Source organism: Perna viridis, chromosome 10 (genome assembly GCF_037379345.1).
Source record: "Perna viridis isolate PV_CMFRI_1.1 ecotype Kerala chromosome 10, ASM3737934v1, whole genome shotgun sequence".
Classification (NCBI taxonomy): domain Eukaryota; kingdom Metazoa; phylum Mollusca; class Bivalvia; order Mytilida; family Mytilidae; genus Perna; species Perna viridis.
The window spans coordinates 21,864,279-21,926,518 of NC_142454.1; the positions used below are offsets into that span (position 1 = coordinate 21,864,279).

The 62,240-nt window shown below is 32.8% G+C and overlaps 5 protein-coding genes across 9 annotated transcripts; 3 read left to right on the top strand and 2 right to left on the bottom strand.

Moving 5' to 3' along the window:
* Positions 1-6,633: 6,633 nt before the first annotated feature.
* LOC148604960 (lipopolysaccharide-induced tumor necrosis factor-alpha factor homolog) lies at positions 6,634-9,816 on the top strand. The gene is made up of 3 exons (XM_088548126.1): positions 6,634-6,794; positions 7,573-7,765; positions 8,941-9,816. The coding sequence occupies exons 1-3, from the start codon at positions 6,719-6,721 to the stop codon at positions 9,050-9,052; spliced, it is 381 nt and encodes a 126-aa protein (XP_088404252.1). The 5' UTR covers positions 6,634-6,718; the 3' UTR covers positions 9,053-9,816.
* A 2,325-nt stretch (positions 9,817-12,141) lies between these two features.
* Positions 12,142-19,484, top strand: LOC148604961 (LITAF domain-containing protein-like). Its single transcript, XM_088548124.1, has 4 exons — positions 12,142-12,463; positions 16,608-16,640; positions 17,725-17,968; positions 18,470-19,484. Exons 1-4 carry the CDS (start codon positions 12,430-12,432, stop codon positions 18,576-18,578), a joined length of 420 nt encoding a protein of 139 aa, XP_088404250.1. The 5' UTR covers positions 12,142-12,429; the 3' UTR covers positions 18,579-19,484.
* Positions 19,485-29,596: 10,112 nt separating this feature from the next.
* LOC148604962 (uncharacterized) lies at positions 29,597-51,099 on the top strand. Of its 3 annotated transcripts, none has more exons than XM_088548735.1 (6): positions 29,597-29,780; positions 40,729-40,811; positions 42,267-42,360; positions 42,981-43,102; positions 45,154-45,315; positions 49,991-51,099. In XM_088548735.1, exons 2-6 carry the CDS (start codon positions 40,745-40,747, stop codon positions 50,290-50,292), a joined length of 747 nt encoding a protein of 248 aa, XP_088404861.1. In that variant the 5' UTR covers positions 29,597-29,780; positions 40,729-40,744; the 3' UTR covers positions 50,293-51,099. The 3 variants fall into 3 exon arrangements, with proteins under 3 accessions (XP_088404861.1, XP_088404859.1, XP_088404860.1); XM_088548733.1 differs by lacking the exon at positions 29,597-29,780 and adding an exon at positions 32,129-32,143; XM_088548734.1 differs by lacking the exon at positions 29,597-29,780 and adding an exon at positions 35,076-35,478.
* Positions 50,836-51,734, bottom strand: LOC148604963 (uncharacterized). The gene has a single exon (XM_088548737.1). The coding sequence runs from the start codon at positions 51,581-51,583 to the stop codon at positions 51,020-51,022; it is 564 nt and encodes a 187-aa protein (XP_088404863.1). The 5' UTR covers positions 51,584-51,734; the 3' UTR covers positions 50,836-51,019.
* A 1,759-nt stretch (positions 51,735-53,493) lies between these two features.
* LOC148604964 (uncharacterized) lies at positions 53,494-58,972 on the bottom strand. Of its 3 annotated transcripts, none has more exons than XM_088548731.1 (8): positions 58,825-58,972; positions 58,146-58,341; positions 57,514-57,614; positions 56,561-56,689; positions 55,525-55,701; positions 54,799-54,917; positions 54,316-54,436; positions 53,494-53,588 (listed from the first exon to the last, which is right to left on the bottom strand). In XM_088548731.1, the coding sequence occupies exons 1-8, from the start codon at positions 58,877-58,879 to the stop codon at positions 53,548-53,550; spliced, it is 939 nt and encodes a 312-aa protein (XP_088404857.1). In that variant the 5' UTR covers positions 58,880-58,972; the 3' UTR covers positions 53,494-53,547. The 3 variants fall into 3 exon arrangements, 2 of the variants coding, with proteins under 2 accessions (XP_088404857.1, XP_088404858.1); XR_015915918.1 differs by having other exon boundaries at positions 53,579-53,588; positions 54,795-54,917; XM_088548732.1 differs by lacking the exons at positions 58,146-58,341; positions 58,825-58,972 and adding an exon at positions 58,035-58,135.
* Between the last annotated feature and the right edge of the window lie 3,268 nt (positions 58,973-62,240).

Here is a 62,240-nt window from a genome sequence, read left to right on the forward strand (position 1 = left end):
AGAACAAATTTGATTATATACTTTTTACATCGAAAAACAAGATATAGTAGAAAAAACACAAGTTTCAACAGCTGCGTGTAAATAACCTGCATGAAATGTCATGTAATTTCGGAAAGAAATAAGAAGGTAATAATGTGTTATCGGCAATAAAGCGTTAATGGTATAAGAATCTAGACAACACCATATGTGTATTTGAAGATTAGGAATAATATAGTCATTGAACTTCCGGGTTTAAGTGCTCAAAAGGTTCAGTCCTACTTAATGATGAAACACGAGACGTGGATTGGTAGTACACGTAATTTTCCACATCCTGCTGCTCAGATACATCGGAATTGTGGTAACTTGATGAAAATCACAATTTAATGGACTGAACTTAAGTCAACTCAATATATAAAGTTTCCAATGTTAACTGTGTAAATTTTACCTCGTCTGCCGTAGGACATTAATCAATGAAACAGTCATTTCACCTCTTCGGCACGTGGATAGCATGCTGTCGTTGGTCGGGTGTAATTGCTGGCATTGTTTGCAAGTGGTTGTCATGGCTAACCGACACTGTGCTATGCTAAGGCTAACACCAGTATCCCAGCTGCCATTTTTCCTTACTTGGACCAACACAGGGCCATTGATAAAATGCCGATTAAATCGAACTGATTCAGTTCTTTCTATATGCGGGTGATAACAAAAAGTAACGAACAAATATAAAGAAACAACAATTAAATGGAAAATGGGATTTTCCAAAGTTTACATTGAATTAGATTCAAGTTTTCTTCTTATTTATGTCTAATATCAATATAGGACTTTTCAAAACCTTTAGATCTCAATGCATTATGTACTTATGTAATGTAATTAAATAAACATCCAGACTATTAATATCTTACTAAGCACGCATTTGATTGGAAAAAATATGCAAATTGTTTACAAAAATGACGTGATCAGTCTTACCCAAAATTGCTTACGGTTCAATGCTTGTTATTGTGGACAAAAGACATTTGGACCAAGGTTCAATTGGTTCAAAACGCTAAACGGTGGTATAATAATAGGATAATCAATTGGAAAGAGTGAATAACCAAAATATGATCACTAGTGCCGAAGAACGCCTAAATTTAACGCGTGTGCGGAACTTGTTCCGCGCATGAGTTAAATCTTAATGCGTTCTTGGCAGGAGTGATCATATTTTGGTTATTAATGATAACCAATTGATTATCCTATTTATTATATAGATTTCCTCCATTATTCATTGTTATTTTCAACTTAAATTTAAAATCTTGTGAACGGCGGATTGATATTCGTGTTGTGACGTTTTGGTGGGAGAAAGCGAGAGAGAAATTACCGAATTTATTTCACAGTGTGAATTATTGAAAAATATTGCACTGGGGACATTCGGTGAATTACTGCTATCTATATAATAAATTATGTTTTTTGGGGGGAGCTTTTCAGGTTTTACCTGCCTCATTTTACGCAAAACAAATAATGTTTGTAAGAAGTGTGTGTTTGTTTAAACAATTGGTATTTAGATTACACTTTGATGCAAAACGGAAACTCAAAACAAGAGAACAGAAGCTTCACCAATATTATTCGGTGGTTTTAGAGGCGTTGCGAATTAGAAGATATTCCCTTGGTCGCCAAATGACAAAGTCCATGGTTTGCATCGGGAAACCCCAAAAAACAGTCAGACAAAAAAAACACGAAATAGAAGATGGACAATGACATCAATCTATGTAGTTTCACCAAATTCCATTCAGCTGTTTAGAGGGGTTGTGGATACGAAATTGGTCCCCTTAAGTCGACCAATGACCAAGACCATGTTTTGCACCAGGAAACACCAAAGCCCATTCAGGTGAAACACAAAATTGGAGATTCCATGTGATAAGGAATTTGTGAAAGTTTTATTAAATTCTATTTTTGAGAAACTGCGGATTAGAAGATGATTTCCCTTCGTCAACAAATAACATAGTCCATGTTTTTTATCAAACCTAAACAGTCATTCAGATCATGGCATTGAATGTGCGTTAGCCTTACACACAAAAAATACTCAACTTTTACTTCAACTATGAAGTACAATTCTCATCAACTGGAACAAGTCTAACACTTCTGAATACTACCAATTAACAAGGATACATGTAATCAAAAAGAGGCATGATTACTGATTACATGTGATTACTACAAAAAAATGTAATCGATTACAGATGACTACGATTACCCCACCCCAGAAGGATACATAATTATACAATTTCATTATCCTAGGAGACTGGAGATAAGACACTAGCCTAAATTGTGAAAGCCACATTTACTGTCCAGCAATGCATGCAAACTGGTTTTCATGACCTATCTAACGTTGTGAATGTCCTAAAATAATTAAACAGTTATATATAGAGAATGGTAAATTAAATGACCAACGCTCTAAGGACCTACAACACAAACATCCAGTCAAGTTGAAAACCAAATCCTGCACTACAAAACACAGAAATAATAGTTGTAACTTTTTTTTGGAATGCTAATACTTGTATTTCAATCATGTTCATATCAGTCAGTACAGGGTCTTGGTTACTTAAGTTTGGATATAGAAAATTAAAAAAAATACATTTATGTATATTTTAGCACTATTTTTAAGCAATATATTTTTTTACAAAGATCATATTCTTTCTGTTTATTTATTTATTTATTTTTTGACTGGAATTTACAAGATGATTGTAAATAACAAACATCTTTACGTAGTTCGAGAGGGTTGTGATCACGCCAACATACTTTCACACCGCTGCATTTTTTGTGCCTGTCCAAAGTCAGGAATTTCTGGCCCCTGAAATGTCTTGTTTCGTTTTTACTTTCAGATTACTTCATGTTGCTTGAGTACTTCGTTGTACCTGTGTAAAATGTTGTCTAGGGGCCAGCTGTAGCCAGTGTGTCCTCGGCGTTCACTGATGACCCATGGGTGGCCTTGAGCTGACATTTACATCCCCGTGGGATTGTCCTTTCTGATATTTCATATCCATTCTCTTTATAAGAAATAATTGCGTTACTTCAGTTGTATGGCAATGAGCTGTCTAGTGATATTTAGTATTGATGCCAGGTGTTAAACATGTCAGTACCATGTTCGGTATACTGCCCAGACCAGATGCTTTGGTTTGATTTATGTTCTGTAAGAGCTTTTTTTTACCTCCCTCATGTCTGATATTCATTGATTGGACAGATTCCTTCCTTTGTCTTTGTTTTTGGTTTTCTGACATTCATGGTTTCGCTTTTCCCTATGGTGAAAACGGAAGCCAATTGACTTATGGGAGTATTTCAGCTTTCTCTTTATTATCGATTACTAGGTGACCTCATTTTTTAAGTGATGCAACTCCGATATTATACTGCTTTCCTTGATTTAACGTATTTCGATAAAGTTTTGGAATTATTCTTGCTCCTTCCTTCCTCAATTTCGTTGACAAAATGTTGATATAATTCCATTCTGCTTTTCTAGCTTTTCTCTTGCAGATTTTCTGGAAGTGTCTGAAATTGGTCCATTTTTGTTTTCTTGGCTTGATTGCAAAGATTTTATTTTCCTGATCTTGTGTGTAATCCAGGGAAGTCTGTTTGAAGGAATGCTTATTGTCCATGCTGCTGAAGTGTAATCTACACTTCATTAATGTTTGTGTTATTCTATATTTCGCTCGAAATACGTGGCCTCAGGTCTTGTTGGTCTTTGTTTACTTCCTCCTGAGACTGAGGAACTTACTTTTTTTATATTTACCTATCATTTACTTCATTTTTGACAGACATAGATTACATTTCAGAATTTGAGAATAAGTTGGAGTTGTCTTTCTTTGTATGTATCTGTTATTTTCTTGCCAAACACCAATCCAGTCTTTCCAAATATCTACAACTAGACAATTTTCAGTCTTCCATGACACGGAAATGAAAATATGTTGCATGATGACAAATAACTTCATACATCTAGACCCAGGACAACTGGTCAATCTTCTTAATCAATATTTTGAAGGCTGCAAGAACGGTAATTAAAAAAGTTGTATGTGGAAAAACATAAATATATCTTAAATGCTTTTATTATATATTTATCATTTAAAAATTCTTTGTGATGGTCGAATCAAGTTTCTTTTCCCGTGGCTTCCATATCTTGATACCTAGTGACCTCAGTTGACTCGATATACTTGAAGAACTTTTCCGGCACGGTACATATGTGGTTTCCCGAATTCTCTTGATTGTGTTGGGCCCAATTTAGGTATGATAGATACCGATAACCCAATTTTAATACCAAGCGCGTTTGATCCCATTTCTCCCCACATCCAAATGAAAATAAAAGAATGTACTGCACATTGATTTAGGTTAATCGTAATCATCCAAGTGAGGGTTATGTAAAAGTCTTGTAGCACATGTATATTGTCAGCAATAAAACAAATCTAATTCTATAAATACCATACATATTAGGACAAATGCCATCATGATTTATGCAAGTGCATAATACTGGAAAAGTGACTTTCAGAGCTTTTTCCATTAATAATGCGAGAAAATCTAGTTCGAATTCCGATTTAACCTTGTAATCTGATATATAAGTTCTAAAACCATCCAAAAGAAAAAAATGTCTACACACTTACACTTGTCGGAGATCAATAATTGCCTTTTGCGATGGTTAAGGTAGTATATTATATACATTCGGTCTTTAATTAATCAAACTAAGCTTTATTCATTTGTATGGAGCTCCATTTTTTGCATATATCAATTTAGTTACATGTACGTCTTTCATATAGATGTCTGCATTGTTTGCAACATACCTTCATCTATTCGCTCTCGATCCCTAGTTCAGTTTCAGACGCGCCAATAAATTAAGCGGGAAAAAATAGTCGACGACGAAATATTTAACAGACTGATCAAGGACTTCAGATGAAGTATCGTCGAAGACTTGGCGCTCACTGGTCTTATTTACACAAAACGAGTTCATCAGTTTAGGTTTACATGTGGTAGGTTCGGTAGGATTAGACAAGATCCTCTGCGAATCTACTCCGGATCATATCAAAAATCTTAATTTTTTGCGATACCACATAAACGCATCCATTGTAACCAATGTTGGCCGGTTAAAAATTGGTATGCATGTATGTGTTAGTCTTGTCATGTCCCTGTAAAATTGGCATTTTCACCCAATAAAATGCATTGTTTTTATATGCTTTATTAAAAAAAAACCTTGTTTCTGAATGAATGTTTTCTTTTAAAGGTGATTTGAGCAACATTACATACAGCAGCTGAAACACAGCGACAATAAAAAGAAAATCATATAGCGTAAAAAGAATTGTGATGGAGGAGAGTGATCGGCGAATTAGACGATGGATAATGCAATAAATGAAAATGACTGTTACAATAGACAATTTCCAAAATGAAATCAACTACGTGTAATCTAGCTGAACGGATAGATTTACATGCATGCAATTATTCAAAAAATGTATGATTTTAATCATGTACAAACTGAGCTTTTTCTGCGTTGACGTCGTTTTTATGCGTATAATTCTATACATCAAAAAACTATGGTGGAGATGTTTTTATATTAGAATGTCCTACTAAGCCACGGATTTATTCTATCTTTATGTTCAGACTGACTGAGAACGACCCTTTCCTTGATTTGAAAAATGGAAGAAAGGGCAAATGAATATATTGCTGCGTTCATGCGTAATTTGCATTAATATTGAATAACCCAATAAGCATTGGGTCAATGCGAATTGAAAACGTTGATAATATTCGCACATCGCATCAGAGTGCATTTGAGCTCTAAATACCAATTCAAACTGAATGCGAATTCAACGCCGTCAATATTTTTCTGTTAGTTTGAATACGAATTATTGAAAACATATCCAGGAGCGAATTCAATAGTACGCATTTTTTTTTCAATTCGCATTTATTTCGCACCGGAAATTTGTTTTACGTGAGTCTAGTTTCTTCATATTTATGAATGGACGCAGCATATGTGTTGCACGAAATGTTGATCATATGTTTATCACTTTTTGACCTTGACCATTACATTAGAGACTGACGCAAATGAGTTACCAATTCTGGCGTAATTATTTACGAATCTAAAAATGTATATGGCAAAAATGATACCTCTGAAAATATATAAAGTGGCGCAAAATGATACAAAATGTACTTTCCGATTTTAGATGATGTTAACATTTCATGGCTTTCTAGAAAAAATGTACATGGTACACATGATTTTCCTATATATGCTATAAATACTAGTGACACATGTGGCATCCGAATGGAAATGTTCAATCATTCGAGTAAAATATGAATAGAACATCAACATTAATTATCATATTACTTTAGTACACCGAGAAATCAAGAAGTTTTTAGTTCCATATTCTACGACGAATGTTTCTATGATTAAAAAAAAATAATGTATGTACAAAAACATAAATTCAACGCTCAATTTTTAAAATTGGCAAAAAGGCCAGGAGCCCTAACCACCTGTCGTCAATTATAAAAGTCGTCTTTTGTTTTTGTCTTTTTGGGGTATAGTTTTAACATTATTGTACCATAATATTTGTACAGGCTGTTGACATCATTTCATCTAGGTAATCGAATGAAAAAGAATATGACCATAAGACGTTAGACGCGATCGAAGTACGTTACGATTGCACACATCTGTATATACATTGTACACTTGTTATAATATTGATCGATTGTCTGACCTACTTACCTGATCAGACTAAGGTAAATAAACAAAATAACTGTGAAGATGGAGAAAGGATCACCATATCCCCCTGAACAATACCCTCCTCAGCAACCGCCGCCTTACAGTCCACCTCCCCCGGGTAAGTCATCATTGATTTAATTGCTTAATTTCTATATAGGCTATTTTTAATGTAATAATGTATTTATATATGACTTGTACAAGTACCATAACAAACAAGATGCAGCTGCAGGTGGCTTGACGAGCGTACTGATAGGTAGTAAAGGTCTTTATCTTAGCTTCAAGTTAAATTCGATGGTATAAAATTACAAAATACAATTTACTATGTATCTAATGTATATACAATACATGTACATGACTGTTTATTGATTAACTCATGTCAAATAAAGCTATATAGCTTATGAGATGTGGCTAGGGAGCAAGTCCCTATGGACACAGAGACACATACGTGGTCTAAACGTAAAACAGAAACAGGCTAGATTCACACACACAATGTAAACAAAAGAATAAAATACAATTACATGAAGAAAAAAACTTTAAATAAGAAAAAAATTACAAAACACACGAACTAACGCATAATAATTCTTGAAGAAAAACATTGAACCTGTCAGTATATTCCTATATTACAATTATATATTCAAGTGGGTTGGTAAAGCCTAAACATATACAAAAATATATAAGTTACCAGGCTGTACTGCTACATAGTTTGTACATCATAATGTTTGTCCACATACATATATCTAATAAAAAAATAATATTTATGGTGTACCGCTTGTTTTTTCCACAATATTTCTTAAGTTTGGCATAGTTTTGGACAAAAAAGTTCAGTCTCTTTTGTCTTTTCATCATTTGTTGGATCTAAATCGTGTACATTTTATGTGAAAAAAAACTTTTGACAGGCTATGCACCCGTCCCACAACACCCAACGACAGTGGTAGTGACACAGCCCCCACATGTATTAGTACAACAGACTTTCCGTGAGATTCCAGTGCGATTAATGTGTCCTAAGTGTCAGAAAGACATAATGACAGCAATTAGATATGAAACAGGCATGCTAACATGGATGGTATTCGGTGGCCTGTGTATTGTTGGGTGAGTGACACTTAATAATTTCATTTTACGTATAATTCATATACCGTTTTCATTTGGTGTTCGTTTTATCCGAGCATAGTACATTTTGCCAAAGTAAACTTTGAGATGAAGTTATTATGGATCCTGGGCTCACCTGGATGGAATTGTTTTGATATCTTCCCGACCAAATTAAATGTAATTACATGAAACCTGTCTAAACCGAACTCTTTAATTTAACTTTTAAATTGGTCTGGTAAGACTTACCTTCGGTTTACCAGTGAGAGTTCAAGTTACTTTGATGCTTACATGAAATTGATGTAAAATGCTGAATACAAACGTTCCAATGATTTTTAAGAGTTGTGTCCCTTACCCTAGGTCTACTACCTGAAAATGATATTCAAATGTATATGGACTTTCAAAGTTTATGGTGTAGACAAGTTCTATGACTAATGCGTGGTTCGGTTTAGACAGGTTCACTGTACAATGTATATGTACATATACATGTAATGAAGATTTATTGCTCTCCTTGAATTAATTATTTTTGTATGTGAATTTGACACCTTTATTTTTTCCATGTATTACATTTATATATTGAAATGCATGAAATACACTGTTATTTAAATGTAACATCTGTATCTTATAAACAAAAATAGCCTCGAAGTGCGGTTCTGTAGTAAAGATGACCTGATGTTTTGCATGTTCTTGTCTCCTGCAAAGTAATCGTGTATCTTTCATGTGGATTTCTGCAGCATATACAATGTTGAAGTTTTTATACAATCAAAAAACATTTGTGTTCCTATATATAAAAAAAATAAATAAATGCTTTTAAGGATTTGACCTAAACATTTAGGAATAAGGGGTCAAAAACGGGGCAAAACTGTAGTAAAATGTATGGATGACTCTAATATTGTACCACAGGGTGCCATAATATAAGTGGGATTTGATTGAATTTTTGGGATTGAAAAGGACCACTTCGATTTTTGATCAAAGTTTGATCCAATCGCAATTTAACAAAATTCAGTGCCATACCAGACTTGAATGCTGTGTCCATCGTCTTGCCCAAACTGTTTAGGGTTTGACCTCGGCGATCATATGAAGCTGTGCATTGAATTGTATTTTGGTTTGGAAGATTTGCGAACTTTGCATATCTGCCAATCAATTACAACCTCCTCACTTATTATCTTCCATTTTTACAGATTATGGTTCGGGTGCTGTCTGATACCGTTCTGTGTAGATGCTTGTAAAGACGTCATCCATTCTTGTCCAAACTGTAACCAAGTTGTGGGACGTTTTAACAGAATATCCTGAACAAAATGGGACGATTTATATTATAAGAGACCATATTTGGCATACTTTGAAACAGTGGCGAATTTACACAGCATAAGGATAAAAGAATTTTCCGCTGTTTTGGAATTTGTTGTACAATAAGATAACCATGTTTTTATTGGCTTACGGGTAACAAAATTGGCCTCTTTTGAAGTCATCTGTGGAGCATTAGGAAACAACCTTCTGATTTCTAGGAGACTAGGATTAAATTTTGTGTCCTGGATTTTTTTCCGCATAATTCATGACCTTTTATTTTGTACTCTAGCCTATCTTAAATTAATTATTCATCCTGGATTTTTTTAACACTAATTGCCTCTACCCCTCCCCATAAAATCAATTGGTAGCTCCCTTAGTCTGTACTATTCCACTGCAAGCGTCATTTGTTAATTTGTATATCAAATTTATAGCAGCTGTTTAATTAGTCAATATATTTACTTCCTAGACTCATGGATCCAAAGAGGGCATTAACTGTAGTAACAAGACTGCACAGTCATGTATATTTTGTCTGCTTTTCCGTAAATGTGCAAAACCATTACTAAATTTCGAATATTCATTTTAATTGAAAGTTAGTCTATATAGTTTACTACCAATTTTTTTATCATTATACATGTATCGTTACATAGCACTTTTTACCTGTTTAGTGCACTGTTGTTTGTTGGTTTTTTTCTACTTTTTAAAATGTTTCCTTTTAATGTTGTTGAATCTCAGAATAACTACTTGGTGAATAAAGTTAGAAGCAAATCTAATGTTTTTTTGTTGTTGTTTTTTTTTTTTTGTCTTTCTAAAACTCGGATTAAACTGACACTAGTTTCCATTTCCGTGAAAAAGACTTCCTAAAAGTGAAAAAGTTGTAAGTAGAAATTGAAAAATGACGGAATATATCTAGATTGCATTAAGGTTATATTTAATCCCATATTTGTTTACCTCGTATGGACATGTCACAGTGCATAAAATGTTAGTCTGTTTGAGACCTTCAGGCGAGGTAGTTTTGAGGAGATAAGGGAATATGGAATATAAAACCATATATACCTTTACTGTCACTTTGTGGATGCAATAATCATTATTCCCCTGACCCCGCTAGATAGATTATGGTCAAGTAGGCACTACATGCTGTTAATCATTACTTACCGCATGCAATGTTAATTTAAAAATGTATATTGCAGTTATGGGGCTTGGATTGTTTCCCTGCATTGAACACTTACGCATGCCAATATATAAATGATGAAAACCCTGATACAATCGCCGAGGGGTCTAATGACCGCTAAAGGTCCCCAGTTGGTCCTGATGCGAAGCCCCCGGTCGAAAACGAAAATAAGGAATTTGGAGGACATTTGATGATGTTTCCAAGGAGCAAATTAAGCTTCTTCCATTGGACTCTTTGTTTCAAAATTATTCAATTTGCTCATAGTTGAAGTCCTTAAGAATAAAAGGAGTACTTGCATAACATGCATCTTGATAATTTTCCCCTGACAATTTCTGAAAACCCTGAGAATATTTTTTCTCAACCCTGAACCCTGAAAGAGGGCCAAAATCCCCGAGGAGCAGGGCGAAACCCTGAGCTTTGGCATGTATGCTTTAGTGACACTTTGCCGTCATAACTCCTCTAATACTCTTTTACCGTCAGATTGATATTCCATTTTGATAGGGTTGTTAGGCACAATCCCTAGTTGATTATACCATACCGCCATTTTTATTCGATAACATTAAGGTACAATGTATTTATCGTACTTAGTGTACGCAACTCCTTTGAAACCACTGAATGGAATTTGTTCAATTTTTTGTTCCCTTTGTGGACATATAGCTTCTTTTGACCATAGACATACTTAATATTTTTTTTTACAAATAAACATGTACATGTATAATATGTTTTGAAAATGGTATTCCTCCACAGTGTACATTTTCAAACTTTTGGTGCGGGTTGTCTTCGAACTAATGATTCCCTAGTAATGGTACTTGTTTACTTGACGGAAATGGTACTTATAACCACTCAAAATAACATGAAAAATAATTATTAAAACTATTTGTACCAAACTTGTTAAAATGGAAGGTCAGTTATCTATGAATAGATTCATGGTCTATTTCTTTCATGTACATGTGTATATATACGTATACGTGCCTTAAATCGAAAGTTTATGAAGTGGATCAGCATGTTTACCAGATATCGAATAACTGTGTACAAAATAACTTCGAATATATTACCTTTCTATATGACGCATAATAGTACAAAAATGTTGAATAATAACTTTTTGCCTTCACCTGGTATAGGTGCGGATGGCTACATATATTTTTATACATGACATAATGGTAAACGCCTTTACAAGAAAAACGTTTATTATAAAGATAATTATGCTAAACCTTTCAAAGCCACTATTAGGCTGTTCATTCAACTGTTCAATCGTGCAGAGGTACACGTACATGTAACTTATCTACTGCTAAACACTAGTGAAACATCATTCATATATCGAAAAAAATAATTTAAAAAATGCATAGAGCGCCCTACACCCATTGAAGATAATTCTCATCCCAATTTGTATTCATGTAACACCAGTTGCGGACCAAACACATTTTATGTCGGAAAAATTGATTTATTTAGTGCGAAATTTGGCAAAATTAAAAAATCATGACCTGGAACCCCCTTTTTATTCCTCGATTCGGAACCTCCTATATCTATATTAACATAACCACACTCCACTATATTATATATGTACATATTTCATTATCTCAATATCTGGATTATATCTTTAATATTTAACATGCTACATGTATGTGGTATTTCCAACTTTGGGGCTGTTTGCGATTACTAAATATCATGTTTTATTTAACAAGTGTAATATAGATTTCCCAAAGATGGATATGCAAGCATAAATTGGTCATTTTTGAAAATAAAATCCTTGTAAGCAAATTTCTGATCAATTACACTTTTTACCTTTAATCAAAACGTTGTTTACAAGGACCGAATAGGCAATCATGACGTCACAGAACCAAATTAGTTTGTTTTGCATATCACGAACAATATTACAAAAACAAATTAGTTTGTTTTGCATATCACATACAACATTAATATTTTTTTCTTGGCCTTACGTACCTTTCTTTTAATGATGTTTATTTTCAGCACAACGCTCGTTTATACTCTAATATCGTAGCATGTGCATATTAAAAGAGAAAAAAGTTCAGGAAGATTTTGATAGAATTGGATCTATAGAGCACTAATATATTAGTTTACACTTCTTTAAGTGATAATCGATTTTCGTACACTTAAACTGCGTGTATGATAACGTTCGACTGGGCGTGACTGTAGTGAAGAGACTAGTTTAAACTGAGTCGCATTCTTTGTAGTTTTTAAGGATTTCTTTTCAATAATGGAAAAAGGACAGGGACCATACCCACAACAAGGTACTTTTTATCACTTACTTTTGTTATGTACATACTACAAAGCTAATTTAAAGTGGAGGAAGTTTATGTGCATTAGAAACAAAACATCTGTCGGCAAGATACGATCTTCTAATGTCGAATGGCATATTTGTGTAAGTTGGAACAGATGTGGGACTCCTCGTATTGATTTTATGTGTAGAAAATTTTACATGACATTTAACATTACTCTAACTTGTTCTGAAAATTGGTTTGTTTATAACCTTTCTAATCAAATTCATAAAAAAATCGAAGCCATTACTGGCACTCTGACTCTTTCATGTGTAGTGATGCATGAATGTCTATCTACATAGATGTATACTATCGGTAATATCAGGATTAAAATCAATGTGATTATGTGTGCAATATGCAAAGGAAATTGGCACCATGCATGTCCGTAAGCTAGTGCACTTGACCAATAATTGAACTCGTCGTACTTTTCTCCCTCAAGATAATGTAATTGTATATAAATGTATTGTTGTTGTCGGCATCTATTCATCATATAAAATACTACAATTTGACCCATATACCTATACTCGGCGTCACATAAATAACATACTGTTAAAATTTGAATAAAAATATTTTCTACGACTTTATTGACACCAACCGTCGTTTAAATTGTCTTAAATGACTTGCTCATTCGTTTAGCCAAACAGCTTCTCAAAAACAAGTCGCTTATTAGCTTAAATCATGCGTAACAAATCCTTACGGGAAAATCCCATACTAATATCCGCCATGTTGGTTTTTACGGGACGATTTGTTTACAAACGAAGTGCGTAAGTTCCCGTCGAACTCCGGTGACAATCGTCTGCTTGATCAACTTCTCGGTATTATACGTTGTTCGCGTAAAATAAATCCGAGATATCCGAAATAACGCCGAATTGCATTCTGGGTTCTTCGGTTTTTGGACAAACCATTTAAACGTAAACAACATCTCCTAGCAACCCGATCACTGTAAACATGGCCGACTTTTTACAATGTAAATATTGCCACCTAGAATTAAAATCTGACCGGAATTTAACGATTCAATGTTTAGGGAGAAGCCGTTTGGCTAAACGAATGAGCAAGTCATTTAAGACAATTTAAACGACGGTAGGTGTCAATAAAGTCGTAGAAAATATTTTTATTCAAATTTTAACAGTATGTTATTTAGGTGACGCCGACTATAATACTGTACGGCTGAAAAATTGATTATTGGAATAGGTATATTATTCAGTTTTTTAAGGTATTCTTTTATCAAATATTTACTAGGATATTTACTTTTGATATACACCTGTTTAGTGGATTCGACCTAACGGTGAACTCGGTCAATGGTAATATCCATTAGGCTAGTCATAATACGGAGCGGTGAAGCAAGACCGATTTATTATAGTAAAGATTTTATCTGTCTCGACAGTGAATTCAACATGGTAATTGGTCTGTTGGGAGATGACCGAGTATGGTGACCAAACATTGAACATACGCAAAATATTCGGTATTATAAAACTTATTCCACCTACATGTAATGAATATGAGAGGAAACATAAGTAAATCATGTATGCATTTATCCGAAAGAAACAAACATATAATCCCCCTCTTTCGCTTATCTGAAATAGCAGCGCATACAATCCAACAGCAATCGAATTTTACTTATGGCCGGCATATTACTTACTTCATGGCTGGGGTTTTCTCTTCCGATTGCGTTTTTGTTCCAATTTCCTTTCTTTGATACCCTTTGGTATTGATCAAACTATAATACCCCCCCCTTTCCAATTAATCTCTTAATACAACTTCTTTCGAATGAGAAAGTTTTGTCGTATAATACGGACAAGAAATACCTACATCAATATTTGAATATCCTACCTATTTCGAAACTCGGGAAAACCCAGGTTCATCGGGTGTACATCACAAATGCAGTTATCAATTGTGGGCGATATGTACAACGAATGCTTTAATATTATGTAAACCGTGACATGGTGACTTAACCGTTTTCCTTCTTCTATGAGATAGTCCCATTTGTATTTTACAATGTACATTTATCTATATGTTGTCAAGTGGTATTACGAAATTTTTATATGAAACTAGACGTCATAGCTCTAATAAGTGCATTTTTATGAATCTTTTTTTTTTAAATCTTGTTAATAACATCTAAATCCCTCGGCAAATTTCAGTTAATTATGCGAAAATAATTGGAATTGGACGTACACAAGAGTAACTACACTTGAAATGAATTAGTCCTTTAAATTTTATCATGTACTGACATGGCTCTATACGTGGATTTAAGGTTGCAATAGTCGTTTTTTCATATTTACGGAAAATGCAATCCAATTAAGCAAGTTTTTAAAGGGGCATAATCCGCAAACGCGCGACAACGTGGTTGGCGGTCTCATTGGAGAAAGCACAGTTGTTCGACGTTTTTGTGAAAATTTGAGGGAAAAACTATAGGTACACAGGGTTTGGCACTACATTGTCTAGCTAGGTGGCCCAAAGGACTTTCTGATCAACAAATTAGGTAGTCATTAAAATTATCTTGTAACCCTTTCTTTAGGTATAGTAAAATTTTAAGAATTAATTTAGGTAGCCCAAAGGACTACCCATTAATATGTGAAGGTAGTCCTCTCTCAAACTAGGGTGGCACGGGACTACCGGACTGTTAGTGTCGAACCCTGGGTACATATATTTGTGTCTACTTACAATTTTTTTTTCACTTTTTCACTACTGAAATCTCAAATTATTGTGGAGAAAGGAAGGGCAGTAATTCATTTATCTTTGAAACTTTTTTTACTTCCGTAGGTTCCTATATTTATAAGATATCGAATACATAGACCCTATGGGGTTGGTCATTTCCATTACTGATTTAATGTACGACATAACGCAATGAACTCCCATATAAATGATGATGGTTTTTTACGGTCTGGACTATCCTTACGGATCTCGCACGACCGCCCCTTACGGGCATGCCTGTTAGTAGTCGGAGGTAGAAAAGCCCAGCCTTCGGGATACCTGGTCGAAGAACTCAGTCAGAGTATGTCTTACTAGCGGCTGGGCTGCTCTGTTGACGCTCCCAAATCTCACGTGGATCCGAAAACGTTTTCCCACTCTAACTGTTTGGGAATACGTCAACGTGAAGAGTGTTCCATTTAAAACCACCGATTGATGGTTTATATGGTCTTCACTATCCTTGCGGATCTCGCACGACCACCCCTTGTGGGGATTGTGTTTGTAGATGTCTGTTAGTAGTTGGAGGTAGCGAAGCCCAGCCTTCGGGATACCTGACCGAAGAACTCAGTCAGAGTATGTCCTAGCGGCTGGGCTGCTCTGTTGATGCTCTGGCCTACTCCCAGACCCCACGTGGGTCCGAGAGCGTTTCCCCACTCTAACTGTTTGGGCGCACGCCAAAGTGAAGAGTGAATATATATTGAATAGTGAATATATATATATATAATTTCAGATGTAACACGCTTTCTGATTGGATGAAAAATTTTGTCCACCATCTCGGAGATTGTGACGTCATCAACCTTATTCATTTACTTATTTATTCATTATTATTGTTATTATTATTTACTGATTTACTCCTTAAATTTTGATACTAGAATTAAATTATAAGGAATGACTGTTATATTTTTTCGGTCTATTTGAAATAACCCTAATGCCCTTTTGTTTGAACCATGTGACAAGTTCCGTACCAAATAACATTTATATATAAATTAATTTGAGATAAATACTGCTATCTGATTAGTTCAAATAATTTTCTTATATCTGATCAATGGATAAAAAATGTATTGACACGCCCCTATTCAGTTAAATTCAGAGCTACTTTTCTCATGTTTAAAGATAAAAATATGTTTTAAAATTAATTTATAAGAATTTGCAATAATAAAAATTTTGTCTATTGCAAAATAACATAAATTTCCCATGAGCTTTTGGAAAATTTATGTTATTTTTCAATAGACAAAATTTTTATTATTGCCAATTCTTAAATATCATATTAACATTATGTTCAGTTGCCGAAATATTTATGAATTTTTTCTTTGGAGGGAACGAAAAATGTAACATAATGGTTATCATCAAAAGATGAAGATAACGAAAAACAGTAATAGGTATATTGTTTTTTTTTTAAATTTATTAATAACTCTCATTTCCATTTCAGGAGGACCTCCCCCAGGACAGTATCCACCACAAGGTATTTATTGATTATTCATTGATAAATATATTTAAAGGAGAATATTCCAACCCCGGTTAGCTTACTGCAAGGAAGCACACAGTTCTATGAATTGACCAGGAACGAATGTGGCAAGACAAGCTTATATTGTGTTTCTGTTATTATTATTATTATTATAACAGCGCATAATGATAATATTGTTACGACATGCAGAACGAAGATTATTACCACATGTCTACAATGGATGCTCCGATGAGCATGCTAGCAAAATACGCGCTCTGTATATGTAGTTGTATCAATGACTGTATTTTTACAAGGTAAAATTTGGACAGCAGCCAGCAATGAATCTTAAAAAAAAAGAAAGTTGAAAGGGTGTATTAACTATTTATACTTTTGTATGCACATTGTGGTTAACGTTAAAAAAATCCGAGACTCTGATATTATGTTAATGAAAGACAACGTAACACTACAAAATTACTGGGAAAGGAAATTTTGATTTAACATTGGATTAACTCAAATTATTACTGTTAGTTTGGATGATATTTAATGAAGTGAAAAAAGTGTGAGTGATATCATTATCATGATAGCAAACATTATATTTGATAATGCATGCCGGCCGCTGTAGTATTTTTTCCAAATAAATAAAATTTCCGAATTTATTAGGTTTGTCACCAAATATGTAATCCATCCAATCATTGTATAATACAATCAATTTTAGGCTTTGACAAAGAGGGACCGGGCCATTTGTACTCAAGTTGCATCTCACTTGTAAATTATTGACAATATATAACAATGTATAACATATATGATGTGCGTCTGTGTTAAAAGTTCAATTAATCACATCAAACTGCATTCGTTACTTCCGTATTCCTCACTTTGAAACCATTTATGTTCTGACAAAGTATCTATATATGTAGGAAGTCGTGACACACCGTCCCGGTTATTAAGATGGTGTTTTAATGCATGTCATTTAAAAGACTATACACTTTTGTAAAAAACAACAACAACAACAAAAAACTTGATATAATATTATACACGAGTAATGCTGGTTAATTAAATTGTAAAAATGCGCATTTATGCTAAGTGTATCGTTTATTTATTACAGGCTATGGACAACCACCGCCTGCTGGCTATGGACAGCAACCACCACCCGCCTATGGGCAGCCACAACCCGGTGGCCAACAGGCAGTCACCGTAGTACAAACACAGCCTGTAATCCTATCTCAGACTTTCCGGGAGACACCTGTGCGCATGACTTGTCCTTCCTGTCATGCTGATATCATGTCCGCCATGGGATATGAGACTGGGATGTTAGTATGGCTACTGTTCGGAGCTATGTGCATCTTAGGGTAAGCTATGAAAAGTGAGATAAGTACATGTAATACTATTTCAGTAAGGGTGCGTGTAAAATATCTCTGCTGGTCAGAGAATATACAAACTGTTCAAAATTGGAGTAGAAGATGAAGTGCATTTCTTATTTGATTGCAGTAATATTTAATGTAAAAGTAATGCTAGAAAGCCAAAAGCATATAAAATTCGAGAAAAATACCACATTTAGGAAAGTTTAATCGTATAGAAAATTGACAGGGTTCTCCCGGCAGAAAGTAATTTCTTTCACAGTCAGTTGCATTTGCCTTTGTCTAAACTGTATTCTGAAAAATAAAGTTATGAAGTTTTGTTGAAAATAATTGAATTTCAACAGTTTGACTATTTAACTGAAAAATGTTAATTGTTAGCATGTAAAGAAAAACATCGTCAGAGCTCTGCCTAATATTTTAATATTTAGTTGACTGTGAGAGTATGAAGAAAATAGTATTTTAATTTGTCAATAAATGTTATCTTTTTTGTAGATTTTGGATATGCTGCTTTATCCCATTCTGTATCGACGGATGTAAAGACGTGGTACACACTTGCCCTAACTGTCAGCACACATTAGGTGTGTACAGACGTCTGGGCTGAACTACCGACGGACATTAATACGTGTACTACCCAGTTGCACGTATATCGCTACGTAATTGCCTTGACATACTTTTATATATTTTACGTATATACATTGTTGTTTTAAACATTTTACTTTTAAAATATTCAACATATTTTCAAAAAGTAGTGTATTAACGTTAACAAAGAAGCAGTCTCTGCAGAAATTATGACAATTTTCAAGCAAAAATCGGAAAATATATTATTTTTACATGTACCTGCGTTTCCCCCCTAACGTGCTATTTCCATGTTTAATAATGGTCCATTTTACCACTTTTTGCAAAACCAATTTTAAACCTCAAGACTTGGGGTTATGTGATCATATGATTTCAAACTACCTAACTCTTGCAGGGACTGATACTTAAAGACTCAATATGAATTTTCTGCTGCATAGTGAAGTAAGAAAACTATTATTTGAAATCGTCATTTATCAGCACTTTCTGAAAAAAAACAATTACAACTTTCCTGGGGCGGATCCAGGATTTCAGGTTATTAGGGCGTCATAATGATTGAATACCGAGCTAAGAGAGGCAGAAAAAGTATGGGGGTAGAAAAATCAAGACTAAATGCTAAAAAATAATTTTCCAATTTCCCGATTTTAGGGGGCACCCCCACAAATTTCACAAGATCTAGTACATTGAGCTTTCTGTTGAAAAATCCACTTAGAAATCGGACTGGTTGTAATTATTTCAGGGAACGATACATATGGAACTCTGTCGTATGTACATATGTATATGTATACTTTCTTATGTGCCTAGATAGTGATACTATAAATTCAGGTTGTATTTTATTTATGCAAAGTGTCATTCTTCAAAACATTTCACATGTCATCTTTCTTTTATTGTCTTCCATACTTTCTATATTGAATAAATAGATCTGAATTTAAAATTACTGTGCTTATTTGTAAAATTACAAATATTTGAAGAATCAATGTGTATTGTTAAAAATCGAAAAAAGGAATTTTATGAAAGATATGATGGCCTGTTATATGCAATAGTTTTTCGAACTTATCAATATAAAATTTAGACACTGCCAATGGTAGACTACACTCCATACTGACTTTTTTTTTTCTATCGAAAAACCTAGTAACAATTTTCTTTCGTGCGACACTTGGGAAAAGATCCAGCACTGATTTTACTATAACAATTTTCCTTTCTGTTAAGCATTTAAGTAACGATAAATACGTAATTACCATGATTAAAAAAGATAGAATTTTCATTTCTATTAAAATACAAATCCATATTAAATTTAGAAAAGGCCAATGGTACATGTATAAGTGATTCATGGTGCAGTATCCACCAAACAAATGACGTGTGTTTAGTCTTAATTTGTTATTTACGTAGCCATAGCCCTCTTGGTATACAGAGGAGAAAAAAACATTCATTCACCTCCTACAAAAAATCAAATTTAAACAAGCATGATAAATCTTGCAAGATACCAGTTTCATACACACAAACTCCGGGGTATCCTTACACTTTAAATAATAGGGGTGCCAATCGTGGTTCCTCAGACAAAACGGGGATGCAAGGACATTATTTGTCATTTTTTGTCAAATCTACACATGAAAATGACAAATATTCCAATAAAAATGGGAGTGCCAACCTCCTGCACCCCTCTGGATCCGCCACTGAAACTTTAAAAGTACAACAAACGACTTGTCATGTGGTGTGTAACTGTTCTGACTAAGAAGTAAAATGGCATGAGGTAAATTTTCGACATCATGTATGAATCATCTCCTCCCCCATTTTTTCCGACACAGTCGGTATAGTTTCGCTTTTTACCCTTTGACCTTAAAGACGCTCTATCATGGAAACGCAAGTCACCTGATCGCAATTCTGTTTCCCGATTGGCCAAATACTGATAACTTAGTGGCGTTCGAAAAGAACTGTATCGACAATTGATATTGCGTGCTATGAGTTATTTCCTGAATTAAATGTAGAAAAGTATAAGTAAAGAGAACAAATTTTATTGCATCGGCTATCTTTTTTAAAGATAGTACTTGTTTTATAAAGACTGCATTGTGAAAAAATGAATCGTCTGCGACGGAAAAAAGTTAAGCATCTAATAGGACATTAAATGATACCCGACCCGTCGTAAGAACAATTTTGGGTAAAGCAATTTAAAATGGCCGTAACTTTTGTGTAGATATTCCGATCAAACAGAAAATCGAACTTGATCTGTATTGATGCTCAGCTACTTTACAAAGTTTCGAAAAAGATCCTTCGATATGTTCTAAAGTGATTATCTGGAAACCGTCAGGGGACGAACGGACGGACGCGCAACTATTCGGAGGGTATATCACCTCCACTTCATGTGGCGTGGTGTAAAAAATAACAACTGTCGACACTGATAATTGACTTCATGATCAACTCTTTGGTGTCAGAGGTGAATTAGATGAGCTCAGGTAATTTATATGTCAAATGTAAAATGGCAATCAACGGCGTTGGAATTCCTTTGATTTTTAACCTCAAAAAGTTTGATTTTGTACGTGAAGGAACATTAACACATATAACTGATCAATCAGTAGGAAATGAGGAAAAGTGGTATGAATGAAACACTTTAGAACCATACATGTATGATCAATTAAAAAGACAACTTTGTGGCCCTTTGAATGGGGTTCAAAAAGAGAGAGGGTCATTTTACGAGTACCAGTGTTGTTAAAAAGCAAGATCCAATTTGAAAGTAGTAACATGCGAACGCCTGTGATGTACAATATTCTAAATTCATACTGTTGTCGAGTCGAAAAAAAATGAAATTTACATATTTATGATATTGACGTGTTCATGCAATCATTTATAAAATTATCAATTTTCGTAGTTATGATACACTAGAGAGAGGAGTAAGTCATGCAGTAAGATTTGCTGTTTCTTTCCTTCAACCGACGTTTTAACACTAAACTTAACCGTAAATAAATAAGAATTAAATGTATATACAGGTACTTGATTTGACATTTTCTCGTTAAATAGTAATGTTTTGTCAATAAATTATTTAAATTTTTATTGGATCTAACAATTTAATGATTTAATTTACATATTAAATTATATTTTAGTGTAGTAAAAATATATTACTCGGGCCAAACTAAGGAGATTTTTTGTCTCATGGATTTCATCTGCTTATTAAATATGTTACTGGTATATACAACTGTAAAAAATCTGCTTTACTGTATTTCAAAATTGACTACTATATTGTAAGTAGCAATTTCATTCATTTCTTCCGTAAATTATATAGTGAAACTTGTTAACCCGAACACGTTTTGGACTAAAGGTTTTGTTGGGATATGGCAGAAGCTCGGTTCACACAGGATCAAATCGCTTTGAACATGATATGGTTTTTCACAGGTTTTCGGTATATTCATAGTACCGTTGAGACAGGTTTCAGTGAATAATTCATATTAATTCAAGGTTGGTATTTTATTAAGTATTTGAAGTTCAAAAAAGTGATAGACGGAAAACAATTTTAACACAAAGTGTTTTCAAGAGCTCACAATCTTTTATCATGGTGAACTACATGTACATGTATACAATATTAATGAGTTAAATAGGTTGTCCACCATTTGTCTACAATTTTTATACTGACTTTGTTTTGTAATTTTACAATGGGATTTTATTGCTTAATTTGAAAGTTTCTTTTGTTTTGTTTGTTTGTTTGTTTCTTTGTTTATCCGAATTGTGGAAACCTGTTCGAAAAACCTCTAGGATCCGGTTCGGTATTTAAAGTCTTTTTTTCACAGAAAAAAAAACAACTTCAGAATCATACTTGAGTCATTAACATGTTGTTCATTTCGGTGTTTTAATTCACTAGGAATACAAGAACATTATATTAATTGTGTAACGTACTTATTAGAGAACTATCTTTTATTGACCTATATATTTTTATGCAATGAAAAACACCAGGATTGTCCCTCTTATACCACAAACATGTAATTCACTATTTTCATCCTGGTAATTTTCAGCACCCTTATTCAAGTACATTTCAAGCACTCTTATCCCCGTACATTTTCAGCACCGTAAGTTTATTCTCGTACATTTTCAGCACCGTTAAGTTTCCAGCATTTTTTCCCGTCCATTTCAGCACCACCCATTTATGAATAATCAAAACGAACGGCAATACAGTCATAAAATAGTTGTATGAACATGACATCCCATGTCTGAGAAAGTTGTCAGTAAAGTAGGCATTTTTTTTTCAAAGCAACAGTGAAACAAGTAAAGCAACGAAGAAAATTCCAAATGTATTGAAATAATTTCAACATATGATAGTAGAAAGTATCACAAATTTTATCACTAGTGCGAATACATTACATATACATGTATCTTATTAATAAGTTTGTATTATAACAAGAGACTCCCAGGATCCTGGATAGCTCACCTGGCCTATTTTGCGTCTTACTAGGGCAAAGACTTTAACATTGACGTTTTTGTAGGCCTTACCATAAGGATCTCTAACAAACTTTGACCCAATAGAGACTTTTGTAGAGCACTTCAAGCCGAAGTAAAAGAAAGTCGTCTTTATTTTCTTTAGTACTCATAGTTTCTGAGATGCACTTTGAAATAACTGGTTTTACCTCTTTTTTTTCTAAAAATAGACATATTCGGGGTAACAAGCCATGCTGCACTGGTCAACAACGCGTGTACGGATACATGTAACCACCTAATAAGGATAATACTACAATACTATTATAACATCACGGAGTGCCCCTATTCATAAAATATTGCCAAAACAACCGACTTCGATTTCGTTACTTGTTGTCTTGATTTGAAAAGAAATATGAACGCTTAGCAAATTTACTATTACATGTACAAACATAATTATGCAAGTTCATGCACTTGCCGAAACTACGCAGACTTTATGTATCGCGATAAACTTCTAACAAATAGGCTTCTAGAACAGGGTTATGTTGCTACTAGACTGAAGTTATCACTACAGAAGTTTTATGGTCGTCACCATGAACTCATGGATCACTACGGTGCATCCATCTGATGAAAACTGATTTGTTCAATTTGTCATAGTTTTCATTTCCTCTTTCGTCTACCCCGGACATGACTTTTAATGAACAACTCGGAGGGTGTTTCTAGAAAAGCAGAGGACGCTTACCCTACCGATGCACCTGGTCCATGCTCCCAGTTTTGTAGTGGAGTCCGAGTTGCTCATTTGCTTTTGTTGCTTTGTATGTATGATTTTTAGTTACATTGTGTTCTTGGTTGTGTATGTCTGGATATTTTTATACTCTGAAGTGCTAATTGGATGCAATAGACCAGAACATTTGTCCTTTGGTACTGAGAATGATCAAGTGTTCAATTGGCCGAGTGCAATAGAACACTTGATCATTCTCAGTACCAAAGGACAAATGTTCTGGTCTATTGCATCCAATTAGCACTTCAGAGTATAAAAATATATTTTAAAATATGGGTTTTGTCCGATTTGAAGAGTTAAATCCGAGTTCAAAAGAGTCCGTTTAATTGTTTGATTTTCCCACCACAGTCCCAGGTTACGTAGGCGAGGATAGAGCTTTCACAACATACTTCATGTGCCCAATGAACCTGTAGTCCAGTGATTGTCGTTCTATTTTATGATCATTGTTTTTCGTTTTGCATTCATTCTATATAAATATCGGTGGATTTTTTGTCTTTCATGAATAGTTTCACCTCATTTATTTTGTGGCCTTTTACAGCTTGCTTTATGGTATGCGTTTTAACCTTCATTGAAGACCGTGTGGAGACCTGTAGATGTGAATGACTGTCTCTTGGGCAATCAAAATATATCTCCTATTTCTAGAATTATTGATATATGCATATAAATCAGTATGTTACGGGTGCGTAAACCACGCTTTGTCCTTGCTATTCATGGTTTCAGTGTTTACCGATCAAACGTATTCTGAATTCGAACTATGCACAATTAGATTAAAACGTTTTCAAAACCACATTGACGCGCCGGGAGAGCAACAGGTCGATACTATTTTTTTCTTGACACCACTATGTCCTTCCTGGTAGATAGTGGTACATGCATATCACAGTGTACTGGACAAGAAAAATCATCATATATCGACAGTTTACAGAATAAAAAAACTTAAATCATCACCAGTACACTTGGAATTCCTCAGTACAGATTTAAAAGAAACTATATATATAGACTAAAACACTCTCCTGAGTTCATACTTCTGAATTCACATATACATGTACTTGTTCTGATTTCACATTTTAATATCTAGACTAATGACTAATTCATATAAAATCCCTTCATTTCTCAAAATGTAAGAAGCCGGAACCTCGATTTAGAAAACGAACATATTAAAGCATCATTTCGGTAAAAGGTTTACACAGAAAGGTACAAATTACAAATGACATAGTTATAAGCCTGATGCATTAAAATGACAAAGATTAATCAAGGGAACCAAGATTCTAGCGAAAATCAAAATGATGTAATCCAAGGACAAAGACCAGACATGTAAAACAGACATACATAACAAAGAACACAAAACAACAACAAAAATGCATACAAAGTAAGAAAAGTAAATGTGCAAATCGATATCCACTAAAAACCTGGGAGCATGGCCCAGGTGCACCTGTAGTGTGAGCGTCCTCTGCTTTTCTAGAAACACTCGCCTAGCTGTCCATAAAAAGTGAAGACCTGGGTAGACGAAAGGGGAAAGGAAAACTACGACACGTTGAACAAATAAGTTTTCATTGTGTAGATGGATACACCGTAACGACCCAAAAAATAATTGACAATGATGACAATCGTTGGGCAAGCGTTCTTAATTTTTTTATTTAACCCCATCTTACTCAAGAAGACAGTTGTATTGGGTCGATGATACACGTAGTTGTATTTGGCTGAGGCAACATATTTAATATTTTCAGAATAAGAATTTAATTGGTATAACTGTGTTTCAGTTCCTCCCAAAGTACAGTACATGCCTCAAGGTAAACAAAAGTACAAATCCTTGTAAGATATAGGTAAAATTAACAAACATTTTCACTCAACGACGTCTTTGCCATTTGAAATATCCACCATTTGATTTCTGCATCACTAGAGAAGTATGAAAATGTTTCATTAGAATGTAATGAAATTAAGATTTTTCACAGATTTATCTGCCTCGGAAAAATATAATTTGTATTTCAATGACATTAAAATGATGGGGCAATTGTTTTCTTTATTCATTGGTTTTGATGATACAAATAATCAAATTACACCTTCAATGAACTTCAGACTATAATTGTTATTTCTGACCGCATGTTATCAATACCAAACAATACAAAACCGCTTCTCAAAAGAGAAAACAAGCTCCTCTTATTTTCTGTGATTAAGGAGGTAGACCTATGTTAACGCACATAACCATTGAAATCAGTGATATGTTTGTATCATATTCTATTTCACCAAAGCCTATCAAGCTTTCATTTAAAACAGAATGAAATCAGTCAAAGTTTCTCTCATGCTTACATGACATTGATGTAAAATGCTGAATACAAACGTTCCAATGATTTGTAAGAGTTGTGTCCCTTACCCTAGGTCTACCTCCTTAAGTTAACATTTCTTAACATTTGAAGAAAGCATATATCTATGGGTGAAATTATTTGAAGTTGCAAATTGACATTCTCTAAAATTTAAAAAAAACAGTTATTGTCAAAATGGTCGTTTTTGTAAGATATTTTTCCAGATCTTTTTTTAACCAAAATCATAATTATCATGAACAGAAGAATTACATTTATTCCAAATAACTGCACATTATATTAAATTGTGGGTGTTGATTGAAGAAATTTATTAAGATAATCAATGGAAAAAGAACCGTTTAAAATGCTATGTCATTTCTGGTAAAAAAAAATGAAATGACTTTGATAGATACTATGGCAACGGGGTACAATAATATATGTTTTCATTCTCCACTTTGCATTCAAGGTTTACTTCATACCGTAAAATCAAGAAGTATTGGATTGTAACTTTCCTATCTTTGCAATTACAAAGATCTTTTTTCAAAAAGATCAGTAGAATTAAACTGGTTGCCCTTAATTCGAACACTTAGAAAAAGTCCTTTGATCAAGTCTGGAATCTCCCAAAATAAATCAATCTCCCGCATTATACCTATGAATGAAAACAAAAATTAACTTCGGGTATCGATATTTCTGGAATTAAATATAATTTTATAAACAACATTATAAACATAGTTTGAAAAAAAGTTACATGTTTTGAATTTGTCAGGAAGCTGAAATACAGAGGCTGATATTATTTTATTATGTTTCGATTGTCAATCATGAATATTTTATTATACTGAAATTCTAATGAAATAATTCAATATTTATAACGAACAAAACAATAAAATGTCTTAAGAAATTGAAAAGGGAGTTAGTTTTAGACTGTTTTTTGTCTTTTATTATGAAGAAGTTGGGCGACTCTGCAATCATTTTTTGACTTATGTGACATTTTAATACATTTCCTTAATATTTACAACATTTGCCGTTTGTATTCCATGAACGTACAATTTAAACGTGGTACCAACAACCCAAGAAATTTGGCAATTTTAAACAATATCCCTGTTAAGTTTACAACTTCCGTCCCTGCTAATCGGAACATAACCTATATTATATGTTAATAAATAGGTAATTTCACATTGGCCCTGTTATAGGTTTGAGGTCTGTCATATTGGTCGAGGCGGTCGTAATGGTCCCAAGGCATCGCCGAGTGCCAATACGGCTGTCGAGGCCAATATGATTGACCGAAACCTATAACAGGGCCAATATGAAATTACATATTTATTACTTATTTAATGTTGTTTTACCAAGAACATGTAGGTTTATTTGCGTTATTCAGTCTTAAGCACCGCCATTTTGAGTTGGAATTGGATTTCATGAACTTTGATCATCAGCAATACAAGCTGCAGAAACCAAAAAAAAATCTTCCATTTTATACAAAAAAGGATATTTATGACTGATTAATACAAATAAACCTAAATGTTTTTGTTAAAACACGAAAAAAAAGTGTTCTACAAATCATTTAGTTGAGTTGGTTAATAAAATTGTCAATAAATATGTAATTTCATATTGGCTCTATTATAGGTTTCGGTCAATCATATTGACTTCGACAGCCGTATTGGCCCTCGGCAATGCCTCGAGGCCAATACAACCACCTCGACCAATATGACAGACCTCAAACCTATAACAGGGTCAATATGAAATTACATATTTATTAACATATTTGTATAAAATGGAAGATGTTTTTTGTGTTTTGCAGCTTTTAATCCCGGTGGTCAAAATTCATTAAATCAAATTCGAACTCAAAATGGCAGTGTCAAACGACCGGAAGTTATGATGCCGTATTGGCCCCATATAGATGCCCGGTTTGAATTTATATCAATTGGTCAGTTTTTGACATATTTTAACGTATTTTGGGTAGTTGGTTAATAAACGTATCTATTATTAAATGTTGTCATCGCAAACACACTCACGGAAACGCTTGTTAGCTGAACTATAAACCCTCAAGTTAGATAACATTGCATACGCGTTCAGTACTTAAGACGTTTGCAATTTAATTTGAACAAGCACGAACATCCCGTCTACAAACATGACAGTTAAGAATCAAGAAACCATGATCATATGATAGGTAAATGTGCATAGTCATTTATGTGCACGTTTTTGTAAGAATCGGGCAAAATGGGAAAAAATCAGAAACATGCATTTCAAAAACCCACCGATCTGACAGTATAATTACACTCAATTATTCTTTTTCCATTTGAATAGACCATTTTTTTTATTTCAGCATCACTGGATTTGCTCATAAATCTGTCAACAGAATGTTAGAAAAGTGAGGTTTTTGACATAGTTATCTGCCCTTGAAATCTTCATTTGCAGTGCATTTCAGTGAAATTATAACTCAATTTACCGAAGTGATATGGAAAATCTTTGTCGTTTGTTCTCGATTCTGAATGTGCAAATAGTCAAATTAAAGTTTCAAAATTGTGTTGCCATGTTTTACTCACTACCTGATTCTTACAGAGACTGACATTTAACTTTTATCGCAATGGTGAATCAAGGTTTTCAACGATAAATAATCATCAAATAATGGTCTGTCTCCACCGAATTAACATTGCCTTTAATTACACATGAGTTATAGATGAAGATCAGATAAATTTCGTTATATCCATAATTCAAGATCCACTCGATGTAACGTTAACAAATCAGACAGTTTTGTACTTTGAGATAAGCGAATTGTGGTTTCGTTTGTACCATAACCTTTGGTTATACTGTTTCCAATCACAAAGAGTTCTTATTCTACCTTGTTTTGTTCAACAAAGATTTGTGGAGACGTTCTTCCATGACTGTTGCATCAAATGCTCAGAGGAGTATACAAATCATCATACATGAATCTATATTGCCCATTAAAAACCAATTACTTTAAAATTACAGGTGTTTACAATTCTGTTTTACCCTCTTTGTTTGCAATGCTTTGTTCCATTTGAAACAACAATTTATAAAATAGTATATTCAAGATAGTTATTGTGGTAAGGATTCCATTTGCAGAAATGATTTCTAAAGTTCATTTGGTAAAACAATAGCAATGTGATATATCAAGGTGTGCCAGGAAAATACTAATTAAAAATACAAATTTCAAATGGCATAAAAAACGTTCTCATGTTAAGACGCCATAAAAAATCACATTTTTATTACAAATTACTAAATTGTAACATTGTGCAACATAAAATCCACAGTTTAATGCGTTTGTTTAGGTTTGGAACATTGTTTTTGTTGTTTACAAAGCAACATAATTGACTGTCGACCGCTCAATAACTTTATAGTAATCGGAAATAGACACAGCAGACCGCTATTCACACTGATTATTATAAAACTAATCTTTGATCAAAATAATTAAAGTAAATGAATTAATGGCTTTGATTACAGATGATATCGAATTATTACAATAAACATCCCACACCAAAGATTCTTTATAAGTTGATATAATCAAAAGCACCATATTTGAAGAGCACAGTCTTTGGGCTATTTCTATTTGTTATGGCAACAGTTAGAATTATTGATAAATTCCACGATATTCTTGAATATCTAGGATGAATGTCATTGAGCAGGGGACATTCTAGATTTCTGAAAGCACCTTATAATAATGAACTCGTGTATAAAATTTGGGTACAACAATTGAGCAATTTACGCGTAGTTCCAAGGACTCTTAAGTTAAAACATTAGAAAGGTAAGAAATTTCATTAAATAATTATACGTTTATTTTGCAAGTGCTTTTGTTTTTTTTTTTTTGGGCTGTCGTGATTTTACAGGTACATTTGTAAGTGTTCAGTTTTCATATTTAATTGCGAATTCTTCAGTATAGTAATTTTTTATCGTCTCTGCGCCCTGCTTTTCTATTTGGCCATGTCTTTAAACTCTGATATCTCTGTAATGTCCTTGTGTCTTGAGGCATGGAAAGTTCTGTTAATTAAAATGATTCGTTGTCTGTTGTCGTTGTTTATATTTTACAAACCTTGTTTTTGGTGTTTGGACACATTTTGCATTTCCATGACAGTATAGGTGGAGTGTATAGCTTTATAAGATTGATGCGCTTCAATTCCATTATTCATAGTATCCCTTTTCCCAAGACATGAGCAACCCTGGAAGCTTATACATCTACGACATACCTGGTCTATAATCACTTTTAAAATCCAATTTGCCCATTTTCATTTCGATTTCTGTGTGTTTTCATTTGTTCTCTGTTTTTCGTGGATCGTTATGGTGTATCCATCAGCACCATGAAAACTGATTTATTCAACGGGTCATAGTTTTCCTTCCCTCGTTTGTCTACCCCGGACTTGACTTTTTATGAGCAACTCGGAGGGTGTTTCTAGAAAAGCAGAGGACGCTAACTCTACCGGTGCACCTGGTCCATGCTCCCAGTTTTTAGTGGAGTCCGAGTTGCTCATTTACTTTTGTTACTTTGTATGTATGATTTTAGTTACTTTATGTTCTTTGTTGTGTATGTTTTCCATTTCTGGTCTTTGTCCCTAGATTACATTCTTTTGATTACCGCCATGGCCTTGGTTCCCTTGATTACTCTTTCGTTGTCTATTTCTCGGTTTCTCTTTTGTTCATTAATGTTTGGGTTTTAATTTTGTAGTCATTGTTGTCTTCACTTTAAAAATCAGTGACGTCATAGTATATCAAAGTATTGTGACGTCATAACTTACGACTAATTTTACACTTACGATTTTTTGTGAAAAGCCAAAAGGACCACAGCTCCATATTAGAAATTATTGTTTTAATATTTTGTTCCTTTAAAAAGATGCGATGACTGTTATTATAAAATTTACGAACTAATTGTTCATCTTATTCCATTACTGCAGTATGTATTGTTTTGAAAAGCATGTTTACCAAAACGTATTCAAAACAACTTGTCCATATTCCAAGTTGATTGAAGGCTACAATGTCCTTTATAATTCAAACCGTAAACAGTAAAACACAAACGAGAAAGGTATTAAATGCAAATAATAATTAAAAACGTCAATCCATGCATGAAAACTTTCGAAGAACATGATTATTACTTCCTTCTATTTGATTAATTGCCAGTGCGCTGCAATCAAATTACAATTATTTGTGTTTGTTTTGCAAAGGTTATATGTGTTAACGTTAAAATTAAATAGGAATATTTACAAAATAATTCATAATATCATTCATAGAATTAGTATAAATGAATAAGCACATTTAAAAATGTGAAGTTAGCATCAACCAACGTAATTAATAGTTTCATTTTCCCTACATGACTTCCCTCTATGCAATATTGTGGTTTTTTTTAATATATAAACCAAAATAAATCTGACATTTTCATGCCGCTTCGGTGGTCTAATGGTAGTGTATTCGAGTGCGAGGGGTCGCAGGTTATGGGAGATAGAGTGACGACTGATTTGATCAGAATCAGACAAATGTGTCCACGTAGCGTAACATTCATATATACCGTCTGTTGCTTTTATTAGCTGGAACATTAGGGTCTGTTTGATTGACCGACGATTTCTGTCCTGAATGTATGAAATACCTGTACATTATCGATCTATTTATTAAGATTGGTGATGGAGGTATTAATAGAACAGTTTTATTTGTTTTAAAGATCAGTGAATAGAAATGCTATGAGTCTTCAGGAAAATAACAAAACAAAATGTCAATGTATATTAACCTTAATGGTAAGTGTCATTTCATTCCTCGCCTACATAATTAATTTATTTATCAATATCATTATAAAAAGAGATATCTACTGTCTTAAACAACTACAAAAACTGTTCATTCCATTCATCCTCATCTTTTAATATATGGAAATAATGTCATAGTTAACTTTTTGTATGATAAGCCACAAACTACATTAGTGTTTTAAACGACAAAAAACTTTTCTTCGGTACTCAAAATAAACTAACTCTATTTGATACAAACTCAATGGATGATTATATCTTTCATATCCTAAATCTGGTGTTTAGTTTATAAGCATTACAAACATAAAATATACTTACTCTGATTTTTAGATTATCAGTTTTCATCCTTATGGATTCTAATGAAATTTTTGCTGGGATTTTTATTGGGGTTAGTAATTTCAATCTCTTATTGATAAATTTCCATTGTTTTTAAACCGTTTTACCGTTGAACAGTTTTTGTATGATGTAAATAAATACTCTTATTTTAGGTTATAATAGATGATATAATAATGTTGAATACCACCGTACTAATGACAAACCGATAAAAAATCATTATTAAAGAGATGATAAACACAATACATTGATTTGCAGAATTCACAGATTCTACTGATCTCTTCTTACCTCTCTTTAGAATTGTAATAAATCGTTAGTATTTAAAAGTATCCAGCTACAAATTTCAAAACGATGGATGACTGTGATAAATATCAATTCTACAGCATGTCTGGACAACATAAAAACCATTCTATGTCGAAACGATTCCTGATTTCTGCCTATGACGATTTCCCATGTTGCTGAGTGTTCATTATTTCTGATCTAAAATGCGGAGCATGAGAAGACTAACCCCTGATAGTTATAAGAAAGAAAAGTTTCAGATAGTTGTACGCTTCCAGATGATTTTAGGTCAGTAGGATTTCTAATAATACTAGATTAGAGCGATTCCTGACCAGGCGTCGATTTCACAAAAAGTCGTTAGTGTAAAGGTGATCATAAGTAATGATACCAAAACAAAAAATGGCATTATAACGTCATAATTTACGATAAATTTCACACTTACGAGTTTTTGTCAAATTGACACCAGGACAATTCTTATACTGACAATTCTAGGACTTTCAGGGTTGACAGAACAGTAAAGAGGTTAGAACTGATCTCAACTGTAATTATCGTCATTATGTCTTATGGAGGGTCCAAAAAGATTGGATCCAAGTAAAACAATGAAAACCATGAGCAGTGCACTATTCACAACATGTAAATAATAAAAGCGGGATGCAATAAATAAAAAATGGGAAAAACATTTTTTAAGTCAACATGGACGAAGAAATATGGAAGGAAGTTAAGACCTTAAAATGCCATATTAAATCAATTTTGCAGCTTTCGATTTTTGCTCTGCAATTGAAGCTATCAAGGCAGATCTCCGTCAATTTCCCGCCTTCAAAGGGCAAATAGCAGTTTTTTTGTTAAATATTATTTATTTTGCTCCACCTGCTGTTTTGTTAGGGATGGAGTTTTTCCTACAAAAAAAAATGTTACTGACACATAATATAGCTAAGATGGCAATTGCGTGAAGCGTCAATTAACGGAAAATCATCATTTGGATTAATCACCATCTCCGTCAGTCTGTCTGTCTATGTGTCTGTGTCATTCTGTCTGCCTGTGAATTCGATAACCATTAAATTGAAGATTTGGTACCATATGTAAGTTTGCACGAAGATAACTTTTGTCGAATGAATAAGAATAGGAATATGTGTTGACATTTCACAGTTGTTAAAATCATGCAAACGTCTTTTCGAGAATATTTTATGTAAACGTTTTCCATTGGTCAAAATAATTCCCTATTTATTTAACTTTTAAAAATGATAGAATTGTCTTAGTTTTGTAAAGTATAACTTAAAATATATATAATAATTATATATTGGTTGTTCTGATAAAAGTGTCAATCAATTCACATTAAACGTAGTTTCGAGGATTAAAATACCATATTCTTAGGTAATTAGAAAGTCTTCAAAATTTTGTGGTCCTGTTCTTAGGACTAATGAAATTTTAAGAACTAATTGAGGTAGCCCAAAGGACTACCCATAGATATTTCAAGGTAGTCCTCCTAGAAATTAGGTAGGCACAGGACTATCGGACTACTGTTAATGCTGAACCCTGAATACAGGTCTTACTTCGCATTTTGTGCCTGGCCCATGCCCCAAGTTTTTAGTGGAGTCCGGGTTGTTCATTTACTTTTGCTCTTATGTGTATGTTTTTTTTTTATTTTTGCTATTTGATGTTTTTCGTGTGTAAGTGTTTTACTTAGTCTGGCCGATATCCCTGTATTATGTTTTGTTATTTTATTTCCGTTAGTATCCTGGTCCCTTTGATTTCCCTTAAATTTGTACTGAGTTTGATGACTTGCATGAATAAATAACAATACAATTCAAGTAATACAAAAACGGTTTGGTGTTTCATATCTTAATCTCACTATAGTGTTCCCCTTTAAAAGAATTCACTGTTGGTAACGTTTCTTACTTGCTCTGATTCCAATTTCGCTTACCCTACCCCTGCACCTAGTCCATGCTCCCAGTTTGTAGTGGAGTCCGAGTTGCTCATTTGCTTGTGTTACTTGCATGTATGATGTGTATGTCAGTTTTCAATGTATGGTCTTTGTCACTGGATTACATTCTTTTGATTACCGCTATAACTTTGGTTCCCTTGATTACTCTTGCAGAACATGTATATTATATGGAACCAATTTCTTAAATAGATATTAAACAAATATGAACATCACACGGTCATTTTGTACCTACGAATTGATATTCCACATTACTTATTGCAAACAGTTACCCTAAAAAGTACTAAAAATGGTTCAATGCCCTTGCCATCAATCCTTTGTTTTACTACAGTTACTGTTTAAACAGAAAAAAATACGTTTTAACAGGTAATTGAATAAAACAATGTTGTTACGTTCATGTAAACAAAAATCCCCTTTTCGATAGGTGATATAGTAAAAAACCAATTGAAGTAGTAAAACATCCAATTCAATCTACCAAATTAAAGTAAGCGAATCATGTCAAATTAAGCCCTTAATACAGGGAAAAAATCAACCCGTAATTTAGAATGTCAAAACGTCATATATTATCCCGCTTACAATTCATTATTGTAATATCGTCCACTTTTTACCAAAAGACAACGTAAAATCAACAGCTTAATGTATTGTTTTGGCTTTAGAACTCTGTTTGCAATACAATGTAATTGGCTTCTAACCGATCGATAATTTCCATGAGACCGGAAATTGCTCTACCAGCGTGCCTTTACCAGTGATTATTATGGAACGAATCTTTCATCAGTTTGATCACATGTAAGCTAGATGAATCCAAGGTTTTAATTAAAGATGATAGCTAACTATTACAGAAACTACAATAATCATTGAAGGATATCGATGGATTGTATGTATTCTTATTATAATTGTAGTTCGTGAATCGTCTAATATTGGGTACTTTGGTTATAAATTTTAACTCTTACGGTGCATTGACGAATTCCGGAGTATTTAGTTCAACCATAGATACCGATGATTTTCTGAAGAATTTTATGGATTTTTTTTCTGACACTATCGGATCAAAATAATTTGTCTTTATTAGTGCACAAATAATACAATATTTATCTGAAAAGTTAAATCGTCAAACCATAACAAAGAAAATGGGAAACCAAGGAGTCCAAATGAGTCGTCTTTTTGTTGAAGAAACGGTAAGAACATTATTATCTCGCTAACACTGTTAGGAAAGGTGAGCGCTTTATAAAAAAAAAATAAAAATAAAATTTAAATATATAATTTTAAGACCTTTAGGAATGAATCTTGAATATTCATTTTACATTTCTAAGAGTTCACAGGTAACTTTATTGCAGAATGACTTAATATGAATATAAACAAGTGTCTGGTTAGTTTGTTCCATTTGAGCATATTTAGTATAATGAACTACAGTGCGCCATTAAAGTCGATTAGTCCGCACTCTGTTATTCTGATTAACACACACAATGTATTGTTTTGATTGCATATCAGTTCGTCATGGGATAGGGGTTAAGGAGGTAGACCTATCGTATGGAACACAACTCTTAAAATCATTGGAACGTTTGTATTCAGCATTGTATATCAATCTTATAAAAGCATCTAATTAACTTGGATTGATTTTATTCTGCTTCAAAGGAAAGCTTGAGAGGCTTTGGTATAATTAAATATGATACAAACATATCACTGATTTCAAGAGTAATATCCCTCACTCTAGGTCTACCTCCTTAAGCGTTGTTTAAAACATGGTTTAAGCAATTCAAGACCATTGCAATTGTCCCCAATTTTCCAGTATTTGCCTTGATACACGGACGTTCCTTTTTTTACTTTTCCATTTTGCCTACGGTTTATCGGGTCAACCTTTCATATTTCTTAATATTTGACTTCAACATTCAATTGTAAGTAATGTGTATAAACAAGTTTAAATTATCTGGTTTAGGCTATCAAATACTTAATTTAAGTTCGTGGTTGTTTTTTGTTTTGTTTTGTATTATCTGTTCAACTATTAGACGCATTATCTGCGTAAATTAATTTATCACTCTTACAGGATGAAAACCATACTCGTTCAGTTGGCCGAGACTTACAAATCGAATATCATGCATGAATTTTGGAATGTATAAAAATGTTTGATCGTCCATCATTCCTCTTGTGTTTGAAGTCGAGAGAACTATGTAAATTCTGCAAATTGTGTAAGATGACACATCTCACTTACATAAACAGGGATAGGATTTATTGAAGTTGATAAACATGTAGTTTTATTTATTCTTACCGTACACGACATGAGCAATTCAGCAAGTGTTCAAAACGCACATTTACTTTACCGGTGCTCACGACGTATTCAAGAAACCAGGCCTAGGGTGACACCTTTACTTTTTGTGTGTGTTTGTTCCTAACTCTGTGCGTTGTCTTGGGTTTGTTCTGTCTATCCTTAACCTTTGACCTCTCTTCAACTTTGAATGCTTTTAGTGATATTTTTTCATAGTTAACATAACGACTTGCAAAGGGCTCCTGTTGATCGTTAATGTGCATGTATTTAATTTTCGATAGACCTGCTGATTTCCGCTATAATATTGGTTCCATTGATTACTCTTTTTATATAATAAATGAGTCATAGTTTTCTTTTCCTCTGTCGTCTACCCCGGACTTGACTTTTTATGATCAACCCGGCAGATGTTTCTAGAAAAGCAGAGGATGCTTACCCTACCAGTGCACCTGATCCATGCTCCCAGGTTTTAGTGGAGTCCTAGTTGCTTGTTTACTTTTGTTGCTTTGTATGTATTGCTTTATTTGCTATATATTCTTTGTTGTGTTTGTCTGTTTGCCGTTTTCCATGTCAGTTCTTTGTCCTGGATTACATTCTTTTGATTTCCGCTAGAATCTTGGTTCCCTTGATTACTCTTAAATCACTATTATCCTACTTTGTGCACACGATTTGGTTAAAACAATCAAATTTCGAAGACAAGTATTCTTGTTTTATAAATCGAAATGAAAAAAGGTATTACTAAAACAAGATGTGACATTTTTGAAAAAGCTGGTCATAAAGTGTCAAAAAAAGTATGACATGATAAACCAGTAAAACTTTTGTTAGAGAATGTTTGATCTAGCCAATACTTCAGCAATATTGTACGCGTTTTACTGTCTAAGTTATCTTAAGTATTAACGATTTGGATTTCTTGTTAACATTTCTGTATGAGATTGTTGACACAGATAATTCGTTGTTGTTTAAAACCCAACTATTTATTACGTACGTTTACGTGCTGAGATCTTCATTTTAGTGAAGAAACTTAGTAATAATTAATTTCTATGGTTTATTTTTAGTACAGAGAGAAGGATTCTATATCCTGGTGTGCTGAACAAAATAACTGTTATCATTCGAAAATAAGTAAATATATTCCAGAACAAAATAAACATAGCCAGGAAAATCGAAAACAAAATGCAAACAGAAAATTGCTAACACAAAAGACTGAAGTAAAATATGAGTTTATTCAAAATTGATGTTGAAAACCCTAATCTTTCTCAATTGACTTTAATATGATACAGGCCTTGTACTGAAATACTAAATGTGTGTTTTTTAAAGTTCTTAAAGACCATACAGTAGTTGCCGTTTTAATTAAAGTGCTCGTTGAAATGTATCGTTTCAATGGTGCTTCTTTCTATGTCAAAGACAATGAAACCAATTCAATATCATTGTGCATTCAATATTTCTTTTCCCTCGTCAATCATTGCATGTTGTTTGACAATTCCTTAATATACTTGAAAATGACAGTATGTCATATGTCATAATTAGCAAATGAATCTTTTAGAATCATTACTTGTTTTCCATAAATGCTTTTTTTTCAAAAGATCAATCGCTGTGATATTTTGCGTGACTGTCTTCAATCTGGTCTAATTGATTAACGATCACATATAAAACTGATATTTTTAAATGAAGATGAATTTCAGACTGACGACTGATGCTTCAATTGGTCCATAACATATTATAATCAATTGCTATGATACATCAAAACAAATAAATCATTCAAATGATAAAGTAGCAGCCTTTCTAAATATCAGACAGAAGGTGATTCATTCATGTCAAAAACCCACAAAATTCAGTTTCATTTCTTGTTCAGAGACAGTTACAAATCGCATAACCAGTCTTCATTTTTCATTTGGGTGTTGCGCTTTTTAGATAAAATGTATATGGATGGTACATGAAATTAGCACTTTGTAAGAGTTATTGTTCTTGCTTTGCTTTGATTTGGTTGGTTTTAGAGGGAGATGGATGTATGATTTTCTCAAAAGTAAAGATATGAATACAAAAAAAAATTATGTTCCCTAAAAATATATCATCTGAATATCGAAAAAAACATTGTTTGTTCCATGGGTTTTTCTACACTATGAATCACCTTACATAGGCAGTGTCTAAATTGTATGTGGACTGGTACTTAAATGAATCAGATACAGTCCCCAAAGGTTCTATTTAGAAACTTAATGCTTTAATGTATATAAAAAGAGAAAATAAAAGTATATTTTGGTAATTATATAAGGATTTACTGATATATTTTTTTGGTCTGTGAAGAAATAACCCCAATCATTGATTTCAAGAGTGTACCACGGCACTGATTACTTCAAAAAACTGAAAAGATAAAACAGTCAATCCTTATGATTTAAATTAAGTGTCAAAATTCAACGAGTAAATCATTTAAAAAATTGATGACGTCACAGTCATTGCGAAATCATGGGCGAAATTTTTCATCCAATCACAATCCGTGTTACTTCTGAAATCAAATTATATATTGATAAATCTTCCAGTAGTAACACTGATGAGTAAAATCTGTATTTTTCTTTATGCCTCAATGACATCAGGAAAAGGCGTTAATAAACTGTCAGCTCTTCAAAATGATAATTTCTCGCTGAACATTCAAATATATAATACCAAAACTTTTATATCTTCAAATTTCTTTATACTGGAGATACACAAATAATTCTCTGTAATAAATTAAAACATGGTCATTTCATAAATAATTAGTAATTTAGACACTTTATTGTCCTAAAAGAGAATCCCCTGCAAGAGACTGATAAGTAATGGGTGACAGAATTGATAACAAAAGGTCAAATGTCAAAGAAGACGAGATTAAACTGAAATATTCGGGAAGTTAAGCTAAACTTAAAGAAAAATCGTCAAACGATGACGTTGGTGAACTGTTACTTTAAGTTTGTTTTATCATAAGGTATTTATGTAGTTTCTGAATGCATAATTATCATTAAATTGTGTATTGGGTAGTGAGTTATGGGCAAATCATGGGAAATAGTCATGGGGATCGCAGAATGAGGAAAGGGTAGTGAGATAACTCTTAGTGCATGTAGTTTATAAATTACAATGTTTAGCAGATATTATCAGCGAAAATAAAATCTCCTGCAAAATTAAGTTTAGATATAATGTGTACCACAATAATTTCCCTTAAACTGTATCTATAGACGCGAAATTTGGCATCCGCAAAAAAATACCCGCTACAAAATATTAACAGTTTAGCGAATGTTTTTAAGTCGCACTCCAGCTAATATGCAATATGTGATATATGGGTGAAAAGCCTACATACTTTTATTTTTGATATTTTGTTATAATTGTCATAGCAAACAGAAATTAAAATTCGGTTTTTCATATAACCATTGTTCGTAGGAGGTAGAAATTATACAAAATGTAGTGTAGAATTCAAATGTAAGGAAGATAAGTCTATTAATGTCACAAAATTACAATAGAAACTGTTGGATTTTCAATGGGGATTATTTCCTATCAGCAGACAGCTTGGAGTCATTGACAATATATTTCATCATATAGACCCACAAACCAACTTATTAACAAAAATAAAAATGTGTAGCCTTTTTTGAGGTTTATCACATATTACGGAATTTGCAAGATTCAAAGACAGATACTTAGACTGATTGAAGAATAACTTCTTTTTTTAAGCTTATTGAAGTTTAATGCCTTTGTTATTTGAACAGGTTCAAGACATTTCGTGCAAACAAACCGTAATTTTGCATCAAAGTTGCAGGGAGATTTAGTACCTTTTTTGCTTTGAATTTAATGTGTTCAATTCGAACCTAATAGCAGACGGAAAATGTTATGGTTTCCAAAGTAGGAACTCTTTAAGAGTTTTTTTTTTCTTTTTAAGCAAATGATTCTCGAAAGTATCTTACAATATAACTATAATATTGATTTAACACTGTATGGCTGTTTTGATGACGTTGAAAAACTGTGCTAAGAACAGGTTTATTTTAGGGTATTATCAATTGTTAAAGCTTCATTACATTCTAGGCAAGTTAAAATGTCTGATTAAAATAAGTAAGGATGTCAATCCAGTTACATTCTTTCCAAAAAATAAAACAATAAAGCATTACAATAACTTTTGCAAAATTAAGCATGGCAATTCAAAAATTATGTTTTACAGAAATAACAATGACGAAATGAGATTATGCTTGTCCTTGCCATTTCTGATACTTCTTGATATGGTCTTCCATAAAAAAATCAAAGGTAAGAATATTTTTAATAACAGGTATGTATACGCGTAGAAATATCTTACCAGAAACCTGAATGTTTTTTTTTTTAATTACGAATCCATATACAATTCTGGCACTGCCAATGGTAGAGGTAAACCCAACAAACAGATGATACTTCTGCCATATTTTTACACACTTATATTCCTTTTGGTAGCCATATATGTGGAAAAAACTATACTTTCATCGCCAACATCATATTCGTGTTTCACATTTACGGAATGGAAGCCATTTTAGCAGCATGTTTTTCGAAGGGACGTTACCTTCCAACATCCGACAAACTGGGTGCGGTCGCATTTGGGGAAAGGGAAAACAGTTCATATTTTTCTTGGAAAATTAGACTCTTTTCACTTCGGTAAGTTCCTGAATGGTTTGAAATAAGTTAATTTAAATTATCCAAGTACTTACCGCGGCCTTCATAAATTGAATATTTATATTGGAAGTGAACTGCTGTCCATTGCTCAAATTGAGAGTAAACCAGTTTGTCGGGTGACAAATTGGTAGAAAATTACTCCTATTTGCTCAAAATCTTAAAAAAAACGACGCCAAGTCGGGAATAAGAAAAAGGACCATTCAGTCAAATCAGGAACGATAACTCTTACAACGTATTAATTTCATGTTTATTTTATATGTATCGCTAAAGTGTAACAAATGATGACAAATTAAAATTGGTTATGCGATCGGTTACCGTTTCTGTATAAGACATTAATATGAATTTGATGTGTTTCAACATGCAATAATCTACTGTGTGGATTAAATGCTACTTCAAGGGTTAAAATATTCCACAAAATTGAATTTTGGATTTTGGGTAATATCTTTACAATTCAACATAGTCCAAGCAATGGCAGTTTCAATCAAATAAGATTCACATTGCGTCAAATCAAATTTGAATTCTCTAATTTGAATTTTATAATCTTAAGCTTTCTCGTGTACCTTTTTCATATCGAGACTGCCCGTTATTAGAAGAACAATTGCAATTTTTAAATACTAATAAATCAATGAATTATAATTCGTGGTGGAATTGTCGTTAAATACTGTTTAAGGGAACCAAGGTTATAACGGTAATCAAAAGAATGTAATCCAGGGACAAAGACCAGACATGGAAAACATACACAACGAAGAACATAAAGTAACTAAAATCATACATACAAAGTAACAAAAGTAAATGAGCAACTCGGACTCCACTAAAAACTGGCACCATGGACCACGTGCACCGGTAGGGTAAGCGTCCTCTGCTTTTCTAGAAACACCCGCCGAGTTGCTCATAAAAAGTCAAGTCCGGGGTACATTTATGAAGTTTCCATGATGAAAACTTGATACAATTTTCCCAATTTATTGATATAAAACAAAACAGATATGAGTCAAAAACTCAACCCTTCTCAAAGGACTTTGATTCACTTGTTTCAATAAATCTTTATTGCTTTATTTTAAGCGTCTTCCAGTTGTAATGATCATAAATATAGTCTTTTCGCATCAAATTTAAGAACTGTTTTGGTATCATCTGACTATACAGACTATTCTACGGGGTATGTATAAAACAATCGAAGGTTGGAATTATTTTAACATGATTTATATTTTGTTACGGACACTTGTTCCTTGATCTATGTACCGTATAGCGTTTCCAGTTCTTGAGAGTCAATGTAGTTTCTGATTCTTGTGCAGTCACAAAGTAAAAATATGATATAAGTTCAGCAAATATAAGAAGATGCACATTGAACAAAGAAAGGAAGAAAATAATTGAAAATCCATGAATACAACAAACAGTGTTAATGCCAAAATGGTGTAATTAAGAAACAAGACAGTACCATGACCGTGTTTACAATTCACGATTACACAAATATAGATCCAACGGTTTGGACGAATTTTATATAACTGAATATTTAATGTTAACTGGTAAAAGTAGAGACATGTAAGCAATTTTTCAACTATATAATATGTATCATCATAATGAAAAGAATACTAAAACTACTACATGTACCAACAATCAGAAAATAGGAACAGATGGGGTGAACAACTGATAAAAGTTCTTTCACCTCATTTTTGATTTCAAAACAAAACTACAACACTATAAATTGCCTTAATATTTGGAGTAAAGTATAACACAATTCTAGATAGAGTTCATGTGAAGTATGATTTTATATTTCAGCCTAATGAAATGCTCCTGGGTGATTCAAGGAAATGGAAGCCAAGCAATAACGTTTCAAATGTCCCATATGATCACACAGAAAACGGTGTTTTGTGGCGAGGATTATGTTATTATTAGAGATGGTATGGTAAAATATTACCAGAGAAGATACATATTTATTTCGTAAATATGTCGGCAAATTTGGTACACTTGTAATATGTTATTTATGAAAGTTTCCTGAAGACATCAATAAGAATGGTTTACACTAAAGTCACCTTGTTCTGTAACTGTTTTTTTTTTATTTTAGATTTAAATTGTATTTGTTAAAAATATAAAAATGTGCATTCCTTCACTATGAAACAAAAGTCGAACCGTACATGCCTGAAGGTCATACAAAGCGTTTTATTTGAACACTGGAATTTCAAAACAATATGTAAATCAAAAACCCCAATATGCATGATATTTTTTTTTCGTGTATGGAACTCTAAAGTATGGAAACAAGTGTAGGATTGTCGTAGTTCGTATGTCTTAACAAATATTTTCCTTAACATTTGTTGTTCCGATGGATATTTTATATCCCCTATAAAGTCTACAATTTATTAAATATTGATTACCTGCTCTAATTATCACTCGAACGTAGGAATTACTCTGCACATGTGATGAAATATTTGTATAACAGACACAATTATACTTCAACAAAGTTATAGATGTTATAAGGTAGTTATAAATATTTTAGTTTCGTCAACTTTTAAATCTCAAGCCGGATTTTGTAATCCACATACAAATATAAGTTTATTTATGTACGGGTTTACAAGGTACTCAATTGTCTTTCAGAATACACAAAGGAATTCAAAATTGTATTTTTATTGCTCACTATTCTTTGGTGGTATATTATGGATGTTGACAGTTTATGAATAAAAGGGGTTGATCTTTAGAATAACTTTTATTTACTAACTCCACCTGTGCGTGTTTTAAGATCAAAATTTGGAGATACTTTAAACCTCTACATTTCTCAAATTACATGGGAAATATTGTACTTAAGGTAAAAAGTAGAATATGTCTGTATGTAAAAACTTTATTTGAAAGGAGATGATTGCTTATATTTTTAGAAATTTAAATCTTTCATATAGGAGCATCAGCCTTGAACATTTATTTCATATGAAAGACGTTACACAAATAAAGAAACGTCAATGATGAATTACCAAACTTTGTATATGTTAAAATCTGTAGACATATAAAAGGATTTACATATTATAGATTCATTTACTAGGCGTTTAAACATATAAGAAGGTAGGAAACATTACAGTCTTCCCATAATATAGATATTTTGAAGAAGGAAATAAGAAAATAACTTTTTATATACTTACATATTACCTATACTTTTAATCATATGTTTCTTCCAAAGGGATGATAACTGGAAATTTATATAGTTATGATGGTTAAAACCAATGCGTTTCTGTCGTGTATTGTGCTCTTGACGTTTCTAAATTGTCTATGAATGAGTACAAAGGTGTTACTTTTAAATAAACAGCCTCGTCTGTTAAAACCATTTAAAAGCAACAATCTAATATTTTTGTTGAAATAGAATAAGTCAAAAATATCGGAAACGTGCGAATCAACATAATTTGGCAACTCAAAAGGGGTCCATTAAAAATGTTTTATTAAAGAGTAATCAAGGGAACCAAGGTTATAGCGGTAATCAAAAGAATGTAATCCAGGGACATAGACCAGACATGGAAAACAGACATACACAACAAAGAACATAAAGTAACTAAAATCATACATACAAAGTAACTAAAAACTGGGAGCATGGACAAAGGTGCACCGTTAGGGTAAGCGTCCTCTGCTTCCATGTTTAAAGCTTATTAAATATGAAAACGTTTTGATGTCAAAATGGCAAGGGATGGGTATTTGGTTATATGAAGGTTTATTTTTTGACAGATTTATCAGACCATGAATTTTGACGGTTCATGTACCATTTCGATTAGGTTATTTTATTAAATACATTTATTCATAGTTTATTTTTCACGGAACAATATCGCAATGTTGGTTTTTATTCTATGATTCCTCGTGGACTAATAATGAAATTACACTGTCTCCGTTCATATAGTAATTGTTCATAGATCGATGTTTCATCCACTATCCGATTTATATATAGGCAAGTTTTGAAACTTAAGCAAATGTATCATTTCAGGGAGTTCAGGAAAAGGGCCACCTTTGGGATATTGGTGTAAAGATGGGCGATACGAGACAGAAGTGACGTCTTACAGCAACGCCATTTTCGTAGAACTAGAGACATTTTCAAATGGAGCTCCTGGTTTATATTTTGTGCTAACATACTGGAAGTCTTCCATGAGTGAGTAATGTTACACATTAATGATTTCAGAATATTTTAGGTTCATAGTTCAAGTGTTTGTAGACGATAAATGGCCAATACCGATTGCCGATGCATTTTTCAGATACCAATTTTATTTTCATACAAGCAATATCATGTTTATGACAAATTTAATGCATGGTTAAAGGAACAACAACCTTAATCTCGAAGATTTCTAATGACGAGTTATTTTATTGTGAAACTTTTAAAACTTGTTCATATCGCTGGATAATATTTAAAACCTGATGCCTAGAAAGATTAAAAAGCGTTCGAATAAAAAGTGAAAAAAAAAAACCAACTTTCTAGTTCTGAATTAACAATTGTATATTCGTTGCCATTATAGAGCAAATGAAATATATTCAAAACGTTTTAAAAGCGGAGGTTTTTTTTAAAGTAGACATTCATTGGTATCTCATCTACACACATATCATGTTAATAGAATTTAACATTTGTCCAAAAAAATATGCAACTGTGAAAAAATAATTTAGAAAACTTTACCAATAATAGACCTTTTCAAGGAAACCGCGGCATTTTGACATATACTTCCGGTAGGCACATATAGTTTTGGAGCAGAGCACAATTTGTCTCGCTGGAGTGTATGTGAGGTGTGCTCATCGACTACCCTATAGTTAACACAAACTGGTATACAGATATTATCTTTAATTTACTTTTCCATAGTTACCCAATGCCACTCTGACTCACTTTGAGGAATGTATCTTCGTTTTAAAAGTCGTGTTTGAACATTCATATGAATATCCTCTGTATGCAAAGATAGCCCTTAAGTGTCAGACTCTGTAAAAATCAGGCAGAGGGTGAAACATGATATGAAAAATAATCGGTTTGATAGTGTATAGTGATTATATGCACCATCAGAATCAAGAAGAAACGACAATATTTTCCTTACCATGTTGGTGCATTCAGTTATGATTTCAGTGAATTGTACCGAAAATGAACATTTCAAGGGCAGATAACTGTCAAAAACCTCATTTTTTCTAACATTCTATTGAAAAACATTTCTGAGCAAAGCCAATGATACAGATATCGAATAATGGTATTTTCGGATAGAGAAAGCATCCTTGAGCGATATAACATTGTCAGATCAGTGGGATTTTGATATGCACGCTTCTGATTTTTTCCCCATTTTGCCTGGTTCTTACAAATACTTACACTTAACACACATGTTAGCGTTTCTGTACTTGGACTGTTTTAACTTCAATTTACACGTGATATTTACATGTTATTGTCAGAATGGAAGGTAACAACTACTGGGTTACCAGTGTTATTATAAAATGCGGAGGAAGTGATGTGCGTGTCCTCGGTAATGCCATTTTGTACCTTATGAAACTATTTCAAATCAATACATTATGTTTTCATGTATTAAGTTTACCAGTTCCGTTTGACATTAAAATCACTTTATTCTATTGTTTTGTACTCATTTGAGTTAAAATGAAGCCTATTAATTAGAAATAAATGTCAATATTCTAAACAATGAACAATCTTGGCACTGCTTATCTCCAACTATAAAACCATTGTTTCCGAAGGCTGGGGCACAATTGCAGACACTTGCAAATGATAAATTTGAGTCTAGATATTCAATTCTGGCTGTTGTCTATTTACAGATCGGTCACCAAGTACTGAAGTGACCTGTATCTTCAGTGTCATAGGAAAACTTATTTGTTACGTAATTTATTGTTATAATATTCTATGCATACTGTCAATTTCAAGTTTATTAGAAAGTGTAAAAAAACATTTTTTTACATATCTACAGCTGGGATATATCTTAACCTCCAATTCTTACATTTTGACAATGCAATACATTTCAATGGACAGAATTAAGTTAGAATTGTATCAAGACTATGTTTAGAGGGAAGCATTCATGAACCATTCTACAACTTTCGGACGATTCTAAAGATATGAAACTGTCCCAAATTTTAATGTTAGGACGTCTTTCGGTCTGTTCGTCCAACACAATGTTTTATCCTCAAATTTAATTTCCTTAATTGCAGGATAGATTACTTTGAAATCTCCTAGGAATAATTATGAGAATTAGATATTAGTTTTGTCTTCATGTCATTTGCATATTTTTTCATATCATTTAATATAATTGAATTTTCGAAAGCACAACTTAAACTTTTTTTCTATAAAAGCAGAGGACACTTACCTTCCCGGTGCACCTGGTCCATTGATTTGGTTATTTTATGTTCTTAATGGTGTGTGTGTCTGTTTTCTACATCTGGTCTTTATCTCTGAATTACATTCTTTTTATTTCCGATAGAATCTTGGTTCCCTTGATTACTTTTTGTCATTCATGCATTTAAATATTTAAGAGTCTTGTATCCACAACTCTTCCCATACATCTAAATGGATTTTATGAGACATTCATTAGGGATTAATTATTGAGTTTTACTAACATACACATTTTATAATTTTGATCCGAATGAGTTTTGGGTTTATATAACTGTTGAATGTATTTTGAAGAAAAAAATTTGGAATTATCTTACTAAGTATCGTCATTGTACAGTTTCCCTTTTTCTTGTAGTTTTACATTTTGATATTGATTCCAGTGAGGTACCCTTCTCTATCACGATGCATTTCTGTCATATAAATATTTTATAAATTTTGGTTTCTGATTCTAGAGAGTACATGTTTATGTGCTAATCTATATCATGGGTGATGCCGGAGATACCTTTTTTTTTAGCTATGATCACAGTAATTCTATTCTTTATTCCATGTGTAAAATTCAAGTTAATTCTCTTGTCTCGGTTGTGGTTCTTATTCCAGTGATTCGATTCGATCTTGGTCATTACTATTTCCATAGCTTTATTTGCTTTGATTTCATATTTCATAATTACACTGGCAATCTTCCAATTTGTGAAAAAAAATCAATTCAAATTGTAATATATGCATGCCATTATTGAACATTGTTGTTGTTAGTTAGAATGTGTTCTTAGACCATTATAATTTATGAATTACAAATATTTGCCTTTTGGATATTTTCACCATCTTATATGGATTAAAATCGTCTAAGATCATCAAATATTATATTTCATATCATGAAAAAGAGCGAGGTCGTGTTTGACAGATATTACATGATGAAATACTGTTTTACAGTACATTTCAAATATAAGAGCAATTTGGTTTAAACATTATTCCGATACGATGTATATTCTGATTGATAATAAAGTGTCACTCAAGGATGCTTTCTCTATTTGAAAGGACCATTATTTGATCTCTGCATCATTGGCTTTGCTCAGAAATTTTTCATTATAATCTTAGAAAATAAGGTTTTTGACAGAGTTATCTGCCTCTGAAATGTTCATTTTCAGTGCATTTCAATGAAGTTGTAACTCAAAGGTCCAGCATATGGAAAATATTGTCTGTTTTTTTTTTATTCTGATGGTGTAAAGTTGTATTACACTATCAAAATGATGTTTTTTTTCATACCATATTTCACCTTCTGCCTGATTACATGGACTAATACGTAAGTAGCAGTCTTTAAAACAATTATTAAAAAATCAGACAGGTGATGAGTCATGAATGTCAAAACCCACGAAATTTATTGTCATTTATTTGTCAGACTCATCTACAAACAACATAACCAGTCTTACATGTAGTTGGTCATTCAGTGCAATTTTGAGATAAGTAAATGGCATTGACACTTTGCATGGGTTATCGTTCCTGATCTTGATTTAGTTGGTTAAAATGGGCACTGAATGTATATTTTTTTTTTCAAAATACAGATCTGCTTCCAAATAGAACTATAGTTACGTCAAATATGACACATGTTGATCGAAAAAGTATAGAACGTTCAGTGGGTTTTTCTGTACAATGAATCACCTTCCACCACCATTTGCAGTGTGTGAATGTTACATGGACTGTTACAAGAATTTATCTCAATAACAAATTACATTTCACCTTTCTAGAAATCAATTACTCTGTATATCGAGTCAGCAATAAATTTTCATCATGGTTGCATTTGAGCAGGATATCCGCTTATCTTGGAATCGTTTAAAGCAAGAGTACAGTAGATTATTCACAGCAATTCAAAATAGAAAAAAAAATAACAATCCATTGTTTGCCAAGGCATTTTCAAATATGTTTCTCCAAATAAGAGTGCACATGTTCTTGAAATTTAACTTGAATCCAAGTTACGTTAACATCAAATCAATTGTAAACACTAAGTAAATATGAATAACATTTAGATTTCATTTACTCATAATTGTATAGCTCCGTATAACTGACGTGTATGTGATTCTTTGTTTATTTTTCAATTTAAAGTAAAAAAGAATGTTCCTGTAAATCAAAGATTGGAATATCCTTTAAAATAATCATAACACGGAAAGATTGAATGTGACAATTTGTTATAACAATCAGATACGAATATTGTGCAATTCATTGCAGTAAACACAAAAAGGGATTTACTTGTTTTGGTGAGGTTTGAGCGGTTATTGTTTTGTTTAATATAAGTCATTTACATCACCGGTCATACTGCATTATTTAGCCAATACGGAAAATTCAAAGGAGAGAAACTATTCTGATGAAAGTCAGAACATTGAACTCGAACCGCGCTATGAAGAATTCACGAATTTATACAATATCAGTGACACTACTTTGAATTTTATATCTAATGAAAAATCAACCGACTTTCTACTTTCAGGTTCAAGTGTTGAATACGGCCCCATTGAATATGGAGTTGTGAACTATGTATTAATTTCGTTCAGTATTCTAATTGGATCGCTACTACTTGGTGCTGTGATATTCTTATCGATAAGAGAATATAAGAAACATATGGAAATGAAAGAAATGAAATTCCGGGAAAAACTTTTAATGAGACGGACAGGTATAAGTGGAAGGAGCGGGGGCTTTGTAAATGACGATTTCCGACATGATAGTGAAAGTGAGAAAACTACGTCATACATTTTCTTATCGCCAACACCGACGTCGGAAATAAGTTTGTAGCGGTTGTTATGTTCATAAAATTGTTTGTTTATGGATTTTATTTTGTAAACATTTAATTTCGTCGTTGAATTGAACTTGTTTATTACAATAATTTCATGCACCGTCAGATCTTCTACATACTGCGGATAGGTAGGTAAGAATTGTGGGTGCAACATTTGTATAATAGTAAGCATAATTGCTGTAAATATTCTTGTAACTACAAATCGATATTCATATTTAAATGTAAATTGAGTTTTGATTTCTACACGTTGAAGAGATGAAGGTCAGACTTGATTCTCTGTGTCATCTGTCGTCAACGTTTGTGCATTACATGTACCTTATTGATTCGTATCGTATTGATCCGTTTGTTTAACTTTTATCCCAGGAATACTCTCCACCCGGAAAATGTACCCAGCCTCTCGAAACTCAAATCATGTTTAAACATCATCGGCCTTATAACAGAAAAAAGAGGTCTTACTATGCCAATCTTAAGATGCCGGCTATTTTTTATTTTGATATTTCGGGGATAGAATACAACACACGCATTTGGTTTCATTTCATGTATTAGAATAATAATTTTAAAAAAAACGACTGTATGTACCTTATTTCACATGAGAAGATAACTATATGTATTTTTACAAAGGGATTAAGTATGTCAAGGAAGTTCTAAACAAATCAGTAACTTGAATTTCTTGAGTAAAATATTCAATGAATGTCAGTTTTTTAGTAAATGAAGACATCAAATAAATCACCCGTCCTTTACTATTGGAGTTGTGTCAGCTTCAACTGTAGTTGATTCGTAAATAAAGTTATGATCATCCTCATTTATTTCAGCATTGTCATGTGCTTTTGTGGGCCCAGAGTTGCCTCCTCGGTCTTGATCTGCATTTTTATCGCCTTCAAACGTGAATTTCCCTTGTGAATGTTGAATATGTTTCATGTTTGGTACGAATCCTTCTTGGTCGTCGTCTTCGTTTTCCAATTGTTCCAGTATTTCTCTGATTCTAGTAGGTTCAGGTGTAGTCATTCCATGGTCGCTGTACATAGGTAAACTGACGTTATCTGGATCTCCCTGAGTGACCGGACGTGATGCGCCAAAATCATAATTTCCGTTTTCCACCTCCATTTCGAAATCAAAACGTCTTTTAATAGCTTCTGCAATGTCTTCCTCTGGTAAACCTGCAGCTATTGTACCCCCAAGTGTAGTACCTCCATCACAATCAGGAATCGGTGACGGACCAAACCGGAACACAGCGATTTCACTCAAAGTAGGATACGGTGAGTACGGCGAGACGGCACCACATCTACTCATCGACGAGGGGACACGATCGAAGTGCTCCACTGGAGGAGCTTTAACAGTCAGCGAATCAGGACGAACCTTTTTGTTCTTTTTCGCCTTTTTCCAGCAATAAAATCCTATTATCAGTCCTGATATGAGTAAAAGTAGAACGACGCAAATAGAAATAATAGTAGCTGCACTTAATACGTCCTCTGTTGTAATTTCGGCTGCGTTGATATAAAAAAAACAACAGTGAAAGTAAAATAAGACAGATATAATACACAAGTATATATCTATAAGTACAAATGCTGAATAATAAAGATCAATGATTTTAGGGTTGATGATCTAAAATATAGACAAAATCTCCCCGTGCTTACTATCATGAACCTGTGCACCTGGTCCATCCTCACAGTTTATAGTGGAGTCCGAGTTGCTCATTTACTTTTCTTTCTTTGTATGCATTATTTTAGTTACTTTATGTTCTTTGTTGTGTTTGTATGTTTTCCATGTCTAGTCTTTATCTCTGGAATACATTCTTTTGATTTCCGCTAGAATCTTGGTTCTCTTGATTACTCTTTCGATGAATATTGTTTCTTCTTTTACAAGTTCAGGGTAATAATTTTAAAAAATACTTACTGGTTTGTGCTCGCACATTCTGAGCATTTCTCAGTATTCACTTTTTGCAAAAGTTGCTCATTTACTTTCGTTACCTTGTTTTTAAACTATTATTTTATTTATTTTATGTTCTTTGTGCCTGGATTAAATTCTTTTGATTTTCGCTAGAATCTTGGTTCCTTTGATTACTGTTGCATTGTATTTTCTTTCCTCTGTTTTATATGCTACATAAATTATAGTGAATCTGCATTTTTTTTAGTTTTTTTGACTTAGGGATTTATGACCCATTAACAGAATATTGAAAATGCACCATGACGTCTATCAGTCGAAGCTAATCAAGGTAGAACTCCTGTATGATTGATGCATTTGATCATGAGGGTGTGTCCGTCTCAAATATTCACTTAGTTTCGATTTTATTTCGTATGAACTACTTCGCGGTTGTCTGAAGAAAAATAAAACTTATACTACCAGTGCACCTGGTTTAAAATTCGAGTTTTTAGTAAATCCGGGTAGTTGTTTTTTTTTCTTTTTTTGGAAATTCTATTTCTTTCATTAACTTTTGTTAATCATTGTGCATCCTGTGTTCCGTCTTTGTTCTCGAATGATGGATACATAGCTCTTTGTTCTCCTTGTTTAAATCACTTTGATACAACGTACCACTCCTGACATTATATACAATGTGACTTACATGTATAGATAAGATTAACAATTAACTACATACACAAGGAAAAGGCATATGTTTAGGTATATGAAGAAGTATATGTTAAAGACTGGTATATGGAAAAAGGTGATTTTGTGCATATTAAACACATTAAAATATCATATAAAAATGTGCCTTTTTAAGAAATCATACGGAATACAACATACATTGTATATTTATGTTAAATATATGATCTTATTATATAGATAGCAGTGTTTTATCGAATGTTCCCAGTGAAATAAATTTCGATATTTTACACTGTGGAATAAATTCAGTAATTTCACTCTCGGACTTTCTCCCGCCAAAACGTCAGAACTTTGAAATCAATCCGCTGTTCACAAAATTTGAAATTTATGTTAAAAATAGCAACGAACAATCGAGGAAATCTATTTAACAAATAGGACAATCAATTGGATTTTGTGGAAATAGGATCACTCATGCCAAGAACGCAATAAGATTTAACTCGTGTGCGGAACTCGTTAAATCTATGCGTTCTTCGGAACTCGTGATTATTTTTTGGTTATTCACTACTTCCAATGCATTATCCTATTATTCATGTTTTTATGGTTTATTTCTTATGTCTTTATTCACATACGGGAAGCAACATATACAATGTACATGTGTGTTTTAACATGCATATGTTCTGCAAATGAAAACATATGTTGCTTTCTATGTCTTGGTTTCACCTCTGATTTAAGAAGAACGAATACTTACGACAAGAAGCTAAAAAAAGATTAAATAAACTGTGTTATTTCGCCATAACTATTTGTAAGTGTGTCATATTACCATCGAATTCTTACCCTAAAATGTTAATTTATTATGGTAAAAGAGAGACAACTCAGCAGTATTTTATTGATCAGTTCGATACGAAATGGTAATTCCTAAAGTGATTTAAAATTATGCTTGCACATATTGTTGCAAAGCTAATGTTATTTTAGTGATTCCTACATTAATTATGCTAGCAAATAAGTACAATATACACTGATATTAGAAATTCCATATCAAACAAGCAACAGTTCGACTTATTCTTAATTATGCGTTTTTTGTTGTTTTGTTTTTGTGGTTTTTTCTGTGTTTGTACTGTTTTACTCATTTGTGCCTAGTCGTATCATTCATGAAGTACTGGAAGAGAATTTTCCTAAATATGTATAAAGTATAAACCGTGAAACCAGCTTTTGACATCAGCCTGATACTTTTGTTCTAAATATAGAACGAACAAGCTTGCTGTTGACGGAATCCCAGTTTATGAAACAGTATTAAAAAAATGTGTTTCTTACTGAACTTTCACCGTTCGTTCTTTTACCGAACATGATATGTATTTCAACACCTGCTTTCGGAAAAAAAGCCAGTTCAGGGTTTACAGTCGTTGGTGCGTGTACAGGTAGAATTCTTTACGCACTATACAGGTACATGTATAAGCAAAAAAATTACTATAAAAGATATAACTTACACAGTTTTGTTGCTGTCAGCAGAGCGCCTGGACTAATGTAAACGCTTGAGTTCTGATTCTGCATACAAGCCTGTGGGTATTGGGTAGCTATTACTGTGCTATTTTCCTTGGCAGATACGACCTACATATTACAAAGTTTGAATTACCAATGAATTCTTATCGAAAAAAAGTGATATGGCATTTGTTAATAGAGATCACACCAAAGAATATTTATTTAATATATAGCTGGATTACCCTGATAGAGGGCAATGTTAAAACCAGTATATTGAGACCTTACGTTATGTATTCTTACACGTAGGGCTCAGTGGACTAAGGACGACTCGAGGCTCTCAGTGCTTCTAAGGTCAGGTTAAAATGTAAAAATTACAATAATAAAGAATGGGAAATAATATAAATCACACATGAAACAGCAGAATTATTATACACATGTGACAAATTTAAATTGTGAAGGCAAAGCAATATACTTAGTAATATTTTACGTGCATAACATGAAAATCTGAAATTGGTCAATTCATCTGGTGTTGTGCTGTCTGCATTATACACCGTAACGTAAACTTCATCCCCTGACGCAACGTAATATACACAGTTTATAAGTCCTTCAGCTGAAAAAAAGAACAACAATGGTTTCAGTGCGTATCAAAAAAAATCATTTTCTAATATTACAAATGCCTGATTTAGTAATATTATAAAATATCACACATTTTGTTATATTACAAATTGAATTTGTAATATTAGAAAATGAATTTGTAATAATAGAAAATAAATTTGTAATATTGGAAAATCAGTCACATTTTTTAATATTACAAAATGATTTTCTAATATTAAAAAATCGTCATTGAATACAAAAATCCATTTTCTAATATTAGAAAATAAATTTCTTATATTCAAAAATAGTTTTTTTAATATTAGAAATTCAATTGAATTTTTAATATTAAAAAAGTGTTTTGTGATAAAAGAAATCTGATTTGTAATATTAGAAAATGAATTTGTAATATTAAAAAATCATTTTTAATATTAGAAAAAGCTCATTTTTGTCAACTTTGGCTTGCCATATATGTACTTATTTTTTGGAGATTTGTTGAACTTGACCACTGTTCTACCTGAATTTTCAAATAGGTATGAGTTTTTTGTAAAAAAAAAACAGTCTCTCGATACTTTATTTTGTTTTACTACATGTACAGTTAAACTTGTTCGTCATATAAAGTGTACCTGAGTAGGCCTGAACTGCACTGCACATCGTATAGTTAAACTCCAGCCCTGATTGGTCAATACAGGAGTCCAGGTAAGAATCGCCGGTGCACTCGTTACCGCTACCAGAGTCAAACTCATATTCAAACTTTCCCAGAAAAGCCTTTGGGCAAGTTATTTTTGCTGAAGCTAAGCCACCTGTTAGTCAATTTGAAAGTTATTAAGTAGCACTCCAGCTAAGAATCATGCAAAATGTGATTCATGGTAGGAAAGCCACATATTTTTATTTTTGATATTTTGTTTAAAATGTCATAGTAAACAGTAAGTAACATGCGGTTTTTTATACAACCCATGTTCATAGGAGATAAAAATTATATAGAATGCACTGTAGATTTCAAAATTAAGGGAGACAACTCTGTAAATGACATTCATATACAATAGAATCTAACGGATTTTCAATGTTGATTATCTCCTAAGAGTAGGCAGATTCGAATGAATAATTACACATTTTGGAATATAGACCCACAAAACAACTTAATTACAAAAATAAAAATATGTAGCCTTTTTTTGGGATGTATCACATTTTTCAGATTTTGCATGATTCTTACAAAGACAGCTACTTAGTGAATTTAATTTGTTTTTACATCGATCTAGATCAGCTTAAACTATGTTGCATCAGATATAAGTTGTTGCTTTATGATTTCTAGGTCCCATGATCCCGTAATATGCCTGTAGTGACTTGTGTCGTGTAAATAATATATCCGGTCGCATAAAGAATGTTCTCATTTGGCTATGGCTATTGTATAGCTCCTTGAAGATCTACATAAATGTACATGTACGCCCGAAATTAATAGATTTGCGACAGAATATGCAAAAGGGGGCCTAACTCATGAGAATCACATAGACTTAATTTGTCAATGTTATAAAAAAAATGTTGTCAAACTTTCGATTTGTCAAGTATTAAGGGTGATGTTTATTCTTCGTTTGTTGATGTCCCTATTAAACTTCTGTAAATGTTCAATTCAATTTATACAAAATTGTAGCACGTGTAACTTACCATCACGAACCAGCACTCTGATTGCTGATTTGTCGTAAGGACCAGTCACTATACAATCAGTACCGAGAGAAAAGGAAGATGACGTAGAACGCAACAGGAACCGAGAGTTGGTTGTGTTCAACATTACAGCTTTAAATAAGAAGGTAACGAACTATAATTGTTCAATTCACCAAAATACCCAAATAATATACGGATACAGACAAAACACTTTCAAAATTATGAACTCATCTCTGCTTTCTTTGCTTTTCTTCTCTACTCCGCTTGTTTTTTTAACCATGGACATAAGTTCTAAAATTCTCGTCATACTAGTAAATGTTCTTTAAGTTTGTCTGATAGATCGTTAGAGTGCATATTTCAGTTCTAAATTTCGTTTGCTCGCGGAGTTTTAAGACTGTATTTGCTAACATAAAAACAATATTGACATGTTTGAAGCGTGTAGGATCTTTTTTTTTTATTTGTATTTATTTTCAATTGCTTTCATGCGTTGTTTAGGCCATTGAACACAGTTTTGTTTTTGTTTCATTTAAGTACCACTCTAGGTAAGAATCATGCAAAATGTGATTCATTGGTAAAAAGCCTATATATTTTTATTTTTTGATATTTTGTTTGAATTGCCATAGTAAACAGAAATTGACATTCAGTTTTTCATATAACCCGTGTTCTTAGGAGATAAAAATTATATACAATGAACTGTAGGTTTCAAAATTAAGGGAAATAACTCTGTAAATGACACTCAAATACAATAGAATCTATTGGACTTTCGATGTTGATTATTTCCTAAGAGCAGGCAGATTTGAATAAATAATTACACATTTCATAGTATAGACCCATAAAACAACTTAGTTACAAAATTAAAAATATGTAGCCTTTTTTTTGGGGTGTATCACATTTTTCAGATTTGCATGATTCTCACAAAGACAGCTACTTAAACATTCGACAGTTACTCTATTTACCTGTTGCGCTATAGTAAGTTATCTTATCTGCTGAAACAGATAGTAAACTCCAGCACATGGTGATTTGGAACTGAGCAAAATATTGCGTAAACACATCTGACCTAATAAGAAAAAAATGCATAATCTAACTGATTCAAAATGATTTTTAATGAAGACAACTATTTCATTTTTTTTGAGTAGCATACATAATATCCAACAGCTACACGTAAGGGATACATATTATTTTTTTTGCTTTATATGTGTAACAAAGTCGATATATGTCAGTAATATACTTACACTAATACATGATCTAGATACTAAAAGGAGGACTTCAGCTATGATGTTTAGGGGCTGAGAACTGTAACATTAAATGGGTTTGCTTTGATTAATGCTGGTTTTCAGAAATGTAAAACATCGGTGTTTTCCCAAGTAGTTTTCCAGTTCCAACGTTTGACATTAAGTTGTAGTTTTCTACAATTATTGGCTGGTTTGCTGTCATTTGTTATTTTGATTATTTTTAACCTTTAGTTTTGAATACATACGTGATGTAGTAAATGGCTCCTAGTGTTGAATACATACGTGATGTAGTAAATGTCTCCTAGTGTTGAATACATACGTGATGTAGTAAATGTCTCCTAGTGTTGAATACATACGTGATGTAGTAAATGTCTCCTAGCGAGTCTTCACAATTGAAGATCTGCACGTCAAACTGGGACAGTATTAAGGTGTTAGAATCTACTTTTACGAGTTTGTTTGTCAATGTGAATTGTGATTGGAGAAAGACGGCTTCTCCTAAGTCGCTTCCATGCCAAACTCCTCTCAGCTGACTAGGAAAAGTACATGTCGCATCTGAAATTATCACATTAAACGATATCACTACATCGGCAAACTATTGAAAACAATATGGCTGTGAAAGCCATAGAAGGGAAAATCTATTTTTGGTATGTTATTTTACATACAAGTAAGTCTAACTCAACCGTTTTAAAATACGTGTTACACAGAAGGTGTCCTGCTACATATGACAAAACCGTTAAAATATTACGACAAGAACACTTACACCTACATTGTAAGTTGATGCTTGTTTTAGCGGTAATATTCACCAAATTGCCGTCCTGGTGGAGATACAATGAAGTATAAACTCATATCATATCATTTGCGGTTGTTGAATGTCGGTAATTTAAAGTTGAAATAGAAGCTTTGAATCGAACATAGTAGATAACATTTATCTATGTTATTAAAAAAAAACCTAATGTTCATATAAAAACAGAAAATGTATCAATGCATCGTACATACATGAAGTAAGATAATTAAACAACTTTTGAATATTCTTACCTATTCTACATGAAGAAAAAAACAACAACAAAAGGACGATAATCCAATTCATCATCACGCCAATGTTAAAAATGGGGGTCACATTTTTTCACAAAATTTTGATTTTTCCTTTGGTCGCCATTTTGTAGTTTTAAATCTTCATCTTTGCAAACATTTAACCGGGAATTTTACTAAGTCGTAATTCTGTTGTTACAAGATTAGCTATGGTGATTTGGATTAGAGAGGATTTAAAGTCAATCTACTGAAATACCGGCAGGTTACGTACTTGTAAAAAGAAAATACAAAATGCTATGCATGTATTGGTAAACATGGTACAAAGCTGTTTACTTGATAGTTCATATTAAAAAGTATGCACTTAATTGATAGGAAACACAATGTATTTTGTCAACTTACATTTGCAACAAGACCATGCAAAGCAATGCAAATTTACTACCGTTTTCTGGGTAATCCTACATGTATCATTATAAATAGATACATGTATCTCCTGCGACATTATCCCTTTCGCATTCATTTTTATACGAAACAAAACGTGTCACCTCCAATGCAAGTGATAAATGAAAAGAAATTTCATCACATAAATCATTCGAAAATAAGTAATACCCCCCTTTTTTGGTGGGGATGGCAAATTTAAATGTAATTTAAATATGCAGTTCATGGAATAGTCATATGATAATATCATATTTTCACGACTTCTCTTTTACCAAATTTAATTAAAACAAAATAAAACAAGGAATATTTTTAAACTGACTAATAATCATCGTTGACGTTTGATGGAAGTCACTGGCTTTTTTCTTATTCTATGTTTTTGACACGGTTCCAACTTACTTTATAACGTGCGTAGCTAAAAACTCTCCCTGATTCTTACGTTAAATCACTTTACAAAGAAAGCATGCTTATTTTCATTTATAGATTAATATGCAATATAGTTTGGGAAAATCGGATTATTCTAATCCAAAAACGATTAGTAAGAATACACTAATCTTAGTGACCAACGATTTCAACTCATAAACAAAGGAATTTTGGGTAGCGTTTTAACAGACTCAGAGACATTTTTCGAGAAAAAATATCAAAATGTAAAATAATCATTAAAGTGGGAAAATCGAAGTTCAAGCGTTTTTCGCTTGTTTTAAATCAAAATGGTCTGATGAAGAATTCTAAAACACAACCTAAGAATGGGATTAAAAACAAGTGAACATATTGGAATATACATCTTCCTCATTTCCCTACTGGCATTAGTATCTGTTGGTATGTACTTTTTTATATTATAGGGCCATTCAATGCTATTTTCTAGGTACTCAAAACGATGTACATGAAAAAATATATGACTTTTTATACCGCCTATATACATGTATATAGCCAGAAGAAATGACGATGGAGGGTGTTTTTCGTGTTTAGTAGTTGGTGCAGTCAAAATGTAAATGCAGGTAAGGAGACACCCACAGAAAAGACTATTTTGGGTCTGAAAACCCAAGAAAAATTATTTTAGATTGTCTATTTTACTATGAAGTTTGTTTTTGCACAAATACCACCATGTTGATTATGCTGATTTCATCAGTAAGTCTTCAGTATGAGCAATAGTCAAGGGACGACCCTTGATGTAGATTTGTCAATAAAAAAGGCACATAACTCATCAGCGAGCAGTCAGTAAATGAAAAAGTAAATGACAAATATAAGAAATATAAATGCTTTGATGACCACATCGTTATATGCATAATTTTCACATACATGTATATAAAATGATGCATAAAGCTCTGGTGGATCCAGCAATTTACATCCGGGACTGTGCGTCATCAAATAGATCGAACTATGGCCTTCAAAATGAGAACAAATACCCGAAGTGTAAGGTGTCGAGTTAATTTTTTTTTATCCCAAATAAATTCAACAAGGGAGTATATACTTATTTTAATACTGGATTCTGCTTTCGGGAGAAATGTAATTAATTTGACTACTTAAGTAGCAGTCTTAGTAAGAATCATGCAATTTCTGTAATACGTGATACACCCCAAAAAGGCTGCACGTTTATTTTTGTAATTATTTTTGTGGATCTATATGATGAAATATATAACCATTCATTCTAATCTGTGTGCTCTTAGGAGATAATTCAGATCAAAATTCAATAGTGTCTATTCTGTTTCATTTTCATTAACAGAGTTATCTCCCTTAATGATGAATTATAATGTACATTCTATATATTTGTTATCTCCTATGAAAACCTACATGTTAATTTCTGTTTACTATGACATTTTAAATAAAATATCAAAAATAAAAATATATAGTCTTTACAACCACTAATCATATTTGCATGATTCTTAGCTAGAGTACTACTTAATACTCAACCCGTAGGAATGAAGTGTTCTAAATTAGTTTTATATTAACATTTTGCAATATTACAAATTATCGTTCAGCAATTGACATGGTTTGTTTACATAACAACATATAATTTCATCATCTGTTACATATTTTTACGTGTTCAATCAATCAAATACAAAAACCTATTACTTTAAAGAAAGTTATAACAGTTAAGTAGTTCGGAAAATTATTTAAATTATATATCATTTCCTGATAAAAATATGGTGTGAAAAAGTAAAAATTAAAAAACAAACAAACAATCAAAAACAAAAGAGAAAAAAATAAGAAAAGGAAAACAAAACAAAACAGAGACCGCGGTGGAAAGCAAGCAAGAGAAGCAGTATGGTCAGGAATTCAATGATAATCAGCACAACAAGACTGAAAATAAACATGGTAATAGCAAAAAGTCATTTTATAAGAATTATCACAAGAATAACAAAGTCTATTTAAAAATAGAAATTAAGCTTGTACTTATGGTAAAAGAAAATCTTCAAGAAATTCTGACCAGATACAATGTTCTCATGTCATGACAACTGAAATGCAACATAAAAAAATATAATAACATCAATTAATTTATCACATTTAAGCATGCATGGAATATACAAGTGATTGATAAAGAAAACATGTTTAATCATTGCTACCCCTATTTTTAGATGGCAGTTGTACCTTCCCATCATATCTCAACGGTGTTTGGTTCAGCAGCAATGGCGGAACCCTCACCTTTGACAGTACATCATTTGCCAACTTTAAAATATCAGACAGCATTGGTAAACACACGTTCACGTGTCATTCCACCAGCGGGAGTAAATATCTCAGCGTGTATGTATTCTTGATATGAAAAAAAATATGAAAAACTAAATTAATTTTCAGTTTTGACAGTCTTTGATTTATGTATTCCCACAAATTTAGCGAAACTTGTCTGAACCAGACGTTCAAAGTTTAAAAAGTTTCTTTATAATAGTTTAAATGACTGACTTACCTGAACCAGTCAGAGAGCTGAAAGGAGTTCGGTTAAGGGAGTTTTCACCGTACATGCTGAATACATAATAATGTCATAATACACAAAT

Excerpts from the sequence above, each read along its gene's own strand:
- LOC148604962 (XM_088548735.1), top strand. The coding sequence starts at position 40,745 with ATGAGATTATGCTTGTCCTTGCCATTTCTGATACTTCTTGATATGGTC. Across the intron at positions 42,361-42,980 it reads TATACAGACTATTCTACGGG|CCTAATGAAATGCTCCTGGG; the intron begins GTATGTATAAAA and ends TTTATATTTCAG. Across the intron at positions 45,316-49,990 it reads ATACTGGAAGTCTTCCATGA|GTTCAAGTGTTGAATACGGC; the intron begins GTGAGTAATGTT and ends TTCTACTTTCAG.
- LOC148604961 (XM_088548124.1), top strand. The coding sequence starts at position 12,430 with ATGGAAAAAGGACAGGGACCATACCCACAACAAG. Across the intron at positions 12,464-16,607 it reads GGGACCATACCCACAACAAG|GAGGACCTCCCCCAGGACAG; the intron begins GTACTTTTTATC and ends TTTCCATTTCAG. Across the intron at positions 16,641-17,724 it reads AGGACAGTATCCACCACAAG|GCTATGGACAACCACCGCCT; the intron begins GTATTTATTGAT and ends TATTTATTACAG.
- LOC148604964 (XM_088548731.1), bottom strand. The coding sequence starts at position 58,879 with ATGATGAATTGGATTATCGTCCTTTTGTTGTTGTTTTTTTCTTCATGT. Across the intron at positions 57,615-58,145 it reads GGAGACATTTACTACATCAC|GTCAGATGTGTTTACGCAAT; the intron begins GTATGTATTCAA and ends TTTTCTTATTAG. Across the intron at positions 53,589-54,315 it reads GCTGACAGCAACAAAACTGT|CTTCTTGTCGTAAGTATTCG; the intron begins GTAAGTTATATC and ends ATCTTTTTTTAG.
- LOC148604960 (XM_088548126.1), top strand. The coding sequence starts at position 6,719 with ATGGAGAAAGGATCACCATATCCCCCTGAACAATACCCTCCTCAGCAA. Across the intron at positions 6,795-7,572 it reads TTACAGTCCACCTCCCCCGG|GCTATGCACCCGTCCCACAA; the intron begins GTAAGTCATCAT and ends AACTTTTGACAG. Across the intron at positions 7,766-8,940 it reads GGTGGCCTGTGTATTGTTGG|ATTATGGTTCGGGTGCTGTC; the intron begins GTGAGTGACACT and ends CCATTTTTACAG.
- LOC148604963 (XM_088548737.1), bottom strand. The coding sequence starts at position 51,583 with ATGAGTAGATGTGGTGCCGTCTCGCCGTACTCACCGTATCCTACTTTG.